This window comes from Micromys minutus, assembly GCF_963924665.1.
Source record: "Micromys minutus genome assembly, chromosome: 9".
In the NCBI taxonomy this organism is placed as follows: domain Eukaryota; kingdom Metazoa; phylum Chordata; class Mammalia; order Rodentia; family Muridae; genus Micromys; species Micromys minutus.
In genome coordinates this window covers 41,797,858-41,869,206 of record NC_137978.1, presented here as the reverse complement: position 1 = coordinate 41,869,206, position 71,349 = coordinate 41,797,858, and the positions used below count along the sequence as shown (strand labels likewise).

The 71,349-nt window shown below is 42.2% G+C and overlaps 2 protein-coding genes across 2 annotated transcripts; both read right to left on the bottom strand.

Annotated features, from left to right (window-relative positions):
• Positions 1 to 24,186: 24,186 nt before the first annotated feature.
• Positions 24,187 to 27,299, bottom strand: TMEM35B (transmembrane protein 35B; the record flags this gene model as incomplete). Its single annotated transcript, XM_080921242.1, has 3 exons — positions 24,187 to 24,362; positions 25,234 to 25,414; positions 27,195 to 27,299. The coding sequence occupies 3 exons, from the start codon at positions 27,297 to 27,299 to the stop codon at positions 24,187 to 24,189; spliced, it is 462 nt and encodes a 153-aa protein (XP_080777368.1).
• A 1,911-nt stretch (positions 27,300 to 29,210) lies between these two features.
• ZMYM6 (zinc finger MYM-type containing 6) lies at positions 29,211 to 68,324 on the bottom strand. The gene is made up of 14 exons (XM_080920848.1): positions 68,012 to 68,324; positions 58,122 to 58,188; positions 56,685 to 56,913; positions 52,322 to 52,493; positions 46,294 to 46,444; positions 45,077 to 45,192; positions 43,430 to 43,705; positions 42,546 to 42,696; positions 41,487 to 41,659; positions 40,286 to 40,433; positions 37,921 to 38,088; positions 36,689 to 36,726; positions 32,444 to 32,588; positions 29,211 to 31,066 (listed from the first exon to the last, which is right to left on the bottom strand). Exons 1-14 carry the CDS (start codon positions 68,099 to 68,101, stop codon positions 29,253 to 29,255), a joined length of 3,738 nt encoding a protein of 1,245 aa, XP_080776974.1. The 5' UTR covers positions 68,102 to 68,324; the 3' UTR covers positions 29,211 to 29,252.
• Positions 68,325 to 71,349: the final 3,025 nt, after the last annotated feature.

Sequence of the window (71,349 nt, the reverse complement as noted above, 5' to 3'; positions counted from 1 at the left end):
GCTCTGTCAAGAATGGAGCTGGGGTCTGGTGCTACAAGCCTTCATCCCAGTACTCTGGAGGCAGAGGCAGGTGCATCTCTATGAGTTTGGAGCCAGGCTGAGCCAGGGCTACACAGTGACACCCTGTCTCAAAAGGGAAGAGGAAGAGGAGGAAGGGGAAGAACTTGAAAAACAGAAAACTGGCTTAGTAAAGCAGTAATGGAATTTAGAGGGCAGCTGAAGAGAGAGAGAGAAAGAGAGAGAGAGAGAGAGAGAGAGAGAGAGAGAGTCTGTCTGTCTGTCTGTCTGTCTGTGTATGTATCTATGTGTGTGTCTGTCTGTCTCTCTGTGTGTCTGTGTGTATGTGTCTATGTGTGTGTGTGTGTCTGTGTGTGTCTGTCCATGTGTGTATGTATCTATGTGTGTGTGTGTGTCTGTGTGTGTGTCTCTGTGTGTGTCTGTGTATGTGTCTCTGTGTGTGTCTCTGTGTGTCTGTGTGTGTATACAGAGTTGTGATTTGTTTTTATTTTTCCTTGGAAAAAGCCTCCAGACTTATTATTTTGCATGGCAAAGTTCATTTATATTTATCCACAGCATCTCCATTTTGTTTTGTTTTAATTGCTTCTGTACTACTTGTCCTGTTTTGCTTTTGTTTTCGTCTTAGTCGAGTTCTCAACACGTAAGCCAGGCTGCCTTCAAACTTGAGAAGATCCTCCTGCCTCAACCCTCCTCCCTAACTGTGGCATTATAGGCTTGTCTTAACATGCTTGGCCTGTTTCTCATTACTTTCTGCATCATGGACCTTCCCTTTTCTTCTTTTGTTTTGGTCAAGATGGGATTTTAGTGTTTGAGGCAGGCTGTCCTGTAGCCTAGTCTGTTGTAGCCCAGGCTATCCTTAAATTTGATATATAGATAATAACGGCCTTAAGCTTCCCATCTTCCTGACTCCATTTTTCAAGCATTAGAATTACAGATGTGCACTGCCAGCCAGAGACCTTCGCTCTGAGAAATTTGTTTTAAAGAATTATTTATTTATTTTATGTATGTGAGTACACTGTCGCTGTCTTCAGACACACCAGAAGAGGGCATCAGATCTCATTACAGATAGTTGTGAGACACCATGTGGTTGCTGGGAATTGAAGTCAGAACCTCTGGAAGAGTACTCAGTGCTCTTAACCGCTGAGCCATCTCTCCAGCCCGAGAAATGTTTTATAAAATCTCCCAAAGCTAACCAGAAACCTAACAAGGAACCTTGGATATTACTGGTTAATTGAGACAATTTGCATGCCCTTAAATACAACTACATCTCAGGAACTTAAGACACTGAATTTTGCAAGCAAGAAAAATGTGGAGTTGTTTAGGCCATTGTTAGCTAAGCCAACAATGTGCAGCAATGTGCAGGCTTGGGACTCAATGGCTCAGGGAAGAGAAACGGCTCAGCCCTGGCAGCTGACTTCCCATCGCTGCCATGTACCATTGTTAGTGAAATTGAAACGCTGCTGCTTTGGTTTGATGCCCGAGATTAAAGTTATCTCCTGTGAAATGGAAAGAACACTTTCTCTGTGCTATGCTCAGTTGGAGAGGTCCCAGAGTAAAATTGCTTGAGCCGTTAGTTATATTGTTCTTTTGCTCAATGCCATGGACATCCAGGCAGGGACTCCATAACCTCGGGCTCTAATGATTCCGAAGAGTCATCCTCCTGCTGAAAGTCCATTCCTGCTGATGCTCTCATCGATGCTACCACCAGGAACCAGCAAAGCAGGAATTCGGCTGCACTGCATGCTGGTGGGGCTGCAATTCAGCTATAGCCTGAAGGCTACAGAACTTGGACACTTCGCTGCAGAAAGTCCTTGGCAATGAGAGCATGATTCCTGGAGCCCTGTGATGGAAGAAAGGAGTCCTAGCAAGGCTGACAGACCCACCCCCACCCCCATGATGTTTCAAGACCCATCATTTAGCTCTTCCGGTGCAAAATCATAACCCAAGTTTCTTGGGATACACCCCGCCAGCAGAAGTGAGCCTGGAATGAGCTTCAGGCTCTTCACTGTGCTTTGTACCCAGGCTCAGTTGTCTGGGAACTATTGATGGTTGGTCCGTGCGTCCCGCTCCTTCCAGGCATAGCTGAGTTCTCTTCAGTGGCTTCTGGAATCCTTCTGTGCCATACCCTGATCCATCTGCCATGTCTGTCTCTCTGTCTGTCTGTCTGTCTGTCTGTCTATGTCTATGCCTTAAAAAAAAATTCAGAACTTCTCTTTGGAGTCCTTCAAGCCCTTGGATAAATCCCTAAATATAAATGGATCCTAAGGAAGGAGAATTCATCTAACTTCTCTCAGACCAGAAAGAACTGAGCCCTAGTTTGTGCCTAAGCATGCCTTTCTGTCACATTTGTGTTACCTAAAAGCAGTTCTTAGAGATAACTTTGAATTTTCAATTAAACTTAAATAATTTATTGAGTGGCAGCTCCACTATCCGTGCACATGAGTATATACATCTCTAGAGTGTGGCACAGGCATAGAAGTCCAGCGGTAGGGAGTTGGCGCCAAGGTCACGAGTTTAAGGTCAGCCTTAGCTACATAGTGGATTTGGATAAGATGCTGTCTCAGATGCCTGTGGCCTGCCAACATGAGTCTCAGTTCTGGGACTTACAAGGTAGAGAACTAAATTCTCAAGGTTGAACTCTGGCCTGTACGTGAGTGACATGGCATGTGTGCAAGAGTAAATACACATACAGACACACACATACACATACACACACACACACAAAATAAATAAATCTTATTTTTTAATCTTATTTTTTAAATTTAGTATGTGATCCCCAAATCATATAATTATATATTCTTATAATTCTATTATATAATTATATAATAGATCACCATATTTGTAAGGCATGGGGATGGTAAGTGAAATAAGCCAGACCCAAGAAGGCACATGCCACATGTTGTTTCTCATCTAGGAATCTAGGAAGAGCTAAAAAAGGATGGAACACTGTAGCTGCCCGTTGCATCCCTCTGATCTACAGTTTTTCTGGGTTGGCTTTTGAGTCACCCTCTCCAGTACCTATTGGACTTGTCTCTCCCTTTATGTCCTTGTGGTGTTTAATTTTTGAAATTGAGTGTAGCAACACTGTATCTGTATTTATAAGTGTTTTATCTTCTTGCTAGATTGTTCTTTGTACCAATATATGGTGACCTTCTTTGTTTCTCCTGGGTAGTTTTGGCTTGAGCCTTTTTTGTTGGCTACAAACACAGCTCCATTCAGAATCTTGCTTCCATTCAGATTCTGGTTCTGTGGAATGCTGTTTTCCATTTCTTTTACTTACTATCTCTGTGTCTTTTCTGGTGAAGTGAGTTTTGTGCAGTCAGTGAACAGTTGTGTTTTATTTTTAAATCTGGGCACCAATTAGCATGTTTTAATTGCAGAATTATGACCCAATTTTATTCAATGTTATTATTAAAAGATATATAGTATTTGTTGAATAAAATTATGTATATATCAATGTTATATTTTTGTAACTTTTTAAATATGTATTTAGGGCTCAGTGGTTATGAGCACTGGCTGCTTTTCCAGAAGGTTTAATTCTCAGCACTCAAATGGTGGCTCACAACTATCTTTAACTCCAATTCCAGGGGGAGTCAATGCCCTCTTCTGGCTTCTGTGGACACCAGGCATGCATATGGTACATGCAGGCAAAACACAAACATAACATAAGAAATAAATATTTTAAAAGATTTACTTATTTTTATGTGTATGAGTATTTTGCTGGCATGTAAGTCTGTGTACTATGTGTATTCCTGGTGCCTACAGAGGCCAGAAGTGGGCACCAAATACCCTGAAGCTGAACTTACAGATGGTTGTGAGCCACCATGTGGATTCTGGAAACCTAACCTAGGTCCTCTGAAAGAGTAGCCAGTGCTCTTAACCTCTGAGCCATCTCTCTAGTTTCCTTTTTCTTTCATTTAAAAAAAATTTAGTGTATATGCGTGTGTGTGTGTGTGTGTGTGTGTGTGTGAGAGAGAGAGAGAGAGAGAGAGAGAGAGAGAGAGAGAGAGAGAGAGATTTTGTACACACAACAGTGCTCAAGATCTTGTATAAATCAATTCTCTCCTTCAGCCATGTAGGCTTCAAGTATCAAACTTGTAATCAGGCTTGGTGGCAAGTTCCTCTACCCACTGAGCCATCTGACCAGCCTCTAATATTGTCTCTTTAGCGTGGTTAGTTCATTTATCCTTGCTCTAACTGCTGATAACTATTTTGGGTTAAACCTACCATCTTGCTATTTGGTTTTTAAAAAATGTTTATTCTTATTTCATATGTTTATTTTGCCTGAATGTATGTAAATGTACTTCATGGAGTGAGGAGTTAGACAAGGGAGCCAAGTCCCCAGGATGTTTGTGAGCCACCATGCAGGTGCTGGGAACTGACCTTGCCTCTACCAGAGCAGCATCTGCTCTTGACCACTGGCCATCCCCCTAGCCCAGCTTGCTTTTGCTTTCTATTCTCTTGTCTTCTGAATCTCCCCCACCCATTCCCCACTCCCATTCCCTTTTTTTGAGATAAGACCTCACTACATAGCCCTGACTGACCTGGAACTCACTATGTAGACAGGGTTGGCTTCAAAGTCACAGAGATTGACCTGTTCTGCTTCCCAAGTGCCAGGATCAAAGGTGTGAGCCACCATGCTCAGCCTTTGTCTATTACGTGGTAACACTTGGATGAGCCAGGTAGTCTTACTTTTTGTACTTCTAGATTTTTGTTCTATAGTATTCTATACTTACTTCTATGTTTTACTGAGAGATTACAATCTGCATTTTTATTTTATTTTGACTTTTGGAAATAGAATTTGCAGCATAGCCCAGGCTGGCTTCAAACTGTTGACCCTCCTGCTTCAGCCCCTCAGTTTGTATTGCCACACCCTGCTTGCTGCTTCCTCTTCTTATTCTCTCTCCCTCTGTGTCTCTGTGTCTGTCTGTCTGTCTGTCTGTCTCTGAATTTTACAGGCTGAAAGTACATCTTTGTCCCACCCCACATGGTTCTGGAAACCTGACCAGGCACTGTGAAAGAACAAAGACAAGACAGACATACAGACACATGTACAGAAAAGCTATGCACACTCTGATGGAGCCTCAGCTTCTCCGATAACAACCTGATCAGAACCTTAGCATCCTTTTTGTGTAGAGCACAGAAGGAAAGGTTGGCTAGTCTTGGCAGCTCTTTTTGGGGAGCAGTCTTGGGGTGTGAACATGGGGGTGGCTATGGTTGCTAGTTTTGCAGACACTTCCAATTTTCCTACTTGGACAAGAGGATGGATGGCTTTGCTACCTAAGGCCTCGATCTGGCATGGGCACGGCCATGTTAGACAGTCCACACTCAGGGCTCCTCAGCTCCCTCCACACACCCACACATGTGACTGCACAAATTCTCATAGTGAGTCGTTTCCACCGTGCTTTGGGGCAGCATTTTTCACAGGCAAACCTAAGGAGGAAAAGATCGTTCATGAGCTAAAGCAGAAAGTTTTCAGAATAATCTCAGAATGGGGTCCAGTCTCCATTTTCTGTCCCTACCAGTAGCTTCTGGGTCATTGTGCTGCGGGTGGATGAGGAGAGCCAAGCCCTCAACACTGATGACCTGGAGAAACTCTTGTGATGTCACAAGGGACAGGTTGAGGTCATTTCCATCTCAGTGTCATAATTTGGGGACACTTTGATGTGTAAAGGAGGACCAAAGGACGTGATTTTTTTCTTTTTATGTACACCAGACCAGTCTTGAACTTGCAGTGGTTCTTCTCCCTCAGGCTCCTGATCCAGAGTTATTGACCTCTGTCTGATAGAGGATGGTGACAACCTCTGTCCCCATCCCCAGCCAAGTTCTAGTTTCTCAAACATTTGTATTACTTTTACTAGTAATTTTTATTCCAACTGGATTCCTTTTAAAGATTTACTTATTTTATATATGTGAGTACACTATCTTCAGACACATCAGAAGAGGGCACTGGATTTCCTCTACAGATTGGATTCCCATACAGACGGTGATGAGCCACCATGTGGTTGCTGGGAATTGAACTCAGAACCCCTGGAAGAACAGCCAGTGCTCTTAACCACCGGGCCATCGCTCCAGCCCTGCCAACTGGATTTTTAAAATGTCTCTTCAGAATCTTTTTATTTCCTTAGTCCCAAGGCAGTCTGATTATTAACTCTTGCCTGTCGCATTTCAACTAAAAACTAACCAGAGAGTAAGGGACCTGAATGGTTCCCCTGCTGAGAAAGCACAGAGAGGAAACTCCCATGATAGCTGGAGACCTTTAAAAACCCCTACATTGTGGTTGATGTGGCCACAATTTCACACCGACGTAGACACAAAGTACAAAATACCAATGTGAGTGAGTGTCGGATGAGCTAGGAAGGCCCTGGGTGACTCAGAGCTCACTTTGTACACTAAGCTGGCCTCACAGACATCTGCCTGATTCTGCTTCCCAAGTGCTGGGATTAAAGGTGGGACCCACCATACCTGACACATGTTGGTATTTCTTGTTATTGTTGTTTGTTTTTTGAAACAGGGTCTTTCTGTGCAGTCCTGGCCATCCTAGAACTTGCTATTTCGACCAGGCTAGCCTCAAACTCACAGTGATTGGCCTGCCTCTGCCTCTCAAGTGCTGAGATTAAAGGTTTGAACCATAACACCGGTGTTTCTTTATGTATACAGATGTTTTGCTTACACGTGTATCTGTGCACCATACTCACTATCCCCTGTGCCTTTGGAGGCCAGAGAAGGGCATGGGAGCCCCGGAACTGGATTTACATATGGTTGTTTAAGCTACCACATAGGGCGTGAACTTTAATCCCTATCGTTACTTAATTTATTTACTTTTAGACATTCACATTCGTTTGGTTTTTATATTTTGAAGGAAGCCTTGTGCACCCCAAGCTAGCCTCGACTTCCTGTGTAGCTGAGACTGGCCTTAAACTCCTGTTCTGTTTGCTTCTACCTCCAAAATGCTGGAATTATCGTCACGTGCCTAAAATTTTATATGTTATTCTCATTATATTCTGCTAGGAAATTCTCCATCACCTACGGTCAACTTTACTTGATTTAATTATCGACGGCTGGTCTGTTGTTGACCCCAAGCAATGAATTTACTGATTTCAGGTTTTACCTCTCAGTTCTGGAATGTTGGTTTGTTTGGGAGTTTCATTTGTTTAAGGAAGGAAAGAGAACTCCACCTTATTTTCCATTTTTCCTGGGCAACCACACAACCTGGGGGATTTTAGACTCCTCTCCCACCCCCATAGCCCCCCAAAAGAACTTTAGGATACATTTGGAAGCTTCATCTCTGGTCAGTCATAGCTGCCTTAAGGGAGCATGGAGGTAGAGCCTGTGGGGGGTGGGGTAGCTGAGGGTAGATGGAAGGGTGGAGGAAGTGATGTACATCTGTGGCCAAGTAGACCAGGCTGGCTCGCCATCAAGCCCTAGAAATCTGTCTGTTTCCACCCCACCCCCTACCCCCAGTTCTGGGATTACAAGTGTGCCTCACCAAACCTGGCTTTCTTGACATGGTTCTGACAATTTAACTCAGGGTCTTGTGATTGCAAGGTATGGAGATGAATGAGTCGTCTTTCCAGCACTCATGCACGCATGCACACACACACACACACACCCCTTTTCATATTGGGGATCAAACTCAGGTCTTGCACATGCTCAGTGAGTGTTCTGCCACTGAACTACATCCCCAACCTGGACCCTCCATTTAAAAATATCCTCTGGACATGCCTGTTAGGGAAAAATATAAGCTGGTGGCCCTGTTTGCTTAAACCTATCTCATCTTGTGTTGACAATAGGCTTTTCAGAATGGCCACTCCCCTGAATTGGCTTGAGGAAGATATTTTTTTTTATCACAGCCTTTTGTTTTAGTTAAAATTCACAATGCACAAGATAAATTACAGTGCAGCATCTCAAATGTCTCCACTTCTGACATTTGTGCTGATAATTAGTTTCTCCTTTCTGGTGCATTCCATTGTCTCTGTTTCACTTGAAAAAAAAAGTATATAAATGTAAATACATCTTACCTATCCAGATTTCCATTTTAATATCCTGCTGTATAAATTCATGCTTGTCCTGAGCCTGTAATCAGAGTTTAACTGTCATAGTCTATAGCTTGTCACTGGGGATTCTATCTGTCTGTCTGCCTGCCTGCTTACCTGCCTGCCTATCTGTCTGTCTGTCTATCTATCTATCTATCTATCTATCTATCTATCTATCTATCTTTGGTTTTTCAAGACAGGTTTCTTGGTTTCACAGGTTTTTCTCTATGTAGCCTTGGCTGCCCTGGAACTTGCTCCAAAGACCAGGCTGGCTTTGAACCCACGGATTCACCTGCCTCTGCCCCGCAAGTGCTGGGATTATGGATGTGCACCCCCAACACTTGGTCATTCTTTTTATTCTTACATCATTGCAGTAGCAAACACATATTTCAGAAGATTAAAAGTGAAAAATGAAAATTTAAAGATCTTCAGGACAATGAACATTAGTGCCATCGGAGCTCCTGGGGCTACTGACCAAGCTCTGAGAGGGTTGATCAATGCTGACTCTTCTGCAGCTAGTAAAATGCTGGCTTGTGATGGTCAAGCATTGCCAAGGGCTCTGTTGAGACATGGTGGGGCTGAGTGTAACCCAGGTCTCTTATTTCTACATAATGTACTCTTTTCCATATGTGTTCCAGGTTCTTGCCATGACTTAATTTCCCAGAAGAACTTGCAATCCAAATGGAACTTGAACTAAATGGAATATTAGACTTTTTCTAATTATATATAATATTTAATATAGTATATATAATATTTTTCCTTAGCTGAAATGTTACAGTTAGTTTCTTGATATGGCTTGGCCCAGACCTATGAAACAGTGACTATTCTTTGAATTGAATTTTAAGGGTTTCTATTCCATCTCTGGTTTTTCTCGAACACTCCAGGACAGTCTACAGAGCATCTGAGAAAGGCATCTGACCACCCGAACTGTTAGATGCGGAGGCTAATTTATTTCCTTGTTTGTTTCCACCCGTACTGAATGCTAATGATTCCTTCTTCCCAGATATCTCAGATAAAAATGTATAATGAAGCCAGTCATGGGGATGCACACCTTTAATCCCAGTACTTGAGAGGCAAAAGCATGAGGATCTATCTCTGTGAGTTCAAGGCCAGCCTCAACAGTTTACATAGCCAGTTCCAGGCCAGCCAGGACTACATAGAGGAGCCCTATCCCAAAAAAATTTTTTGTTTTAATTTTTATAATGAAACATAAACTATGCATATTTACTGATTGATAATATGTCTCTAGCAAGAGGTCAGTTAACTTGTTATACATTATTATTATTATTATTATTGTTATTATTATTATTATATTATGTTTTTAAATTTTATTGTGTGTGTGTGTGCGCGCGCGCATGAGCGTGCGCTCATGCCTTTGCATGCACAAATTGCAGCACATGTGTAGAGGTCAGAGGACACCTTGGAGAAATCAGGTCTTTCCTTTCACTGTGTGAATCCCAGAAATCAAACTCAGGTCATCAGCCTTGATAGCAAGTGCCTCTACCTGCTGAACCATCTTATCAGCCCTAATTTGGTTTTTTGAAACAGGATTTCATGTAGCCCAGGCTATCCTCTGGTGTGAGTCAGCAAGTCGTTCTGCTGTGACAGGTTTCTGAGCAGGAGGACCGGGGGATGAGAAATAAAGAAGACAGGAAAGTTTGGGTTCAGAAGATCATGGTGATGGTTTGTGCACGCAAGTTTATTAAGAAATACAGCATCTTCTATACAGTTCTCAGGGGAAATGGGACAGAAATGGGAGAACACTATCATATAATGAGACTCGGTCAGCAAGAAGCTAATTAAGCAAGGCTACACAAAGGGAGCAAAGGGAATCTCAAGTGTGTCACAGACAGCACACAGCAGCCTCAGGACTGACACCCGTAACCCTTTGCAGGGAGAGTTGGGTTAACAGGATTTGAAGTCGAAGCTCCTCCAAGGCTCTGGTCCCGTGACTTTACTGGGGGAGCTTCAAGCCCTTGTCAAACATCTTCATGGCTTTAGACAAGGAACTAACTGCATTCCTCCTCCATACATCAGGCCTGGGGAAAAACCTTGGATCAGCCTGGCTCCCGCTACTCCTCAAACCAAAGATGGTATTGAACTTCTGACACCCCTGCTTCCATTTCCTACGTGTTAAGAGTGTGAACCTGCATCTCCATCTCAGAAAAGTTAGTTGATTCATTTGTCTCTCTTTGTCTTTCCCTCCCTCCCTTCCTTCCTCCTTTCCTTCCTCTCTCCCTCCCTCCTTCCCTGCTTGCCTGCCTTCCTCTTTCCTTTCTTTCACCCCTCCCTCCGTGACTCTGTGTCTGTCTGTCCCTCCCTCCCTCCCTTCTTTTTTCTTTCTCTCCCTCCCTCCCTTCTTTCCTTCTTTTTTCCACTCCTCATACTGGGGACTACAGGCTTTCACACACTAGACAAATGCTCTATCACTAAGCTGTATCCTTGATACCTAGGATAAATTACACACACACACACACACACACACACATATATATATATATATATATATATATATATATATATATAATATATATATAACTAGGATAAATTATACAAGAGTTAATTCTATTTATTGCCCATTACCCTGCTATAAAAGAATCATACCAAAATTATATTCTCTGTAGATCTCAGGCCATTTGATTCATTTTCATGAATTCCAATTCTCTGTTAAATGTATTTATTCTCATTCATCTGCCCATGTTTTCTTTGATTGTTTAAATTAATTTATAGTTATTTAGAGTCCTTGCCTTCTTACTCCAATAACAGCACCATTACTGGGCCTGTTTATATTGTCTATTTAATCCTTTGATTTTTTTTTTTTCAGCACCATTTTCCTACTTGTTAGTATACCCAGACTCTGATCTCTGTCATATACTACAAATACTTGTATATTTGGTTTAAAAATCCATAAACAGATGCATATAACAGACTTCAAGGACTGGAAAGATCACTCATGTGGTATGGGGCTGGCTGTGCAAGCATGAAGATTTGAGTTCTGATCCTCAGCACCTGTATAACAAGCCCAGTACAATGGCTTGTTCCTGTAATCCCAGTGCTGGGGAAGAGAAAACAAGAGGATCCCTTAGATTTTCTGGCAGCCAGTGGAGCCAATCAGTGAGTTCCAGGTAAAGTAAGGAACTTTGTCTCAAAACACAAGGAGACACTGACCTCTGGCCTCTGTTTATATATGCACACACATGAACACACATGAACACACACACACACACACACACACACACACACACACACATTACCCCTTTCCTTCTATTTCTCTCTGTTGGATAGACAGGAACAGTGACTGATTACCTCAAGCTAAGTAGGAAAAATGGAAGTAGAGCTGAGACACAGTTCATGGGGCTTCTGGTTGACCTCCAGCACATTTCTGTTTTAGGCTGGTGCTTCCCTGGGCTTTTTGACTGAGAGCATTGTGGTTTCCTATCTCTCTGCAAACAACTAAGCTTTCCCTCCCTCTTCTTTGACTCCAGCTTCAAGCCGGTAGGTATTCTTAAGAAGAATGCCAGTTCTGTCTTTGTATCAGACATCATTCCATTCTGTGTCTAAGCACCTAAAGGGTTCAGATCTCTTTTCATTGTTGTTACTGTTCTGTTCTGTTTGTTTCACTTCCTTCTGCTTTCTTTCTTATTTGAAACCGAGTCTCCTGTAGCCCAGGCTGGCCTTGAACATTGTGCTCGAGAATGACCTCAATTTTCTGATCCTTCCGTTGTAAGACCCAAACTGAATCTTATCTATTAGAGGCTCCCATGAATGAGATGAAAGATTGGGGATCAATGCAAAAGCAAAAGATTTATTAGTCCAGTGTACTGGGATGGTCTACATCCAGAGGAGAAGCAACCCCAAACCCTCCATCAGTATAGTGTTTATATACTTAGTAACAGGTGGGCTACAACAATGGTGACTAGGCATGCAAAGCATTGGTGGATTTAGTTGACTTTTAAGTCGACTGGCTGCTGCCAACGTGAGTTTGCATCTCAGGGCCTACGCCCTACACTTCAGGGCTGCCCAGATAAAACACTTCTCTGCAGGAAGGAGTACTACTTGGCACCTGCCTGGGTCATATATTAAGGTTTTTCTCCTACATTCCAGGAGCTGCCCAGATAAGGGCACTCCTTCCTGGAGGGTCAGGGACTGGGCAAAAACCTTTAGTGGAAGAGGGGAGCTGTAAGACTCTCAGTGGGAGGGGGAAGATGTAAGGAGGGTGTGAGACTGTAAAAGCCCTGAGGGTCCCTCACCATCTCTACCTCAAAAGGATTACAGGCAGACTCTGGGGATGAAGCCCAGGTCTTTATGCCTGCTAGACAAGTACTCTATCAACTGAGTCCTCTCTTGATTTTTGGAAGCCCAGATGCTTGAGAGACAGCTAGCCTGACATACAAACAACAGAGAGACCCTGTCTCAAATGAAGACATCCAGTAAATGACTGAATCCTCCTGCGTCTACATGCCCAGTGTTTGGGATTATACAATATGCTGCCAACTTTGGTGTAAACCCAGAATAGAAGCCATGGTTTCAAACACTCTACCAACTGAAAGGCATTCCTCAACCCTCAAACTAATTTCTAGTTTTATAGATTTCGGTATAATCTTGATTAAAGAGAGATTTGAACAGTTTAGTAGTTATCTGCCATTTGCCTATATATATATATATATATATATATATATATATATATATATATATATATACAATAGTTCATTGTTGAAATTTAAAATAATGTCTCGAGACATTTTATATGAATATAAATGTAGCTTGAAGGAATGGTTAAAAACTCACATTATGAATGATAGTGACTTATATGATGAAATTAAAGTGTTACACTCTCTGTAGTAATAATTTATCACATATGACCCACATACAATGCTTAAACGAAACATGTAAAATTGAATTCAGTCATCTTTGATAACTTGCTGACTTTCAGCCTGAACAACCACATCTTTGCCCACATTTCTCTAGTTCATCATTGCTAAGGTTTATTTGTCAAGGCAGCTGAATGGCATACATTTTAACTAATAATGCGTCAGCTTAATTTATAGCTTTTAAATGCTTACAAATTAGGGTGTGAGCCTCCATTTATACTCTTGCCAGTGGTCCCATGAACACCAGGGACTAACCTAAGAGCAGCCCCCAACCACAAGTACATTCCAGAACCGGGCACCTGCCAAAACCTACAAACCAGATGCCTGGCTTAATGACAGAGGCCTGTTAGGACTAGGTGTCTGACACATATGCTACAACAGGGACAGTGCTAGGGGTGACTGTCCTGGAAAGGAGGTCATGATCCCTGGAGCTGAGCTGTAGTCCCAGGAGGTAGCCTCGGGTCAGTGAGGGACAGTTGTAGCTACAGGTCTGCAGGATTCAGTGGGGGAGAGACACTCCCTCTCCTCAGGCCTGAAAAGAGGGAGGCAGGTGTCAAAGGAAAGAACTGTCTGCAGCACATTGGGGTGCACCCCTTTAAATCCCAGCACTTGGTATACAAAGGCAGTCAGGTCTCAAAGGGTTCAAGGCCACCCTGGTCTACAAAGTGAAGTTCCAGGACAACCAAGGCTACATAATAGAAAGGTCCTGTCTCAAGAAGATAAAGAATAAGCTGCAAGCAAAGGGGCCTGGGGCCTAATGCAGAGGGAGAAGACCAGGCAGGCTTCCCTATAGAGGCCAGAGAAACTGATGGAACCTGCACTGGAAAGGAGAGACTCTAGCAGGAGCAGGGTCACAGAGGATGCTGGGCTGGCCGACAGGTCCAGGGGATCACATGCAAGCAGGTGTTGGCCAAGGGCAAGACCAGTGTTGGGGACTGGCAAGAGGTCAGTGGGTAAAGAGGCTGTTTGATAAACCTGACAACTCGTTAAATCCCGAGAGCCCATAAAGTTGCCCTCTGACCTCCACACATGTGCCATGTCACGTGTGCACCTGCTCTCACACACTTACACATTTGTTTTTTTAATTTGAAGAAAGAATAGTAGTGTTGGGCTGGGTTCAGACACTTGGGAGGTGTGATTGAGCTGAAGGAGAGAGCAGGTCAGTAGACAAGAGGAGCCTCGTTCTCTCGGAAGACACAATGGCCCCTAGGTGTAGTCGAGGTTTCTATTGTAGAGAAAACAGCCAGAAGCATCTGGAAGACTCCAGACTGAACCAGAATAAAGGTCAAGGCCAGGGCAGAGGGGTGGGGGTGGGGGCTGAGGAGGAAAAGAAGAGAGGGGATAGGAGGGGGTCTGGGGAGAGGAAAAAGAACCAAGAGACTGAGAGGCCAAAATGGCTGGATTAGATAGGAATCAGAAGCTGGAGGCAGGGAGGGGAGGGGGGAGTGAAGGGAAGCTGGGAGCCTGGAAAGGTTTACCCTAGGGAGCAGGGTGTAAAGTGCTCAGAGCTGCCAGGACTCTGCAACAGGGACTTCGAATGCTGAGAGAGACTGGCAGCCAGCCAACATCCACTTTGATACGGTTTTTGGTTTGGTCTGGTTTGGTTGGGTTTGGCTTTTCAAAACAGTGTCTCTTTGTATTCCTAACGGTCCAGGAACTCTCTTTGTAAACCAGGCTGGCCTCCAACTCAAAGACTGGCCTACCTCTGCCAGGAACTAAAGTATGCTGGAATTGAAGGCTCGGCGGCCACCAAACTCCGCTCCCTTTGATGTGTTAACAGGCTCCTCAGCCTTTTGTTTTGGAGTATCTTTGGGACCTAAAGCTCTCTATGCTAGGAGCTGATGACCCCACACCAAATCCCCTCCTACAGCAGAGTGTGTCCCAGGCAGGCAAAGGCAGGGATTGAAGATTCCTGGCTCAAATCAAACCGAAGCTTTGATTCCCTTCTCCTTTAACTGAAGGAGGATCTTGGATCAAATTTTTTAAAGTTTTTTAAAAAAAACCTGGGGACCAAGTCCCAAAGGACCAATCCTGCACTGTGACCCACTATCATTGCTCTTTTCCTCTGGGTACCCATCCAATCCCTTCTTTCCTGAGCTCCCTGGAGGAAGGAGGGGATCCCCACACACTGTAATTCTAACCAGAGGATTTCTTTCCATTGCATTTGACCTCCCAGAGGCAATTGACTCTCAAGTTCTTTTTTTTCTCCCCAGGTCAGACACAGAAGTCTAAGTTGGACATTTCCCAATGGAAACTGACTACTTTGCTGGAGGAAATGTTACATCAAAAGCATCATAGTACAAGACCACAGGGATGGATGAGGCCAACAAGAATCATTTTTTAATCGGACAGAATTGAATTCAGCCTCAGGAGATTCAGCTGGCCCTGTTGTGGACACCCGGTCATTTCTCAAAGACCCAGCCTTGCGTAGCCTGTGGGGCTGAGCAATTCATTCAGGCATGAGCAAATGAATTCAGGGTGTTGGGGGCCTTGGCTGTGGGCTGATTGTTGTCTCTTGGCCTTGGGCTGAGATGCTGGGATGAGCCAGGGTGGTTCCCAAGGAAGCAGTAAGAAATAACAATAGAAATGGGATCTACCGGTGTGGTTTCTGACTCATTTCATTCTCCCAACAAGCAAGATAGACTAAGCTTTGGCCGATGTGAGGGGCACAGATGAGATCTTTCTTCTTCCCACCCCTGCTTCATTAGGTTCCAAATATATATCAAAGAGATTGAGACATCCTCAAAAAAGAGAGGGAGGGAGGGAGAGAGAGAGAGAGAGAGAGAGAGAGAGAGAGAGAGAGAGAGAAGCGAGGCGGTGGCCCAACATTTGGGAAGCAAAGGCAGGTGGATCTATCTCTAGGTTCAATGCCAACGTGTTTTTACATAGTGAGTCCTAAGACAGCCAGAGCTGCCTAGTGAGACCCAGATTGAAAGAATAAAAAGGAAGAAAAGAAGGAAGGAAGGAGAAAAAGAATGAAGGAAGAAAAGACAATTAGCTCTGTTCATAGGTGGGAGGTAGATGTATTCAGATCTATGTAGAAGAATGAACCACCGATACAGTTCTGAAATGACCCTCCAAGACCCTAGACTTGAAGGATAATCTTGCTCATTAACTTTACACATCTAGGAAGAGAGAACTTCAGTCGAGGAATCACCAACATCCGATTGACCTGTTGGCAAATCTGTAAGGGGCATTTTCTTGATTGCTAACTGGTGTGGCAGGGCCTGGTCCACTGTTGGCAGCATCATCCCTAGGCAGGTGGGCCTAGGCTGTATAAAATAGTGGCAGAAATCGCTCAGTGAACATGCTCACTGATCTTTCAGAGTGCCCACACAGCCACTCACAACCTGCTGGAATTCCAGCTCCAACGTGTCTGGCATGCCCTACTGATGGCTACAAGCTCGTACATACATGGTACATACATGTACACTCAAACAGACACACATAAAATAAAAGGGATGGAGAGTTGGCTCCGTAGTTAAGAGCACTTGGTGTTCTTGTGGAGGACCCCCAGGTTTGATTCCCAGAACCCATATAGTGATTCACAATTACCTGTAACTCTAGGTCCTGGGGCTCCAAGGGCTTTATGGGTCCCAGGCATGCACATGCTGCAAATACATATATGCTGGCAAAATACTCAAAAAAAAAAAAAAAAGGAAGCAGGAAAGAAAGAAGGCTAGCAGAAAGAACCTGGGACTTCAAGCCATTAAGCATCCTTACTCCACGGTCTGTTTCAATTCTGTCCCCGACCTGCCTTGATGATGGATCGTGAAATAAACTCTTTGCTCCCTAAGTTCCTTTTGATCACAGCATTTGTGACAGCAATAGAAAGTAAACTAGAACAGCTCTGTATTGAAGTTTTGCTGCCCAGTATAGCAATATTGGGAAGGACTGTAGTTTGTACCTAGGAGGTCTCCCAAGAGCTCATTACTAAAGTAGTGTAGTGCCCAGGTGGGATCGAGTAGGAGGTTTATGATGTTGGGAATTCCTTCAGAGGGGATTGTGGAGTTCCTCTCTCCTGAGCTGTGCACAGAGGAAAGGTTGTTCCCATAGGCCCACCCATTGTATGCCGCCTTGTCACAGACCCAAAGCAACAGGCCTACCAAGACATGGACCAACATCTCCAAACTGTGAGTCAAAATAAACCTTTCCATCTGTAAGCTGAGTGACTCGAAAATTTTGATACAATAAAGGGAAGCTAACTCACACAGAAGGTCTGATGGAAGGTTATTGGTACTGTGCCCTTGAAGAGGAGTGTGAGACCCTGGTGTCTGGTCACAGCCCTCAGTGCTAGAATGCCAAATGACTCGTGGGACACAGCTCCTAAAAATGCAAGTCAAAAAATAAATGTTTTGTCCTCATAAGCTGATTCATTCACTAGAGATTCTTGTTTATTTCTTTCTTTCTTTCTTTCTTTCTTTTTTTTTTTTTTTTGTTTGCTGTCCCAGAGATAAAACCTAAGGCTTTGTATGTCTTAGGCAAGTGTGTTCTATCATGCAGTGATATCTCCAGCTCCAGGTATTTGATATAATAACAGAAAGTTAACACAGCACCGATGAATATACAGATTGAAGAAGGCAGGAGTCCACCTAGTGTGGACCCTCAGCAGTGCAAGAACTTACATACTGGAGTCAGGGCTGTGATTGTGAATTCTCTTTTGTTTTTTTTGGTTTTTTTGTTTTTTTGTTTTTTTTTGTTTTTTGAGACAGTATAGTGATGTTATTAAACAATTCAATTACTCTCTCTTCCCCTTTCCCTCCCCCCCTGTTTCCTCCCCCCACCGTGTGACACAGCAATTTCCCTGCCAGGAATTCATTCTATAAATTCACAAATAATGCAGAGGTTCATGAGCAAGGACATCCATTGGTGCATTGCTTCTAACAGTAAAATAATGGGAACAATGTTCATCCTCCGGCATTCATCCGCGGGGGCCAACTGAGCAAAAGGGACAATGTGATAAAGAGGGCAGGCAGGCTGTACATGTGCAGATGTTGGGGACTGCACAAGATAACCTGAAAGCAAATTACAGAAGTGTGTCGAGATGCTATCCCGTCTGTAGCCTGCTGATAAAAACTGATCCCGTGTTTTTGATCGAAATGATCGAAACGATTGGAATAACGTGTGCGCTTGCATGAACTGCAAACCTTGGCGACCACTGAGGGACCCTTCCTTTGTACTTCACTTTTTTCTCTGTTGCTTTGTATTTACTTTATATGTGTTCTCATCTGTTACTTTTAAAACATAAAGAAACAAGTTAAAGAAGAAACAAGGGACCAATGAGAGAGTAATTTATCAAAATGGGAAGACAGACTTTCTTGAATTTATCACTAAAAGGTAAACTCAGTGAAAGGGCCCAAAGGGTGTAGGAAGTGGGGAAGGGGCTGATCGCTAGACTTTGCAACGTGGCTTACTGCGCTTGCCCGCTAAGCTGGAACTCATCGGGCCCTAAACCATTCTATTGTAGGGTTTCCAGCAAGATGGCTAAGAGCCATTTTCTTCACCAGTAAAAGCAGATGGCTCAGTTGCCTGAACACAGAAAGTTCTTTCTAGCCAGAGCTGCTGACAGGAATCTGCACCTCGAGAAAGTCTCTGTCCTGGCTAATGGCAGGACAGAGCTCCAACCTGATTACCACCAAGACTTGGCACAAGAGCACCATGGAAGTGGTGGAAGAGTTGCCAGTATCCAGTGACAGTGAGAGGAAGCAATCCTGTCTCTGGGTCAGCAATGCACCAGAGAAAGGCAAGCTTGTAGGGCCCCAGCATGCTTGAAGGGAAGTTACTAGACACCAGTATATCTGAGTCCTACGTCTTAAAATGAATGATACCCAGATTTCATTCACTCATCTGAAACTGAATTCTTCCTGTGTGCAAGACACAAAATGATGCATAGGAAATAATACACTGAGCAAAAGAAACATGGGGTTTATGAGGTTGAACTCAATTAAAATACAGTTGTCAATATCTAACATTTGGGAACACACACACACACACACAAAAAAAAAGGCAATTCCTTATGGATTGGCATAAATGCGTTCTGACAAGAAAGAAAAGAAAAAAAGTTCTATTACCCAGTTAATGGCTTAATTGCAATATGAGAAAGAACAATGAAGAAGTAATCAAACTGGATCCAGTTTTGTGCCTGTGTGCATGTGTCTGCATGTTGGTAGTCAAGAAAGGTTTCCCTGTAAAAGCTAATTCTGGACCAGGTAATAGTGATCCCGGCACAGGGGGCAGAGGCAGAAGGATCTGGAGTTCAAGGTCAGTCTGGTCTACAGAGTGAGTTCCAGGAGAGCCAGGGATACACAGAGAACCCCTGTCTTGAAAAACTAAAAGGAGGAGGAGAGGAAAAAGGAGAAGGTAGAGGCAGCAGCAGCAAGAAGGGCACGGGCTTGGGAATTCGGCCACACACATTGTTTATTTGCCATGAGGCCTTGGGCTAATTTCTCAGCCTCACTGAGCCTGTCTTTGCTGCTGTAAAATGGAGGTTTCACTACCCCATGGGGATATTTGATGATTGAACAAGTAAAACTCTGAGTCTTGGCTCCACTGGGAAGAGACTTCATAACTTAGCCTCTGTCCCTTCTAGGCAGTACACAGAAAAATGCAGACACCCACACATGCACAGCAGAAAAATTACCTGGATGGTGTCTCACCACTCCCTAAGGGGCAGAAGTGCATAAGCCAGCGTCTTCTTGCTGGTTTTATTTTTTAAGATTTATTTATTTATTATTAGGTGTTATCAGACACACTTGAAGAGGGCATCAGATCCCATTACAGATGGTTGTGAGCCACCGTATGGTTGCTGGGATTTGAACCCAGGACCTCTGGAAGAGCAGTCAGTGCTCTTAACCATCTCTCCAGCCTCCGTCTTCTTGCTGTTTTGACATTTGGATATATTCTCAGTTCCCAAACTCAGTCTCTTCTAGTGTTGAAATCTGAATTCTCAAGTGCCGGCCCTTCCTAGGGCAAAGTCAGCTCTGTCTGCGTTGGCTCTAGTCCCTACAAGTCTCACCCTAAACCCCTTGCTGTCATGCCACTAGACTACTCCCTTCTCTAGTAGCAACGTTCTAGTTGCTAGAGCTTACTCTGGATTCTTGGCTCTAAGAAGACTGAAGCCAGGTGTTGGTAGCAGATGACTTTAGTCCCAGCACTTGGGAGGCAGAGGTGGGGAGCACTGTTTTTATAATGTTAGGAAAAAGATGATGTCCCGGGTTTCGGCACCAACGTTAGGAAAAGGATGAAGGGGGGTGGGGGGATATGCTCCATGGAGGTGTGGTGAGGCCTGGGGGCAAAGGGGATGCTTCTTGGAGACCCATGTTGGGAATCCCTTCCCCCTCGAGGGACCAGCCACGCAACAGTATAGTACAGAATATAGTTTATTCAGGTCATGGGGGCGTTAAGAGGGTAGTAGATGGGGTGGGGGGGAAAGGAATAGAGAACAGAGGCTGGCCATGAGCATGTGAAGAGGGGGGGGATAGAGAAAGGAGGGGCAAGGGGGGAGAGCAAGGGCAAGAGACCAAGAGGACATGGCAGGGGGGGAAGCAACCCCTTTATAGTGTCAGGTAATTGGGGCGGAGCATACCATAACTGTGGGGTGGGGTTACAAAATCCCAACCAGGAGATCTCTGAGTTCAAGGTTCAAGGCCAGCCTAGTATACAGAGTGAGTGCGACAGGTTACACAGAGAAACAATGTCTCCAAAACAGACTAACTTTTTTTTTTAAAGCTGAGATCGAATGGAATCCTCTCAGTCACATATCCCAGACCTTTCTAGTCAATCCCAGAATGACATGGAAAATGGGCTCAACAACTGGCCAGACAAGGACCTGAGTGTGACAGCTGCATGATGGCTTTGTAGGGGTCCTGTCAGGACCCCAGGGCATGAGTGTGTCTTTTGAGGCAAGAGGAAGTCAGACAGGTGGAAGTTATACCAAGCCGTCTTAGACATTTGATATGGTTCTCTGAAGCTTGGTTCCTTGAGTTCCTCAAGACACTTCTGGGGCTCAAGATGGCTGTCAATCCCAACTGCTACTCTACACCAGGTGGCTGATCCGTTCTTCCAGTGCCTGCCCATCCCACAGGAGTTGGGCCAGCCCCACCACCACACTTGAATCTGTATCTACCTGTCAGCCTTGGTAAAGAGGTTTGACTGACATACTGGCTAGAGACAGGTTAGCTGTGTCATCCTGGAAGAGATTAAGGCTAGGACCCCAGGGGCTCCAGGCTCTACCTTGATGAGCTTTAAAGTGTTCTTGCATCCTGTCATTTAAGAAAAGTAGGGAGCTGAGCACATTGTTGGTCATCCTGGTCTCATGCCTGTACATTTTCTTCTAGGCTGCTGAAACATCGAGAAAACATGGTATCTGGAGCCAATCAGGGCTTAATTCTAGTTCTGACAAACACAGTCTTTCCAGACCCATGTTCTCACTGGTAGAACAGAGATTCAATGCTAGCATTTAATGGGCACTTACGTACTGAGCTGTTTGCTTTCTTCAGCAGTGTTCTGTAAATAAACCAGGAAAAAGCACACACCACTACCATCCCCCGCTTGGTGATGAGCATGGGTGGGGTTTAGTCCGTCTCAGTCCATCCTGGAAATTCCATTCTCCTCATCACTGATTGGTTTAAGGATGGAAATGTAACCACTCTCAACAGTGAGATATATGGGATGATCTGGGGTTTTCTGAAAACTTTCCTTTCTCTACTTACATACTTATGTCGTGTGCAAATATACCACCTGGAGCAACTGCAACTCTGAAGGCAGTAGCCAATAATTTAATGACTGAAAGAATGTATGTTGGTCCTTGATGTCTTCATTAAGTATCCAAGTAGCCAATGCTGAAACTCAATCACCTCTGGACCCAAGAGGAGAGACAGACAGACACAATGAGAGAATAAGTGTCCCACCAGGCATGTGAGGGTCAGAAGACAATCTTCCAGGGTTGGTTCTATCTTTCCACTATGCAGGTTCTGGATGAAATGGGTCATCAGACTTGGTGCCAATCACCCTTATCCAGAATCACCTCATCGGTCCCATATGACACTGTTGCATAACTTATGAACTGTCTGTCCATCGATCTCTCTACCCTCACTGTAGGTGAAGTGCATCACTATGCTCTCAGACCCGAGAAGATCCAACTAAGAACTATCAGCTTGCCCGAGGTTCATGCAAGCAAGGGCACAGCAGAAACTACCATTCAGCACTGAGCGTGAAATGGACTACCAAACTTTCATCTGTGTTCCCTGCCGCCGCTAAATTCCTATGCCCAAGATGTCATCTAGGCAGGTAGCTAAAACGTACATAAATTCCAGCTAGCCCCATTGCAAGCCTATAATCCCAGCTACTGGAGAGATTGAGGCTGGAGGATTCAAGTGCAAGTCTTGTTCAAGACCAGCCTACAAGTTCAAGGCCAGCCTACAAGTTCAAGGCCAGCCTAGGCAACTTAGTGAGATCTTGTCTCAGAATAAAGATAACTAGGGGTGAGGCTCAGAAGTGCCACACTTGCCTGTCATGTGTGATGCTTCGGGGCTCCAGAGATGCAAAACATGAATTCTTTTTCACTACCTTTCCTCATTGAAGAAGCATCACTTCCAAAAAGGAATCCAGTGGACCCCAGCAGAGGGTCTGGGGACATGACACAAGGTGCCCTAATTAATGTCTTTCCCATGACCACTTGTCCCCTTCCTCTCTCTCCCCTTTAACACCCCCATCCAAAACCAAGTGGATTTAGAAACTGCTGAGCCATTGAGCATTACCAGGAGCTGCTGTGCCCCAACCTCCACTCAGCTGTTAAGGAACCATGGACTAAGTGCCACACCTCACCATTTTAGCAGGTGCCTGTCAACACTGCAAGTGTAAAATAAAGAGAAATGGCAAGAAATCCCTCATGGGACCAAGGTGAGCATAGACAGAAATCAGACACTTCACTCTGCAGTGTGAACTTGTAAATTTTAAAGTATGCTTTAGATGTGCATGCTTTTTGAGACAGCACACTTACTACTTGGGAAAGGAAATAAATATGTAGAGGTCATTTACTGTGAGCTTTACAAATACAGAGAGAGAGAGAGAGAGAGAGAGAGAGAGAGGGAGAGAGAGAGAGAGAATGACCCAGATATATCTCATGGACAAGGAGAAAGTGGACTAAATACAGCACATCCTTTAAAAACATTTATTTTATGTGCATAAGTGTTTTGCTTTTGTGTGTGTGTGTGTGTGTGTATGTGTGTCTGGTGCTTCAATAGGCCAGAAGAGGGTGCCAGATCCTCTGAAACCAGAGGTAGAGTTGTGAACATGAGGATGCTGGGAACTGAATCCCAGCTCTTTGCAAAAGCAGTAAGTGCTCCCAGCACTTCATCCTCAACTCTGTAAATAGAGCACTTAAAGCCACGAACGTGGAAGAAGTAAAAACACAAGCAATGTTAAAGGACTCTGGATCTTAATGGTGGGCAATAGGCTATACTGTCTCATTTCATTTAAAAACATATATCTGTATATAATCATAGAAAAAGGCACAGTCACACCAAAACATGGAGATGATTGTTCACAGAGTATTAGAATTTGGAGTGGTTTTAGTTTCTTTCCTGCTTACTTCCTGTTTTCATGTAACATGAAGAGTGTTAATGCCCCCCTCAGAACAGAGCAACATAGTTCTCAGGGGAGACGCCCCGGGTTTCAGCACCAATGTTAGGAAAAGGATGAAGAGAGTGGGGGGCATATGGCCCACGGAAGTGTGGTGAGGTCTGGGGGCAAGGGAGATGCCTCTGGGGGGCCCATGTTGGGAATCCCTTCCCCTGAGGGACCAGCCACACCACGGCATAGTACAGAATAGAGTTTATTCAAGTCATGGGAACATTAAGAGGGTAGTAAAGGCAGAGAAAGAGAGAGTAAGAGAGAGAGAGAGAGAGAAAGAGAGAGAGAGAGAGAGAGAGAGGAAAGGAATAGAGAAATAGAGAAGAAGCCGGCTATGAGCACGTGGAGAGAGAGGGGGAAAGGGAAGAGGAGGGGTAAGGGGGGGGAGAGTAATAGAGGCAAGAGGTCAAGAGAGAGAGGAGAGTGCAAGCAGCCCCGTTTATAGTGTCCGGTCACTGGGGTGGAGCATACCTGGCTACTGCCAGGTAACTGAGTGGTGGGGTTTACAGAATCCCAGCACTGGGACCTGGACAAGATCTCTCTTTTCCACTGAATGACTGTGGGCCTAACAAAGTGGTAGAAAGTGTGCTGTGACTGTTTCTGCTGTGGTAACTGCATGGCATGAAGACTCAATTCCTAGGCTTCCCAGGTGCACCAGGAATCTTCTTGCTAGGGCATCTGACCGCTCCCTTAGCTGGAACTAAGAACTGGCAGGAATCCAGCAGCAGCAAGAGCCCCAGACAAACCACAGCTGGGATGTAAGTACTCAGCGACTCTTCCAGAACCACCAAAGTGAAGACAGACACTGGAACAAAAGAAAGAGCACCCAGGAAATCCAAGAACTCAGGGATTCCAGCCCAGGCTGACCCATTCCAGTTCAAGCCTAGCCACCCAACCCCCCCCCCCATTAATCACCCATCCACACCTCTTCCAGGAAGCAGGTCAAAGAATTAGAAGCCCCTCGAGCTAAAGTAGGCCCCAGAGTAGGGGAGAGTCAAAGCAAAAAGATGGGGATGTGAAAACTAACTTTCTTTCAACTCTTTCTTAATAATCCTAAATCTAAATGGGGCCCAGGGGCTCAAGGAGAAAGTGTGGTAATGATCTGGAAATGAGCAAAGCTTTACAAATGAAAAGAATGCTTTAGTGGCAATTATGTGGCACTGGCCAGGGGACGCAAAACAGCACAAGGGGCTTTATCCTTTACAGCAGCAGCTGTCCTGTCTGTACGCTGGCATTTCTTGTTGGTGGAACTCTTGAGAAAGTGCCTTCTAGAGAAATGCTTTGGTCAAGGGACTCCAGCTTTCCTGCTGGCTGCTCCTACACCCACAAGATACATTATACATTATATATAATGTATACATTATGCATTAAGTGGCAGCTGCTATTCCACACCCTCCAGGAGTGAGCATTTATCACAGAGTAGGAGCTCTTGAAGTCATACCACATGCTTACACTGGAACACGGTGTGGCCACAGACATGATGGGGGAAAGCATGTGACAGTGTTACAGTGACCAGGATATGGTACACGACATTTCAAAAACTCCTAGTCTCAAGATTATGGAAACTATGGCAGAGCAGAAAGTGTTTCTAGTCCCAGAAGGGAGGACAGCATAAGGAAAAACAGCTAGATTTTTTTCTATCGTCCCCAGGAAACCCCAGTTGTCCCCTTCCTTACCCATCATGAGTAGGATCAAGAGCACGTTACTGATCTGTTGCAGCACAGGTGGACCCAGGACCAGCAGCAACCCGGCCAGCAGTTCCAGCCAGCCCACAGCTGCTTGGTAGCTCACAGGATCTGGCTGGTAGCCGAACAGCTTCAACGGAAACACCTCAGCAAACTGCTCGAACAAGGCTTTCTACGAGTAGCAGGGAATGCCTGTTAGTACTATTTATCCAAAACTGCAGTGCCTGAAGGCACCACAGAGACCTTTGCCTGGAACCAGCTGCCCCAACAAAACAACTACAAGTCCAGGCCAGATCTTGGTTTAAGAGCCCTGTAAGGAGGGGGATACCCTATGGGACTGACTTTTGCAATCAGGAGCAGACATGCCTAAGTGGAAAAGGGTTTCAGGTGTAGAGATGGTTTTATGTCCTCACCAGACCTTTCCATAGATGATTATCCAGCCTCAAATCCCAGGAGGGAACAGGGCGTGGACCTTCCCATCTAAGGCCAAGGCCTGGGAAAGACCACAGATTCTCTTTGTGCCAGGCCTGGTTTCCCTGCTCTCCAATATTTGCAGGCAGGATGGCTCCTTGGAGAATGACGGACACTTTCCATCTCCTATGCAGGAGTGGGATCCCACTGTGGCAGACACAGGAACAGCTGAGTGTAAAGTAACACACCTTACTCAGACCCTTCCCTGGGCTAGCTCCACCCTCAGGACTGTTTCCTTGGCCCAACAGCAGCCCTGCCTCTCCTACTTTGTCCATGTTGCCTCTACAAGGTTACTCCAGAAGCCCACAGTTGAAATGAATTGAAAAGAAAAAAAATCACGTTTTAAATTTACGATTTTGTGCTGGGCTACAGTAATGGCTATCCTGGAGTATATATGGCCCAAGGGCCACACATGAGACACACCTGCAGAGAGTTTAAGCTGTCTCACTTTTACCATATCTATCCCAAGGAACCCACCATCTTAGGGAAGAAGAAAAAAAAATGAAAGGAGGAAGAGAGGGAGAAGAAGAGGAGGGGCTGGAGAGATGGCTCAGTGGTTAAGAGCACTGACTGCTCTTCCAGAGGTCCTGAGTTCAATTCCCAGCAACCACATGGTGACTCACAACCATCTGTAATGGGATCTGATGCTCTCTTCTGGTGTGTCTGAAGACAGGTATAGTATACTCATATATACATAAAATAAATAACTCTTTTAAAAATAAGAAGGAAGTGGAAAAAAGGAAGAAGAGAAGGAGTAGAGAAGAAGAGGAGAAGGAAGAGGAAGTGGCGTGAGAGGAGGCAACAGGGGTCTTCCACAGAGCCTGGCTTCTCTAAGGGTCTGGAACTGCTGGTGGACCCTCTCGGGATAAGGAAATACAATCGGCACTTCTAGGCTTCCATCCCAGGCTCCGTGGGACACTGAGGAGTCCAAGTTAGATTAGATTACCTTGGGCCTTGCTTTAACTAGATGTGTCATGTTTTGGCAAACTACATTTTACCTTCAGGGCTAGTTTCCAAGTTTAAAAAAGATTTCTAAGGTGGTGTAAGCCGTTAATCCCAGTACTCGGGAGGCAGGAGCAGGTGGATCTCTGCAAGTTCGAGGCCAGCCACTACATATAGTGAGTTCCCAGCTGGCCAGACCAGAGCTACATAATCAGAAGACCAGCTCAAACAAACAAATAAAACCCAAATAAAGTAAAATTCTGCCTCCCCAACCTTCCCAAACTGGAACAATGGGTAGTGGATGTGGGATGAAGAAGGTGCTAGGTCACTTTTTCACTTTGTCTACCTGGACCTCCTGAGTCCCATCACTTCTCCAGCTCTTTATCGGCCTGGGGACATGTTCCGCCAGCAGTGGCAATCCCGTCCCCTCCCACCTGGAGGTGTAGAAAACTGGACGGAAAGCCCAGGTGCCCTCGAGCCCAAAGGCAAGCAGCCCCCGGGAAACCAGCACACGCTATCTTTTTCCGAGTGCCGCTCACCATCTGTTGTGACACGGGAGCCGAGACCTGAAAGAGCTTGGCAGCCCCGGTGAGCACGAAGAAGACGCTGAGCAGAACTCGCAACACGCCTAGCCAGAGCCGCATAGCAGTGCCCAGCCTCATGGACAACTCTTCCTCCCAACCCGGAAGACCATAGTTGTCCCGCCTCGCCCACCCGGTTACGCCCAACTTCCAGCCCCGCCCACTGATGGCCTCTTCCACTAAGACACGCCCACTGAGACCTCTTCTCACACTCTTAGGGTGAGGGGGCAGCTTGTCGGGGTGGAAGGGGGGGGGTGCGTGACCTTGTGATCCGTGTGTGTGTGTGTGTGTGTGTGTGTGTGTGTGTGTGTGTGTGTGTGTACCATGTGACCCAGACTTCAAGCCCACCCTTCTGCTGGAGGAATCTGACACCACCTTTTGTCTCTGGGTTTGCATCAGTATGGAAGCTGTACTATAGCCTTCAGAAAGTTACCTGTACATCAGTGAACCCTACAATTAATGAGCAATAAAGCAGTAACTGTAAGTTTTTCTTGTCCATTTATACCTAAAATACCTGCCCAACTGAAAGAAAAATGAGAAAGATATTTAGAGAATCCGTTACTTGCCTCCACTGGCAAACAGAGGACCAATTTTTTTCCGGTTGTCGAGCTTTTTAACACACACCCAAAAGGAAAATAATAATAACATTCTAAAAATGATTAAACAATGTCCAAGGAATTTTCACAACAGTAGAAAATGATATAAAACGAACACCTCCGGGTACAAGGGCAAAATGCTGACCTGCATACATTCATAAGCCATTTATGGCTGAGCTGCTGAATACTATCTGACCCTTTCTGAAAGTTGGCTACAGCCGAGCATGATGTGCCTGTAATTCCCACACTAGCAAGGATGAGCCCTGAGGATGCCCAGAGGGACGCCAACATAGACTATACAGTAGGAACTAGGCCCGTGAGGACTATATTGCAAGGCCCAGTCTCCAATAAAAGAAGCCCCCATGCCCTAGTCTAGAGGTCCAAAAGAAGCCCTGGGCTCTGCTCTCAGCTTTCCTGCTGCCCATGCTTGCTTGCTGGCCACCTATGTTGATCTGCTTTCTGTCTACACGTAACTCTAAGGGCTAGCGACATGGCTGGTGACTAAAACTGCTGGAGTTTTAAAAGTCCACCTGCCTACTTGGTCATGCAGGGAGGTACTTGTCGCTGGTCTAACTTAACTCCATTTTGTCATGTTTTTCCCTGGATCACTTTCTCCTGTGATTACCTTGGATTCTAGGGAAGACAGAACTGACCCACAAACATGGGCAGTGAAGAACCACAGCTAGCTCCAAGCAACAGGGCAGAGCAGATCACCCCTTAAATGAGGGCAAATACCATGATGATGAGGCCAAACCCAAACTGCTCCCCTAAAGCCCTGGCAGTGGGAACTTCTCCAGAGCCATTTGCAGAACTAGAGCTCAAAGAATGATCAGACTACTGTCCTTACCAAGAAGACCAGACGTCAGACACCCAACCCTCCACTGTTCCCTTGTTCTGTACTAGGTCAAAGGCCCAGTAAGTCCTTCAAACTAAGGTGGTGCTGTGTCGGACACCTTTAATGCCAGCAGTCAGGAGCAGAGGCAGTCGGATCTGAGTTCTGAGCCAGCCTGGTGTACATGAGTTCCAGGATAGCAAGGACCCTGTCTCAAATGAAACCAAACAAGAACTGCTGAGGCCGGTCAATGAATCACCATCTGTTCTTCCCAGCCCAATGTTGCTCTGCCCTTCACTGCTCACCTCTAACTGGTGGCCTGGTCTCTTGAGGAACTCTGTAAACAAGACATTTCCTCTGAAACCCCAAGAACAATCACCGACATAAAGGCTACATTTTCTCCCTTGTGTTATTAAAATTATATATAATTGTGCTCAGTTCCATCCTTCTTAAATCCCTCTACAACAAAGGAAAAATATTAAAACATTTAATCACTTAAAATACAGATACATTAGCAAATTGTATTTTAGGATACTTATACAAAATTTAACACAAAATTATACACTCTGCCGATAAGCAACGAGAATGCTATTCTTTCTCCTTTGCTAACTTTTCTATCCTTGGGACTAAGGATGTGACTGCCAGTCTGAGGGTGGGACTGTACATCTCCAGGTCTCTCTGTCTGGATGCTGTCAAGGCTGCAAAGGCGGCATCACACAGACAGGTGCTGGAGAAGGGCAGCAGCAGTTTCATCGCCTTCTCATGAAGCTCGGGATAACTCGCCTTCGCACTGATCCAAAACTGCGTGACAGACATTGATTTATGGACTGACTGGAATCTCGTATCTGAAGATAACACTGCGAGTTCTTCTTCTTCAGAGTCAGTGAGATTGTTATTCTGGTAACTGGCAAAAGGATCCATGAGCCACAGATTTCCCAAACGCAAGTCCCTTTCTGGTGGGTAACAGTCACAGAGTATCTGAGAAAGTCCTCCCAGGTGCTCACAAACAATGCTAGTAATGTTTCTCACGCATACAGCTGATGACTCTAAGAACTCAGAAAATAGAGGGAACATATCATAATCATTCTCTTGTGCTCGCTTCAACCACATTTTTAGCTTTTTCTTAAATATGTCAACTTTATTATACAAACTGAAAAAAGTAGTCATGGTTCCTTGGAGACTTGAATCTAATTTATTTATAACTGAAAATATATCTGCTAAATAGGCTAGCTTTGCAACCCATTCCTCATCATGAAAATACCTGGCCAAATCTGAATGCTTTTGATTTAAAAATATTTCAATTTCACGTCTCAGTTCAAATAATCTTGTTATAATTCTCCCTCTTGACAGCCAGCGTACTTCAGCATCGAGTGGTATATTCACATGCACAGATCCCATCTCTTCACACAAAACTGTCAACATTTGTGAATCTGAGGCACTGTTCTTTACAAAGCTTAAAATTTGTGATGACTGCAAAAGAATTTCATGTAAACATGGAGATAGCTTTTCGGCTGCTAAGTGTTCACGGTGAATGAAACAACGTGTAAATGTCACTGTATTCTTGGCAATTTCTTGAATTTTTGACCTCAAGCGAGAACACCTGTCAGTCATGCTTGCAGCCCCATCAGTACAGAAACCAACACAATGGCTCCAATTCAGAGACCTACTATCAATATATTGATTTATTAATTCAAACACTTCAAGATCTGTGCTCGGAGAAGGCATTTCAGTGCAAAATAATAATTCTTCTTTCAGATCTCCACAGTCATAGTCAATGAATCGGACATAGCAGAGGAGAAGCGGCACTTCTGTGGCCTCGGACGACTCGTCCACCTGAAGGGCAAACCACCTGGACTCCCGGAGCTTCTGCAGCAGCTGGTCTTCAATGTCCTCAGACAGTTTCTTGATCCTGCACCTAATTGTGCTATTAGAAAGAGGGATGGTTTTCATTTTGTCTCCAGCACTTGAACCCAAAACTTCTGAACACATTTCTACTAAATATGGTTTAATTAATTCTTCAGCAGTTGAGAATGGCTTATTTCTGGCAGCAATTTGGAAAGCGATTAAATAAGAAGCTTTTACAAGTGACTCTTCAACTAGTAAACACTTTGTTAAAGAACTGTTTTGACATTCCATTTCAAGTGATTTTTCCTCAAAAAAGTCTACTGGCTTGTTCTCTAGATCTGAATGTGTTGCCTTCCAATGGTTAGAAAGACTTACTGGCATCACATTTTCACCAGGTAAGATCTCTCCACAAATGACATGCTGTGGGCTTGGAGAATTTTCCTTTGATCCAGAACAGTTAATGAAACCTGCATTGCAAGTCTGGAAAAAGTCTATTCTTCTTTTCTTTACAGGTGGAGAATCAGATTCTTCATTTTTCACAACTGGCAGAGGTAAATCTAAGGGAAATATTTGAATCACTGTTACAATATGAACAAGTACAATATGATATGAACAGATGTGTTATGAAAAACTAGACAAAGATCTATTAGCACAGCTTGACCCAATGTTGCCTATAAAATATAAAATTTAGAAGTTGAAAAGAACATTTAGGGGCTAGAGTACAGCTCAGTGGCAGAGCACTTTACCTGGGATTTGTGACACCCTGAAGCCAATCCTCAGCACCAAGACAAATACATCAACCACATGTAAACTCTAAGGTCAGTCCTGGAGTCTGGCTGTGTTGTGTACACTAGAAACTAATCCCAGCACTCAGGAGGCAGAGGCAGGTGAATCTCTAATGAGTTAGAGGCTAGCCTGGTCTACAGAGTAAGTTCCTGGATAGCCAGCCTACACAGAGGAATCATGACTCAAAAAAACAAAAAGACCCAATAATACAAAAGAAAATGAAAATTAAGCACAAACATCCTAGTTGTCCACAGACCTGCTTTTTACATGTAAAGAAGCGTTACAGAAGTTCATGTAGCAGGTAAGAGTATCATTTCCACAGAAATACAAAACAATAACATTTCCTGAGGAAAGAATTCTCTCCCACTCCTACCAAAGGAAAGGAACACTATTAAAATTCAATGATTAATTTTACCAGAGTAAGCTTTATCTATTTGTTTAGTTAGAGATAGGCTCTTGCTAGTCGGCCCCAAATGGCTTTGAACTAAAGATTTTTCTGCCTCATTCTCCCAAATAGCTGGGACTACAGTAGCTCACCACAACACCCAGGCCCACACTAGGCTTTTTACAGATGTTAGTCTAAGTTATGATTAACAGCAACAAAACCCTGGGACTACCACTCTGTGGTAAAACGCAAAGCCTATTTGAATTGACACATTGGGAACACACACACAAACACAATGCACACACACACTTTAGGCAGAGCTGGCTACTAAAATAACTGAAAAACACAAGGAATATGAGATTAAGGCATTACCATTTTATAGCTTTTCTATGTTCACACAATTTTCTATCACCAACACCCCTATTATCAATTATTTCAGTAACCTATAATTAAATAATTAAATGTAGAGTTTAAAAGAAAGAAAGGAAGAAAAGAAGAAAAAGACTGAACAAACTAAGGCTCAACTAGTAATGCTTTTAAGCAAATATGTATGTCAGTAATTATAAATGGTTTATCTGTATATTTGAAAGAGCAATGCACACATGTATAAAATGTTTACCTTTACATACAATACTTTGTATGCATAAGGATTTGAAGTATACAATCCAGAAATTAATATTTTAAAATCAAAATTACTGCCTTTGCCTTTCTATAAAAAAACATAGCAGAACACAAGCCTTATACAAGGTGCCAAGACACTTACCTGTTTGGCATGCAGCATGGTGGGTATGTGGTCTGCAAGAGGTGGCCTTGGTCTGTGTAACTGGCTTACACAATATGCCTTTGTTCTTCAGAAGCTTGGGGGCCTGAGAAGACTGAAGTCTCTCAGCAGCTACCTGTGCAAGTCCCTAGTTGGAAACAAATCAGTGAACCAGCGTGGTTTTAGTACATTACCAATGACTACGTTGCTATCGTATGAAAAGCAATGTTACCCCTCTAGAAGAGTAGTTACAAACAGCACTCTGGGGGGAGAAACTACCAACACCACTAACTCCTAATTCCTCTAATCAGCATCGATTCCATTTAGTGACTTAAAAAAAAATTCTGGAAGAGCCGGGCATGGTGGTGCATGCCTTTAACCCTCGCACTAGGGTGGGGTGAGGGTGAGGGGGGACAGGTAGTGGGAAGGTGCAGAGGCAGGGGGATCTGTGAGTTCAAGGCCAGCCTGGTATATAAAGTGAGTTCCAGGACAGCAAGGGCTGTTACACAGAGAAACTTCGTCTTGAAAACCAAACAAACAATTCTGGAAGATAGATATAGCTAGCATGGGCAAAGCCCTAGGTTCATTCCCTAGTAACATGGGCACACCCACATTCACACACACACACATATACATGCACTCTCTCTCACATATATATATATATATATATATATATATATATATATATATATATATATATATATATATGTATGTATGTGTACATGCATACACACACTTAAATTATTTTGCCTAAAATATGATCCAAATAAAGAAAAAATTTGGGCTGGAGAGATTGCTCAGTGGTTAAGAGCACCAACTGTTCTTCCAAAGGTCCTGAGTTCAATTCCCAGCAACCACATGGTGGCTCACAACCATCTGTAATAGGATGTGATGCCCTCTTCTGGTGTGTCCGAAGGCAGTGACGGTGTACTTATATACATGAAATAAATAAATAAATCGTTAAAAATATTTGCTGATAAGGGTAATTATTAAAAAAAAAAACTATATCCAACCTCAGACTCCATAAAAATGTATATATAACCATTACTGATTAAAGATCTCAACTGGAAAACACAAAACAGATAAAAAAGTGTGGAGAATTTCAAATGACCAGAACAGAAAGAAACTATTTTTTTTAAATATTTTTAAAATTTATTTATGTGAATACACCGTAGCTGTCTTCAGACACACCAGAAGAGGGCATCAGATCCCATTACAGATGGTTGTGAGCCACCATGTGGTTGTTGGGAATTGAACTCAGGACCTTTGAAAGAGCAGCCAGTGAGCCATCTCTCCAGCCCCTTTAAATTTTTTTTAAAATTTGCTTTTAAGTATATGAACATTTTACCTCCATGTATGCCTGTGCACTACATACATGCCTAGTGCCCATGGAGTTTACAGATGCCAGAAGATGACATCAGATCCCTAGAACTGGAGTTATATAGATTATTTTTAAGCTGCTGGGTGGGTGCTGGGAAGTAAACCTGGGTCCTCTGGAAGAGTAGCCGCTGCTCTTAACTGCTGAGCCATCTCTTCAGCCCCCAGTGACACAGTTAAAATGACAGGTAAATTACAGTGAGGAAAACATATATAGGGCAACTATATTAAATGAGGTGTACATTCCTAAAAACCTGAATAATTCAAAACTAGCATAATTCAAGACAAATTGTCCCACATACATAAAGTAGAAGGATGAATCCTCTGAGCATACAAACTTATAGCCAGTATTGTAGATTGCTAGAAAGTATGGTAGTTTGAATAAAAATGGTCCTTATAGGTCCATAGGGAGTGGCACTAATGAGACACTAGGCCTTGTTGGAGGAAGTGTGGCCTTGTTGGAGGAAGTATGTCAGTGGGGGTGCACTTTGGGGTCTCAGATGTTCAAGCCAGGCCTAGTATGGTGTTTTCTTTTCCTGTAGCTTGCTGATTCATATAAAGAACTCTCAGCTGCCTCTCTAGCACCATGTCTGCCTACACAGTACCATGCTTCCTGCCATGATGATAATAGACGGAATCTCTGAACTATAAGCCAGCCCTAATTAAATGTTTTACTTTATAGGAGTTGCTGCAGTTATGGTTTCTGTTCACAGCAATAAAAGCACTGAGATAGAAATTATATATACTATTTTTATAAACATATGTTGCTATGGTTTGTATATGCTCTGCCCAGGGAATGGCACTATTAGAAGGTGTGGCCTTGTTGGAATAGGTATGTCACTGGGTGTGAACTTTAAGACCATAGTCCTAGCTGTCAGGAAGCCGGTATTCTGCTAGCAGCCTTCAAATGTAGACCTCTCAGCTCCTCCTGCACCATGCCTGTCTAGACTCTGCCATCCTCCCACCTTGATGATAATGGACTGAATCTCTGAACCAGTAAGCCAGCCCCAATTAAATGTTGTTCTTATAAGAGTTGCCTTGGTCATGGTGTCTGTTCACAGCAGTAAAACCCTAAAAAAGACATATGTTAATAATACTTATTAACTATATACAGTAACATCTTACTTAGACAGTTAGTGACACAATTATTAATGGTGCAAGTGACTAATCAGAATTTTAATATGATTTAGTATAAACATGTAATATATATATATATGTGTGTGTACAAGTTAGTTTAATGGCTTTTATTAATGAGTATACTATATGAAAATAATTAGGTAGGTATTATTATCTTACTACAGGATAGGTACTAGGAGTGAGGGACTGAACTGGACAAGCTACTTTTTACAACAGCGACTCCAGGCTAGACCTCATCTAAAAAGAGAACGAGTATGGTCTGAACCCTCAACCAAGGATATACTGATAAATTTCCCATCTTTTGCCTCTTTACTATGCAACGGCAACCCATATTTGGATCATTACCTTCAAAAATAGTAATTACTGATAGAATATGGATAAGTGGGACAGCAGATACAGCCTGCATGCTCATCTGTAGCCTAAAACCTCAGTGGGCTTTACGCCCAGAGTCAGCTAAGACTCATGGTAACCTTTGCCTCACTGTCAGCTCCCTCATCTAAATATATTGGTATTAATTTTGTGTGTATGTGTGTGTATATATGTATGTGAGAGATGTAAGTACTACCTTGTGCATGTGAAGGCCAAAGGACAAGTCTGTGAGCCAGTTCTCTCCTAATACCTTTGCATGGGTTCTGGGGTTCAAAATTGGACCGTCAAGCTTGAGTGGCAAGCGTCTTTACCTGCTGAACCATTTTGCTAGTCTACCTGCTTTTGTTTTATCAAAAATAATTCATGCTCATTAAAACCACCAGTTTTCCCACTTCTTCTGTTCTGCTTGCCTGGCTATAATTTTCTAAGCTAGGCGAGTGGTTTGCCTGGTTTACCATGAGGTTTTGGGTATGACCTCTCATACAGTGTAGGACACACCCTCCTAGTGTAACAGCATGAGACACCACTGCAGTGGTTGGTACCTTGGAGATTTTCATCATCGAACCTCTGTTCAAAGGCACTGAATGTGGGGCACACTTTCAGCTCGAGCAGCGCCATTCTGTAACACTTAAATGACACTGCTATGTAAGACTCTTATCGGGAGCAAATGGTCAACAAAGTCAGTCCAAATCTACCACTGTATGTGTCAGACGGAACAGGTGATGCTGACGAAGGATGATGGGAATTTTACCGTCCTGCTGCAATGATGACTGGCACTGGGCAGCACCAGCACAGTGTACAATCCTCAGGGTTAGCCAGGTCTCCAAGTACACATTCTTGGAAATGTTTTTAAATTTGGGGAAAGTTTCACATTTTTAAAATTTGGGACATACTGTGAGAGATCAAGTAAATACACATTCGGTACTATTTTCAGCCTCATAAAGAGTTCAAAATCCAATGGCACCATGCTGAACTTTCCAAAGACTTTCTAGACTAAACAAAAAATACTTAAATGTAGTAAGAGGAAAAATAAGCATCCAGGAGTTAGTAAGCACTTAAAACAATTAAGGGACCAGAATACAAAATGTACGATAAATTAAGAGTATATCTTTATTAATGATCTAGAGTCCAAAAATATAGTTCAGAACAGAAAATGTTACTACTCAACCGTTTGAAAAAACTAAGCTGTAAACAGAAAAGCATTTATGTAGTATATGTGTATGTGTGTATATGCATATGTGTGTGTATATATATATATATATATATATATATATATATGTGATATTATAACCAAAATGAAAACCCAAGTGAATGGGGATTATCAAGTAACATATTAACAAAAAAACCCAAAACCAAAAAACTCACATTTCCAATGATCTTTGTTGCCTCTGTAGGAACAGCACCTGTTACAAATCAGAACACACATTCATTCCTGAAATATTCATAAGTAAACATTGAAATCAAGGCATTTGGGTTTTTTTTTTTTTTTGGTTTTTTTTTGTTTGTTTTTGTTTTTGTTTTTTATTAAAGTGGGTTAGTCTGGACCAGAATTTCTCAAAAAAATAAAATAAAATAAAGACCAAAGAAACACTATGGTGCTGGAGTAAAGGCAAGGATCCCTACCTCAGGCCTCTGCTACTTCAGTAGAATGCCTGGCAACAAAGAAGCAAGCAGTGGGAGTTGGTGAGAAGGCTCAGTGGCTTTAGTGCTTGGTGTACAAAGCATGAGGCCCTGAGTTCAGATCCCCAGAGCGAATATTTAAAAACAAGAACAACAGGTATGTCTCTGCATCTGTAACCCCTGCTGAGACAGGGGGATCCCTGGAATACAGACCCTTCCAGCCTGGCCAGTCAATGAACTCCAGGTTCACTGAGACCTGGTCTTAAAAACTATGGTAGATTAAGGTGTTTGCCATTCAAACTTGAAAATTTGAGTTTTATCCTCAGATCCCAAGTGACAGTAGAGAACTGACACCCAAAAGTTGTCCTCTGACTTCCACAAACAAAGCCAGGCAGGTGTCTCCCCACATTTGTGCACATATAACACACACACATACATACAATGTATACAATAATAAAGTTTACATTTTCAACAACTACATGGATAGTGATGGAAGACACTAACATCAACCTCTGGCTTCTATGTCCACCAGTCTATATAGAAGTAAGTATATATGTACATACCCCAACCCCCAACACACACAGTTAAAACTGTTCGAATTATTTTTGTTTATTTTATATATATGAGTGTTTTGCCAGCATGTATGTATGTGCACCACATGCATGCCTTGTGCCCATGGAACACAAAGGGGGACATCAGCTCTCCTGGAACTGGAGGTACAAATGATTAGAGCCTCCATATAGCTGCTGAGAGCTGTCCCCAGGTCCTCTGCAAGAGCAGCAGGTGCTCTTAGCTGCTGAGCCACCTCTGCAGCCCATTAGAATCCTTTAGAAAGTTAACTATGCACAGCCTTCCTTTCCAACCCATCCCTCACCCGGCACAGTGAATGAATTCTCATTACTCCAAAGGCATTGCCAGTAAGAACTCTAGACTAGGCAATGTCTGCCTCTTATCCAAGCCTCTGCATCAGCTCATACCTGATAAAACACTGTTAGTGTTCCTGGTGGGCTCCAGTGCAGGTGTTTTTGCCAATGATGTCACACTGGTTATAACTGGTGTTGTAGCTATCCTGGGAGAAGAGAGTGCTGTCACAGCAGTTTGTGCCTTAGGAATAATTACCTGTGCTGGCTTTGGGAGCACAAACACTACAAAAAAAAGGGGGGGGGTAATGATACATACAGATTAGCACCCCCACACACAAAAGGATGACATGCAAATTCATGAATTGTTACATAAAAATAAGGAAGAAAAAATGCTGATTTAAAAATAAACAACAAAGTCACAGAATAAATAAAAGGGTTACACAGGAATAAGATTGTTTAACAAGTAGTTTATCAGGAAGTAATACAAAGCTCCACCTCTGTGTAACATCAGCTTGGGTGATTGTGGTAAATTCTGTATTCACTGGGATTTAAGAAGAGCCCGATCCTGTAAAATTATAATTTCAGATGGCAATATCTAAAGTCCATATAGACATCCCAAAATTTAGTAATTTTACTATCTAACAGGTAAAATGCCAGGTATTATCAGCTTTGAGGCTAACTGGAAGTTGATGAAGAAGCTGTCCCTCCACGTCACACTGGCTTTTTTCTTTTAAGTTAGCATACAAAATAGTAGGCTTCATTTTCAAGTTGTATTTCAGTGTATTTTGCTAATATTCACCCTCATCATTCTGCCATGTACTCATGGCCTTGCACCCTTCCCCTGCAATAGCTCCCCTGCGACAATATGTCTTTCTTCATTTCCTCTCTCCCCTAGACACCACCCCCAACAGTATCCCTTTTCGTAGCCGTGGTTCCCCCAACTATACTGTAAAATGTATCCTACCGAAACCTGACCAGTCCTAGGATGAACTGGCCAACATGGCAGCTTAGAACAGATATACATAAGGGAGTCCACGGTAAATGAAGAACAAACTGTGAGAAGTGGAAGCACCAGATGCTGTCAGCTCTGCAGAACTGAGGCTCTCGGCAGAGGACCTGCATGTGTTTTGAATCAGAACGTACTACTGAGAGGACGCTCTTTCAGAACATCCACACACAGGAAGTGCATAGCACCCTCTCAGAGGGGGGTACACCTAGACCTTAAATCATTAATAACTCAAGAACTAAGAAGATATCCTTGTAGCAATTTTTGGTATTTAAAAATCATTATGTTTAATCTATACACACCAAGAAAACTTTGACTATTTCCATATTACTTTCTGTTCTACATGTACTTTATGCTTATGGTAACTAGTAAGATTTCAATGCATACTATCAAACCTGTAAAAAAATCAAGTACTGACAAAAATATATTCATATAGATTTATGCCAAAATGCCTTTAAAAATCTGTACATGTATCTGTTTTTTTAAATAAAGTTGTAAGAAAAAAAAAGAAAGCTAAACAGAAAAAAAAAAAAAAAGAACATCCACACATCCACTAATCTCATTTTTTTTGGACTACATTAGTTGTCCTACTTGTAAAGTTTTTTTTCAGGAAAAAACTTTGCTACCCATGAAGAACTGGTCTACTTTATTTTTTCCTGAAATAATTAATGTGTTCCTCTTTTTTCTTTAGCTATGAGCAAGCTCTGCATCAAATTCTAAGCCAGGCACAACAACTACATTAACATACTTACAGTCTCTCCCTTTGCCGTCTTGTTAATTTTTATTTCTAGTTATATTAACTGAGTACAATGGATCCCTGAGTTTTACATACTTAGATTCACCAAAGTTGAATCAAAAGCAACCAGATTACATTTTCCTATGAAATAAGTATGTATTTATTAATTTCTCGTCTTGATTATAACAGCAAAAAGCATCAGAATTAATTTTCTCTCAAAGGTTGGCCACGTGATAGATAGTTTTTTATCAACTTGACACAAGCCAGGGTCATCTGAGGAGAGGAAATCTCAAGTAAGAAAATGCCCCATGAGAGCAGCCTGTCACAGTCTGTGGGGCGCGGTCTTGATTACTGATTCGTGAGGGCAGTATCACTCCTGGGCAGGTCCTGGGTTGCATGAAAAAGCGGAGCAGTGAACAAGGCAAAGCAGCACAGCCTCCTGATCTCTGTTCAGTCCCTGCCTGCAGGTTCCTGCCTTGAGCTCCTTCCCTGAGGGAAGTGTGACCTGAGAGCTGTCTTTCCTCCTGGAGTTGCTGTTGGTCACAGTATTTATTTACCACAGCAGTAAAAACTACAATAGACTTGTCAGTAAGGCACCCTAAAGAAAACTTTGAGGAAGTGCAGGCTGTAAGAATAAGAATGCAAGGAAACTATGTTTTTATTGTAGTATTTCAACTGTGTATGCTGACAGTAGATCCCAGCATGATGAAAAAGCCTGTAACCAAGCTTAATTTTACCTTTTCTTTGTGGAATTGGGTCACTCACACTATACTGATGGCAAAACTTCAAGACACAAAACAGGTTACAGAAGTATTTGATGTTGCCTCTCCATTTCAAGGATTCATTCAGCTTACCCTGACGTTTACAAGCATCACACCTGGCTGTCTGAGAAGTGAAAGAAAGACAAGAAAGAATTAAAATTATAAAAATAGAATACTAACTAGAAACCAGAAATACTAGTGAAAATGATATATGAGTTAGTGAGATTTTAAAATGAAAGGTTCCCTAATTAAAATACTGTAGTTTTAAAAAAGATAATATTTGTTCCACATAAGATGTCTTAACAATTTTTTTCTTTTGGTTTTTTTTTCAAGACAGGGTTTCTCTGTGTAGCCCTGGTTGTCTTGGAACTCGCTCTTTATACAATGTTGACCTTGAACTCACAGAGATCCACCTGCCTCTGCCTCTTGAGTGGGATTAAAGGTGTGTGCCACCAGAACCCAGCATAAATACCCTTTTCTTAAGCACTGTGATTGGTCCTTGGCCATATAATGGTTAAAATACATAATATTCCTTAGCAAGAAAAGTACATTTAGAATGAGTACTAAGTAAATACTTATTTCCTAGAGTGCTAAGCAGCTGCCACCTACTAGCTTCCTCGAGGGCATGCTACTCACCTCTCAGCTACACTCCTTCTATTATAAAGTGGCAACAACACACCTAACCATCAGGACTGACAGTGGGAACAGAACAATCAACGGGAAAAGCACCAGGTCTGCATCATGCTTATCGAACCATTCTTACTACTGTCTGCCTTTCAAAACTAGGAGAGTAGGTAAGACCATTAGTTTGCTTGTGACCTAAGAAGAAAGGAAAGGTCTGGCCTTAAATTCATGAGTAACCTGAATAAGAGCTACTTAAGGCAAGGTTATGTAAATTTCTAACCTAAAAGCTACAAACAAGGTCATCATACTTTATAAGAAAGGGAGAGGGAATAAAAAAAGCACACATATCCTTACTCTGAGATTCATCTCAGTGGTACAGAGTTAGTCTAGCAGGCACGAGGTTCTAAATTCAAGGCCCAATACCAGGATAGTGGAAAAAGAGACCTCCAGAAACCCCAAACTCTAACTACATTTATCATGTAATCTAGACATACTTTAATTGAAAACGATTAGCATTTATTTCAAAATAAGACAAAGAACATGTCCTATTTACCTGATACAGCAGAGCTGTATACTTAGACATACAATCTTCACAGCAGAAAACCTGGAGCTTGCCTTCCAGTTGATTTTCCACAAAATTTGCAGATGTCTGTAAACAGTAACTGCACGTCTTACAGTAGTTTCCCCATCTTTCCCCGAAGTCTCGAACAGAGAGAACCTTGCAAACTAACCACCAGCAAAGATGCAAGAGACAAATATGCATTAGCTTTAAGGAGGTAAAATGACTGTCTGCTGCCTGAGATCATTCAGTCAGCTGTGACATTACAGGCCTACAAACCCAGCATCTGCAAGACAGAGGCAGGAAGATCACAAGTTCTGGACCAACCTCAGTTACATGTCAAGTTCAAGGCTAGACTGAGCTACTTGAGATCTTGACTTTAAAAAAAGAGAAGAAAAAAAGAGGCTAAAGAAACTGCCCAGCAGTTAAAAGATCTTTCAAAAGACCTGGGTTTGGTTTCCTGATATAATTATTTGCCTCTATATTATAGGATAACCTCCATATTCACAAAACATACTCAAATTAACATTTAAATATGCTCTAAATAGTAAACCATCCATATTCTGAAATATCAGAGGCTTCAAAGTTTCTTAAACCAAGTAGCAGCAACTGCTTGAATTCCTACTTTACAAATAGGTAAAACACAAAATAAGAATCCTAGCTAAACTTACAAGCTTTCCTCTACCCTCTACTAATGCCATTAACTATAGTTTCTCTCTACTGAGATTACTGAGATGCTTTAAAAAGGTAGATCTCAAGGTGTACTAAGTATAAACTGTATAAATTTAACTTTTTTAAAATGTTCAAGCAGCTGGGTGGTGGTGGCACATGCCTTTAATCCTAGCATTTGGGAAGTAGAGGATCTCTATAATAGTTTGAAGCCCGCCTGATCTACAGAACAAGTTCCAAGACAGCTAAGGCTATACAAAGAAACTATGTTTTGAAAAAAGAAAAGAAAAAGAATGTTTAAATAATGCTTCCTAAGCAAAGTTTTTAAAATAAAAACTGATCATGAACTTCACTACATATGTGTAATACTGAACCTCTTTTTACCTTCACTACAGAACGGCTTGTCAACCCCTGAGAACCGCACAGTGTCCTCTATGGTTTTCTGTAGCTTACAGTAGTCACACAAGGCCTTAACTTTATTTTGCCTTTTGTATTCATCAGAGCAAGCCTTGCCACAAAACATAAACATTCTACCCTGCAAAAACAAGCAAATAGTTGTTAAGCTCTAACCAAACATGGGAACATGGCTGGAAACATGGTTCACTGGTCAAAAGAGTGCACTGATCTTACAGAGCCTGAGTTTAATCTTCAGTGCCCATGGTAGGCTGTGAGCACGCACACACGCACACACACACACACACACACACACACACACACACACACACACACTAGGTTAAAAATACATTTCTCGGGCTGGAGAGATGGCTCAGTGGTTAAGAGCACTGACTGCTCTTCCAGAGGTCCTGAGTTCAATTCCCAGCAACCACATGGTGGCTCACAACCATCTGTAACGGGGTCTGATGCCCTCTTCTGGTGTGTCTGAAGCCAGCTACGGTGAACTTACATATAATAAATAAATAAGTAACTTAAAAAATACATTTCTCTCTCTTGCTTAAATCCATCTAAACAGCAGCTTTCTCTTCAGCAAGTCTTTTCCAGACCAGTGAGATGGCATAGCAGGTCAAGGCACTTCCTGCCAAGCCTGACATCCCAAGTTCCATCCAGGACCCATGTGATGGAAGAAGAGAACCAACTCTTGCCAACCATACTCCACACGCACACCATGGGATGCTCATGTGTGAATACACAAATATACACAAAATAAATATATTTTTTAAGCCAACACAAACTGAAGAACTGTCAAACTGGCAAAACCAGAAATGCTTACTGGATGGTTTACACACATCTCTTTTGGGCCATCTCCTTACCTTGTAGAAAAGCAGCTCTGGTTTTGTGGCAAACAGAAGGCTACACTGCAGGCATGTGAGTCTCAAGAATGGATGGGTCAGAGCAATCTGATGGGATTGTTTAGCAAGAGTTTCCAGAGCAGTTGCAGCAGGGTTGCTGATGGGGCTACTGAAGGAAGAGGCGGGGGTATCTTTTCTTGCTGACACTGCAGACTGCACGGGTGTACTCATCACCTCTTGGCCCTGAGCTATGGGTGCCAATGAAGAGTTTCTTCCCTTTGGCTTGTTAAATACATTCTAAATGAATACAAAGCAAAGATTTTACCAAATATGAAATAATGTAACATAACTATTTTAATTCCCTCATTTTAATAAATTCATCCCACAAACATTTTTAAAATTTTTTACTTCTAACAGAAAGAATTTCAGTGGCATACCTTCCAGTGCAGAGGGTTAAAAAAATGAAACACTCAAAGGTGATGAACTAGAACAAAAGGCCCTGCAGATTCTCCCTGAGATGCCTTCCTCAAGCCCTACTCATACCACCAACAGCTCCTGACAGCTAGTGTGACAGTGGACATACTAGGCATCCTCATACCCAGGAAAACAAGAAATGGTTTACTCTTCTGCACAGAGGGGTAGAAGTGAGAAGGGGGGAGCAAATGGGCTGAGAATCATTACATTTCTGGCCCAGAGCACAGGGACACATGAGCTGGATAAACTTTGATCTTCACCGTCCCACTTTTCAAACCACGTAAGTATGGTGGCACATAACTACAATCCCAACATTTGGACCCAGAGTTCAAGGCTACCCTTGGCTACATATCAAGTTCAAAGGTTAGCCTACACTGTAGTAGGAGATCCTGAAAAAAAAAAAAAAAAGGAAAAGAAGAGAGCCAAGAGGAGTAAGTGAGAGGGGAAGGTACTTGACTCAAGAACCATGAATAAGAAAGCCCAAGGTCTGGCCTCAAACATTCTCAAATGTTTATACAAATGACCTATGACCTTTGAAACACTGCTTGAACAGACTGTGAGGGGTTTTTGATTTTTTTTTTTTAAGATTTATTTATTTTATGTATGTAAGTATACTGTAGCTGTCTTCAGACACACCAGAAGAGGGCATCAGATCCCATTACAGATGGCTGTGAGCCACCATCTCTCCAGCCCTCTTTTTCCCCCTCCCCCACCCCTGTGAGGGGTTTTTTAACCCTGCACATAAAACTTTAACACTAAACAGGTGTCACACACTTATAATCCCATAACTTGGGAAATAGAGACAAGATGATTGCTTCATGTTCAAGGCCAGCCTGATTCAGGCTATATAGCAAAACCATCTCAGTAAAGAAAAAAAAAATGGTCTGGCAAGATGGCTCAGTCATGTTATCATGACACACAAGCATATACTAAATAAATGTAACAGGAAACAATTTAGGCTGGGCAGTGGTGGCACATGCCTTTACTACTAGTACTCAGGAGGCAGAGGCAGGCAGACCTGAATTTAAGGCCAGCTTGGTCTACAAAGTCAGTTCCAGAATAGCCAGGGCTACACAGAGAAAGTCTGGCTTGAAATAGAAAGGAAGGAAAGAGACAATTTAATCTTTTACAGTGTTCTGCTATACACCAATCCCTTAGTGAACTAGAGAGAAAAAAATAGCATCTCCATCATACCTGGAAAGCCAACACACAGTTGGAGCTACAGAAACTGCAAATAGTTCCATTTGACATTGCTAGGTGATACTGAGGGACTGCTGCAGTCTTACAACTATGACACATAACCTGTATACCTTAATGACAAAAAATAAAAAACAATGAATGTTATACACATGCACAAATGATCCAGAAGCCTAGTAGTAGAAAAACAATCAAATACTCAGCATGGCCTCTCCTTATGTCCACTGGGGACCAGACTTCCCCAAGGATGTCCCACACTGGCAGACATGTTCATGCCCATCTTACAGAATGGTACCAGAGTTTTTGCACATCACCTGTGTACACTCTAAATACCCCTTACAGATCATCCCTAGATTACTTAGAATATCTAACAAAATGTAAGTATCACATAAATAGATGATATACTGTATTATTTTGAGAAAAAAAAAACACTGTAAAATGCAACTATGTTTGCTGAGATTTTTGGTTTTATTATTTTGAGACAGGGGTACCAGCAATAGCCTTGGATGTCCTGAAATTCACTATGTAGACCAGGCTAGCCTCAAACTCACAGAGACGCCCCCTGCCTCTGCCTCCTGAGTGCTAGAAGTAAAGGTATGCGACACCATGCCTGACAGTGGCTGAATACTTTTGAGGAATAGAGTGTAGTAGAACCCCATAAATATGGACTGTCAACTATAACACAAAATATCACAAAACATTACAGTAATCTCTAAACCCAACTACAACTGATTTCAACTAACTCCTACTCATCAAAGCCTAATGTAAAGGACTGGGAAGATGTAAAGCCTAATGTAAAGCACTGGCTGCTCTTCTCAAAGACCTGGATTAGATTCCTAGCTCCCACATGGTGGGTTTACAGCTCTGTAACTATGCTTCCAGAGGATCCAAAGCCCTCTTCTGGTGTCCACAGTCACATGGACACATAGATATACATGCGGACAAAATGGGCAAATAAAATACAATAAAATATTTTTAAAAATAAAAAAATAGCTTAAAACTTAGTAATTTTTTTACACATGAAACCATAAAATATATTCTACAAAAAACGAGTATCAGTGAAAATCTATTTTCCCTTATTATCAGTTCTTCAAATGTGAATCAGTCTTGTGTTTTTAGCCATATTAAATAAATTTCGTATATAACAAAATTAAAGAACAGCAGTTATGGTCATCTTTAATATGTTATCAAATCTATAAATTTATCAAATTTACCTGAAGAAATAACAGTCTTAATTCTGTAGGCAGATAAGCAGTTAATAGAGCAGAAAAGCTCAGTTCTTCCTGAGTCATTTGTAGTCTCAATCATTTCAGCAGACAGCCTCGATGAATTCCCCAAGGCATAAAGTGGCTTCGGGGCCAGATTCTGTTAGGATACCAATAATATAAGATGTATATAAAAGCATAAGTTCAAACATAAAATTAATTACTGTTTCAAATAAGAAAAGGTCCAGAGATGGCTCAGTGGGTAAAGTGCTTGCTATGCAAAAGCATGAGGACTTCAATTCAAACTTCCAGATCTCACACAAAGCCAGACAGCGTGAAAATAATCCCAGCGCTCCTGAAGCAAGATAGGAGGCAGAGATGGAGAATCACCAGAACTTCACAGCCAGCCAGCCCGACATACACACCTAGAAATAAAGAGACCTTGGTTCAAACACTTTGGTGCAGTTGTCCTCTGACACACATATACTATGGTGTGCACACTTGTTCACTAATACACACAAATATGTATACATAAATACATAGACGTAGCTGTCTGTGGCTAGTTTGGGGTTCTTTATTCCATCCTTCTCCATCATTTTTCAACTTTTCAATCCCCTAACACTAGATAAGACAGAAAAAGAAGAGAGGGGAAAGAGAAGAGATACACCCGAATAAAGTCAGGGGTCAGAAAGAGGGAAGATGCTACCATTAGACTACTTCCTGCTAATTAGAAACACTGAGTTCTTGTTGTTGTCTCTTCTTTGAGCATAACTACTTAACAAACCCTGACCAACAATAACCAACAACTACAACCAACAACCCACTCTGCTTCTCTGGGCCCTAACATTTATATATCCTCTGAAAAGTCCCCAGAATTCCAAAAAAGTCACACAATTACAGAAACTCTGCTAGGACACAAGGTAGATCATAGTCATCCTCTGTGGACAACTGAAACACCCCCTTATCCCATACCTGGAATTAAAATGAAAACATATTCTTAACATAATCTTATAGTATTTCTGTGGTTTTTTTTTTTTAAAGAAATCAAAATTCCAGATTCCTCACTACACACACACACACACACACACACACACACACAAAACCATACATATGGATTTTTTAAAGGAACAAAAAAAAAATCAGATAATGAAAAAACAGGAAGCCCAGACAGGTGTGATGTCCCAATAATTGGAAGATGAACTCAAAAGGATCAGTAGCCTAAGACCAGTATTAGCTACAGAACTGGAAAAGACAGTAACTGCTCAATTAACAACAAAGCACACTGTAAGTGATGAACAACGTACTGATGACATACTTTCCTACTCATAAACAAATATTAGGAAATCCATTAAGCATGGGCCTCAGTATAGAAAAGTTTATCACTTAAGACCACCTGAGGGAGCTGGAGAGATGGCTCAGTGGTTAAGAGCACTGACTGAGGTCCTGAGTTCTATTCCCAGCAACCACATGGTGGCTCTCAACCATCTGTAATGGGATCTGATGCCCTCTTCTGGTGTGTCTGACAACAGCTACGGGATACTTATATATAATAAATAAACAAATAAATCTTTAAAAAAAAAGCACCTGAATTGGGTGACTGTCCAACAAGAGATAGAAATGATGCTTAATTCATATTAAGAGATCCTACAAAAATTTCCTTATCAAGCTGAGAATCACAATAAGTAGGGTAATTATATAATGAACTACAGAGTCTACCCATGTTTTAAGAAATAATAACGACCAGCCCTTACACAGCATTAATTTCTGAATGCTTACCATAAGCCAAACCCCATGGTAAGTATTTTTAACTCTAAAATTGCCACTAATACAATAGTAAACCTTTTAGTGAGGAAGTATGTGGTAAGGAAATGTAGTATGTATGAAGATTCACACAGTCTGCTTACTAAAACCTGGACATCTCAAATGAGGAAGGACTGATGCTTAGGTCACAGGTAAAAAGCAGCTGTTACTTCCCTGTGACAGTAGTGACTTGATTGCCTAAAGCAGCAGTTTCTAAAGACAAAATACCTTTTAATGATAAAAGGGCATTTCCAACTGCTCCAATAAATTAACAACTCAAAGATCTGCTAAGTAAAGGAATTGTATGTTTTTGTGTGCAGGTCCATGAGTATGTCATACACATGTATGCATGTGTATGGAAGTCAGGGGCTAACCCTGGGTATTATTCAGCTGTTGTCTATCTTTTTTTTTTTTTTTTTTTTTTTTTTTTGGAGACAGTCTTTCACTGGTCTGGAATCTGCCAAATAATTGGTAATAGCTGGCCAGAGTGCTGCAAAGATACAACTTCCTCCACTGGGGTTGTATGAGTATACCAACACAACCTACTATGTGGGTTATAGGATGAAATTTAAGTCCTCATGTCTGCAAGCACTCTACCAACTGAACTGTCTCCTTAGTCTCTAAAAATGTTATCATTTACATCCTTTTTAAGAACTTAAAAAAAAAAAAGAGAGACACTACGATGATGGTTCAATGATTAAAGCACTTGCCACAGAGGCAGAAGGACTGCAGTTCAAGTCCCTAGAGCCCACACAAATGCCAAGTAGGTTTGGTGGCCTCTACATAATTCTAGCATTTGAACACAGAGATGGGATATCCAGGACAAGAATGCTAATTAGACTAGCTCAAATGGTGAGTCGTGAGTTCAACTGTGAAGTGAAAACTTAAGGTTCTTTGGAGTCAGTTGTGTTGGATGGTATTTCGCTGGGGCAAACACATGAAGGAATGTTTTCCTGGAGTGGACAAAGGCTGAGGCAGACTCCTGAAGGAATGTTTCACTGAAGCAGATATAGGAGAAAGGATGTTCTGCCTGCTAAAGCAAGCATGTGAAAGGATACATATATGGATTTTTTGTTTATGACACATATGTATTGGTCTGTCTTATACGATGTAGTTGAGCTCTATTTCTGAGAGGGAAATGTACCAAAAAACTTCTGGTGGTGTGTTAGTTTCTTGTCACTTCTGAGGACTTAGACTAATTGACAAGAGTGATGTCAGCTGAGATGGACTTATATTTGGAGGCAAGACCCATGGAGGACATGGGATGTTTAAAGAGAGTATGAATAGGACTCGATGGACAGTGACAGACTGAGCTAGGCTTGTGTACAGAACTAGCTGTATAACCCTCGTTGGTCTAGAGTCTTTGCTGAGAGAGAAACAGAGCTGAGAACTGTTCCTGGCATTCCTGTTGGTCCAAATTCCTCCTGCTTACTTGCTGAGGCTGAGGCTGAGGCTGAGGCTGAGGCCTGGCTCTCTCTACTAGGTAGTGTCACCACTGCTGATTGTGTTTGTTACTTCAACTCTACTGAACTGGGCTGCTGGTGTATCCGTGAAACATTTGTGAGTGGATCCAGTTGTTACTGTTGACTGTGAACTGTCCATTTCCAGACAACACAGATGGGAGTTGTCCCAAAGAACCTTTCTAAACACGTCCACTTTCTCTGCCCATATCCTTTCTTTTCTACTACATTTAGTGGGCTAAAAGGGAGATTCAAGCATTTTTAAAGCCATCATTAAAAATAAACATTAAAAAGAAGTTGAAATTACATAACTGAGAAACCCTGCCTTGGCAAATAAGGTACAAAGCAACTGATGAAGACGCCCAACAACTCACATCTGCATGCCCATATACATATAAACACACACACATACATACACACACACATCTCAATCAGTAGTAATTAACACTGAAATAAATATCATACTTAACCAGACCATTATTTATTTCAGTAAGTAGTACCTAATAAATGCCCAAAGTATTACAACAGGATGATGGTACCAAATCAACTAAGAATTCATTCCAAAAACCCAGGGTCAGGCACAAGCCAGCCAAGCTTGTGACTACCTGAATCCCACCTGGCTAAGCCCTGAGCCCTACTGAGGGCCTGAATGATGTCTAGGACACAAGGCTGTGCAAAGATCAACGGTCCATGCAGCAGCCTGGTGCCATATCAATGTCTGGGGGCCAGTCAGCTGATGGAGGCCACGCTGATACAGGTGGCCTGAGCTGCCACCTGAGGCCATGATGACTTGGGGTCCTTGCTGCTGCCAAGGGCCATATCTGGGTCTGAGGTCCTACTACAGCTAGGGTCTGAGTTGATGTCCATGGTCCAAGTTACTACTAAAAGAACAAGCAGGTATCTGTGGTCTCTGCTCCATCTGTGGCCATGTCACTGTCTGTAGGCAATCCTGCACCAACTGATCTGAGTGGTCTATGCTTCCAACCTGAGGCCTTCTGCTGCTGATGCCTGCGGCCAGCGTTACCATGAAGGCCATTTGGCTGTCCATGGTCTGTGCTGCAGCCTGAAGCTACATTGATGTCAGTAGGCTACACTGCCACTGAAGACCTTAATAAAATGAGTTTCCTGCACTGCTACCTGAGGCCATGGTGATGTCTGGGTCCTTGCTGCTACAGAGAGCCAAATTAATATTGAGTGGCCTGTGCTGCCACCCGAGGCCATGCTGATGTCGGTGGTCCTGGCAGCCTCTGAGGGCTTTGTCTGGTCCGTGGTCCTACTTCAGAAGGGGGCATGTTTGTGGTCTGTGCTGTCAACAGAAACCTAACAGAGGTTCATGACCCATGCTCCCATTAAGTGTGAAGAGCAAAGAGGCTGCTTTTGCTGTGATATCGATGACTACAGATGCACAGTTGAGGAGAAGACATGGAAAGCTTCTATGACAACCCCTAGCCCTGCTGCCACCCCCACAAAGGTTAACAATCTACACAAGAAGTCACCAAAGAGAACTCTTAAAAAGTGACAGAGATGCCAGAGTAGCTCTCCACAATCAATGGCTGCTGGTGCAAGTGTGAGACAGGTCTGTCAAGAATCTGACCATGCTCTAGCACATACACACATATACAGATAACACAAAGTGAACTTTTTTTCTTTTCTTTTCCTTTATTTTTACCTTTTACTTCTTTGGCAGGGGGAGACCACAAAGGGGGCAGACATGGAAGAATCAGGAAGGGATTGTGATTGGGGTATATGATGTGAAACTCCCAAGAGGCTCAGTAAAAATGTCATGTGAAAAAAAAAATGTTTCCTTTAGTTTCAATCTGGCTTTTGTTTGCTTTGGCTTTTAACTCTTGCTCACAGTTTATGTATAAGAAGTTTTTATTATTAATATTTCATACAACAAATCATGACGTCCCATATCTTAAGCTTTGAGTTATAAATAAAAGTTTTTTTTTTAATAAAGGTTTTAAAAGTGGCCTATCTCATGTTACTCATGTCAGTCTATGACATCCCTACGTGGCACCTCTCCCATTTCCCTGGAGAGACAATGGCGTCAGGATGGACGTGGAGGAGCTCCTGTTTTCACTTGGCAGCCTGGGACAAAGCCTACATGCTCTACAGCAGAAACACACACTGCTGAAGTAAACTTGACAGGACAGACATCAAAGCAACCCTCACAATAGCTCCCAGGTTCTCACAACAGTTCAGTGAGGTTGTTAAAGTTCAGTGAAGTTTTGAAAAACAAGCATCACTACAAAGACCTTGTATCACATTTTCATCCATCCGTCATCTTCTTCCTTTGCCTCCTCATCTTTCTTTTCTTCTTCCTCTTTCTCCATCTCCTTTTTACTTTTTTCAAGACAGGGTTTTATTATGTAGCCCAGTGTCCTGGCACTCACAGAGGTCCACTTGCTTCTCCCTCCCAAGTGCTGATATTAAAGTTATGTGCCACTACACCCAGCTTTGATATTTAATTTCAAATCAAATCTAGGACATAATACAGATACACACATACAAATAAGCAGAGCCACATTTTTTAAATCTGATTTTTAGGTAGGAATGGTGGCATTATAATCTCTGCACTTGGGAACCTGAAAACAGGAAGACTGCCTCAAGGTTGAAGCCAGTCTGGAGTACATAGCAAAACCCTGGGGGGGGGGGGGGTGTCAAAAGAAATGTATAAAGGGAGTGAGGAAAGGAGGGAGGGAGAAAGAGAGAGAGAGAGAGAGACCATCTCTGGAGCACAGCTGCAATGAAAGTGAAATGTGGCATGTACTTACGTCAGTGCCCTTCTGACACATACTGCACTTAGCCGAAATGCCACTGGTATATATGGTAACAACAGGCTTCTTCAGCTCATAGGAAAATAGGCATGACTGGCTGCAGAAATCTTTGCAGAAAGAGGAATTTTCAAATTGAGTTGTGATCACATCCATCGGATTTAAAATGTCTCTAAAAACAAATAACAAAGACAAATGTGCAATGATTCTACCTTCTTCCTCTCTGGGAGCTAAAATGCTATTTTACTAGGAGTAACTATTGCACAGTAGAAAACACCTGTGTAAATCATCTGAAACATCCCTTTGGTGATTAGTTCAGTTACTCCTCAGTTAGATGATTCTGAGGGAAGCAATTACTGTCCCTATTACCTCATGTGTAAAGTGGGGTTTGTAATATCTAATGTGTGCATCTATATAAGAGTTATTTTTAACAAAAATAGACTTCCAGCTCTCTGCTGAAATCTATGAGACTAGATTCAGTACCTATCCTACAACCCAAAGATACAAGTCCTCTATCAACAGCTGTTGACAGGAGAATCATGACTGAAATCATAAAATAATTTTTAATTAAAAATTTCAAGATGAACTATGAAGAGATTAATGTAAAAATTAGCATGCTATATAAAGTTTAGCTATACATGTCAAAAAGAATACTACTGCTGGGCTGTCTCTGAGCCACCAACCTCCCAAGTAATGACAGACAATTATTAATTATAGCTCAGGCCTTAGATTAGCCCCTACTAGGTCAAATAACCAATCTCTGCCCTCTGACTCTTTCCCAAGCTTCCTATCTCTCCCAGATGTCCCACCCTCCTCGCCTGGCCTGCTATAAGCCAATCAGCTCTTTATTAAACCAATCAGAAGGTCATGGAGAAGATGTAACAAAAAAGTAACAGCACCAAAGTCCAGTCTGTACTCAAAATCTCTGCCAGAACAAAAACACAACCTTTACATGCTGCACAAAAGATTATCCCAACACAACACAAATAACTTAGCAGTTCTGTGAGATATCTAGAGCCATTTTATAAGGGTAAATTATTGCAATAAGCATTGAAAGCAACATCCAGTCAGATAGATGCTAAATACTGCTCTTCTTCTCAGAAGTATAAAAATTGAAAGAAACATTCGAAATAGAAACACTAGAGGAAGGAGGACAACCGCATGCAGTATTACAAATATAAACATACTGGATTATGACTGTATGTCAGGCACTAAGTGTCACAGAAAATACTATCAAGGATGTTATTACTATCATCTCCACTTTCAAACAAAGAGACCAATGAGGTTAAACTGCCCTGCACAGTCAACTGACACCAGAATTCAAACCCAGAGTCTAGAGTTAATCATTCTATTCGCCTACACTGTAAACGTTGTATGTGTACGCGTACATGTGTGCAGAGAGAGCCACCCCTCCTCAGGCAGCATCCACCTTGTTTTTCAGGTTCTCTTCTGATCTTTAACTGGGACCCAAGGCTCTCTAATTACCAAATGTTGCCTGGTCATGTGTTCACCTCCCCAGTGCTGGGATTGCAAACATTCACCACTATGGCCAGCATTTAAATTTTTTTTTAAATAAGAGTTCACCATGTCGCCTTGGCTGGCCTCAAGTCATAGACTCATCCACCTCCTTCTCCCAGATGCTGAGATTAAAGGTATGAATTACTGTGTCCACCAGTATGCCCAGCATTTTCTGTGGGTGCTAGGGATCAAATTTAGGTCGCTATACTTGTAGAGCAAGCTCTTTGTCTTTGAGCCATCTCCCCAGCCTACATACCTCTATTATTCATAACTACTGCACGGTAAGCCATGAAAGGAAAATAAAAATTATCTAAATTTTCTAAAATTCACCTAAACTTAAATATATATATACGCTTCTACAGGGTCCAGTGGTACACATAGCACTTGATAGTTCAAGGTCAGGGGCTAGAGAGATGGCCTAGTGGTTAAGAGTAATGACTATTCTTCCAGAGGTCCCGAGTTCAATTTCCAGCCCCCAAATGACAACTTACAACTGTCTACAACTTCAGTTCCCAGAGATCTAACACTCTCATACAAACATATATTCAGGAATAACACCAAGGTACATAAAATAAAAACTAAAAAAATAGTTCAAGGTTACCCAAACCAACTACGTCTGACCCTGTCTCACAAAACAGTCATAAAAGACTAGCAAATCATGAGCTGGGGAGACGGCTCAGTGGTTAGAGTACTGACCACTCTTCCAGAGGTCCTGAGTTCAAATCCCAGCAACCACATGGTGGCTCACAACCATCTGTAATGGGATCTGATGCCCTCTTCTGGTTTGTCTGAAGACAGCTACAGTGTACTCATATACATAAAATAAATAAATCTTAAAAAAAAAAAAAAGTTGATGAGTCAGCTCAGCTGGCAAAGATGCTTATACCAAGCCTGATAACCTGAGTTGCTCAGAGTAGAGCCAACTCCCACAAGTTGTTTTTTGATCTTGTGTATTTACACATATATACACATATACACATATATGCACAGACACATGTATATACAGAGAGACAGACAGAACATACAAGATAAACAAATATAAAAACATTTTGAACCACCCAACCAACCATGAAATCTTTGAAATAAGTGGATATGCCTATACCCAGATCAAGCAATGATTTTTGAAGAATGTTTTTTCACTGAAGACAGAAATATATTATATTCAGCTGGATATAATGGCTCATGTCTACAGTTCGTGTACTTGAAAAGTAGGGGCAATGAGGATCTCAGTTTCAAGGTTAGCTACACAGTCAATTCAAGGCCAATCTGGGCTACATGAGACCTGTCTCAAAAACAAACAAAACACTGGGTCTGAGAAATGGCTCATGGGTTAAAAGCACTGGATGCTGTCACAGAGGATTCAGGTTTGATCCTTAGTGCCCACGTGGCAACTCACAACCATCTGCAACAGTCCCAGGAGATCTGAAGCGTTTTGTGGCTCCTCTGGCACCAGGCATGCATGTGGTGCATAGATTTACATGCAGGCAAAACACTCATATGCATAAAAATTAAGATAATACCACACACAAAATTATTACTACATAGTTATAAATATAATTACAAATATACAATCACTTAAATTCTTTATTAATAAGATCCCATTTATTAAGCATTTAAAATATTCTAAGTTATATGTTAAGGCTGCATCATTAAAATCCTAGGAAGTACATATTACCTAATAAAAAACTGATGTTTAGGAAAGTTCAAAAAAAATCAACGGGATATTCTGCCTCAAAAAATAAAGTTAAAATATCTAGTCAAGGTCTGTAAGTGATAGAATTCTATTCTAAAACCACCTCCTGTGGCACTAGAAATGGACCCAGAATCTCTAGAATGCCAAGCAAGTGTTCTCCAACTGAACCCACCTTAAAACTAAGTCAGTCGAGACAGGGTTTCTCTGTATAGACCTGTCTATCCTGAAACTCACTGCACCTAGAGTGGCCTTGTCAAACTCACAGAGATCCACCTGCCTCTGCCTCCCTAGTGCCACCACTAGGCGTAGGCCACCACTGCTAGGCAGCTGCACAAATGTCTCAAAAGAGGACATGTGAGTTAAGGTCTGGAGCTATGGGATGACCACTGACTAATTCCCATTGGTTCCAGAGGATGAAACAGGGAAAACTAGAAGCTTCACACTACATTCATAGAAATAAACCACATAGAGATAGGCAAAAACATCTTAGCACATGTCCTATGTTTATGTGGTACCGATGTTTCTTCACCTCTGCAGCAATGCATTACTGTAAAGCAACAAGATCCCAACAAGAGCCCAGAGTCATAGATCAGAGGCCATTTCTACCACCACCTGAGTTTCCACTGTCTAAAGATTTAAATAACTTTTATATCCTACCGAGAGACAATATTGTTTTCTGTTCCTCAATTACTTTAGAGAACTGTTAAATATTTTAAGTAGTGTCATCCACAATTACAGAAACAATCAATTAAAATTCTTACCAACCATTTATTTAATTTCCTAGTAAATTTTAAACTAGAAGAGAGAAAACTGGTTTAGGTAACACTTGTAATAAAGGTCTATTTCATGTTGAAACCTTTAGAGTAATTCCCAAATTCCTGCACTAACTAAAAAGACATTTCCTTAGAAAAATGCTAAAGAAACTAAAAGTGGTAGTAACATGTCTGAGCTAAATATACACTTTAGGAAGTAAAACAAGGAAGCCAGGCTTGGTGTATACCTTAATCCCAGCACTTAAGGCAAAGACAGGTAAATCTCTGTGAGTTCAAAGTCAGCCTGGTCTACATAGAGAGTTCTAGGACAGCCAGGGCTACATAGAGAGACCTTAACCAAGAAATCAAAAGGATTGAAGGTGAAGCTTGGGAACTGTACTTGGAGCAGTGTGCGCAGGTTCTCTTGGGGCGCGGTGGTGGCACACAGACCGCTGAGGAGAATCTGACGATGCATCCCATGGAACAGAAAAGCTGAGCAGATCCTGCCTTGCGGTACATAGGCTGCCCCTTACGAAGCAGGTTTTTACAACCAAAGCAAAACACTTGAGCAGCTGGAACAGCAGGAAATGAAGTACTCGGGCCAGGTGATGGTAGACCAACCTGAAAGCCTAGCAAGACAAGAACAAACAAAATAAACAAAACCAGAAAAGAACAATTTCAGGTTCACTAATGCATATATTTTCTTTTCAAGGTAAAAACTTTACTTGTTAGTTTTGAAAGTCACTATAGTAAGAAAGTAGTGACTACTCTCCAAAGCAAGATGTTTCAACTCTTTCTTACCACAATCCTTAGAAAGTATCATGTTTTAGTTTAAACTAGTTCTCATATACACATAGGCAAAATAAGATCATTTTTTAAAAAAAAAAAAAATATATATATATAGAACATCACTATATATAGCCCAGAATGGCTTCAAACTTTGATCTTCTTGTCTCAGACTCACAAGTATGGTGATTACAGGTATGCACCACTTTCAGCCACTTGTACACATATATTTGTGTATGTATAACTTAATAGAAACAGAAGGGCTTTTGTTTGGTTGGTTTTGTTTCGTTTTGTTTTCAAGACAGGGTTTCTTTGTGTAGCACTGGCTGTCCTAGAACTCACTTTGTACACCAGGCTAGCCTGAACCCAGAGACCCTCCTGCATCTGCTTGCTGAATGTTATGATTAAAGACATTCTCTACAACACTCAGCTAGAAGCAGAAGTTTTATAAAATATACATTTCCTTAATACATGCATCCCTCTCTGATATATACTTCTTTTTAAAGATTTATTGATTTATTTTACATATATGAGTACCCTGACACTGTCTTCAGACACACCAGAAGAAGACATCGGATCCCATTACAGATGGCTGTGAGCCACCATTTGGTTACTGGGAATTGGACTCAGGACCTTTGGAAGAGCAGTCAGTGTGCTCTTAACCTCTGAGCCATCTCTCCAGCCCAGAAGTAGACTTAAAAAAAAAAAGATTTATTTATTTATTTTATGTATATGAGTGCATTGTAGCTATCTTCAGATACATCAGAAGGTGTCAGATCCCATTACAGATGGCTGTGAGCCACCATGTGGTTGCTGGGAACTGAACTCAGAACCTGTGGAAGAGCAGCCAGTGCTCTTAACCACTGAGCCATCTCTCCAGCACCCATGATATAATCTTAATATCTTTCAATTTTTCAAAGATCAGTGATAATTGGCCCCCACACTGAAAGACATACTCTAAAGGAGGACAGACACCTACAGGAAGAGGTGTTTCCCTCAGTTGTACTAAACAATACCAACTGTAACAGACTTGGCTCATCTTATTTCTTACCAAGAGAAGTATCACTGGCTGAAAACACAGCACTGATTTTTAGTTCACTTTCTTGATGTCCATATTCCTTAAAAACAAGAGAGGGGAGAGGGAGAGAAATAAATACAGTATGCATGAATAAACTAGAAATTCAATTAAACATCTGATTCTGTCACATGCATCTTTTACATGACCTAATCATAGCCTCCTTCACAAATACCTCAAAAATCAGAATTATCAGAACAGATACAATCTTTACAAAGGCCATCTTTCAAAATTAAAAAACACAGTTATATCTATTTTTCAAAAGTAGTCTTGACAGATGAGAATATGTAACTATTCAAAATCTTGAACACTACTCTGTTTATGTTTGTGTCTACATGTTTGTGTAGTGCACATATGTGACAGGGAACATGTTCACCTGCATGTAGATGACAGAGGTCAATGTCAGGTGTTTTCCTTGTTTACACCTTATGCTCAACTTTTTAAATTTGCCACCTAAATTTTTATTGTAACACAGAAGTTATTACAAATATATAACCATTGTCTGGTTTTACTTCAATCAATTCTATTTGTAAACAAGTAGATCCAACAAACAGTGATGTCTAAACACTGACTTTAAAAAAAAACAAAAACAACGTGAATTCAAGTTACTCAACAATAAATACCTAAATTTACATTCTAGCACCACTCTAGTATCCAAATGAGCATTGATCTGTAACCCTCCAATTTCCTGACCAGATCCCTCTCCACTGCAAAAGAATGACCACTGTAGCTCTCCTCTCCAAGGGAGTCTGAGTAAGATGCCTGTACATATCCCAGTCACCCCTTATCTGAGCTGCTTCTAGTGACTTCTAGCAATAGGGTATTTCATATATGGTGTGGTCTTTGGATGCTATTTCAGCCTTTTAGGTGGATACTGGGAATCTAATCTCAGACTGATGTACTTGCACAAGTACCTGCACACTACTTATTATAGTAAGTGTCACCCTCTTATCACAAGAGAGTGGAACATGAGATTAAACATGAGTGGCATAAAGTTAGATCTTAATTAGTGATTGGCTTTTCCCTCTGAGACAGTCTCCTGTACCCACACTGACCTTCAATTTCTGATCCTTTGGGCTCCACCCAGCATTACAAGTGTGAGCTACCACACCTGTTTTATTCAATGCTGGACTGAACCCAAGATTTTGTTCATTTCAGGCAAACATATTCTACCAACTGAGTTAAGGTCTTAGGCCCTAAAATAGTCAATGCAACCAGTAGATTTACAATCTGTCACATCTATTAATGTTCAACGACACACAAAAATTTCAATGCAATCTTCTTATACATATAGGCATCTTCTTATACATATATAACAGGGGCTGGAGAAATGGCTCATCAGTTAAGAATGCTTCCTTCTTTTCCAGAAAATTAGGTTCCCAGCACCAGCACTGAGCAGCTTACAACTGCCTGTAACTCCAGCTCCAGGGCACCCACATACATAAAAATTTTAAGTATTATTATAAGCTAAATCAATTTTATCCTTAATATACTTATTTTAAATGTTAGAAAATGAAGCTGGCTGTGGTGGTTTAGGATATTAAACTCAATACTTGGGGAGACTAAGAAAAGAGATACCACAAGTTGTTAACCAGTCTTACATAGATAGTGAGTTCAAGGTATGTTGTACAGGGTGAGACTGTCTCAAAAAACAAACAAAACAAAAACAAAAAAACAATATATAAGCCTTACACAGCAAAAAATTGTCCATGTGAAGTTATATTTATGCTGAAGTCAATTACCTTATTTTTTTTCTTGCTGAATGACTTGATATATTTCAAAACATAAAGGATTTTTTTTGGGGGGGGACAGACTTGGGATGTTGCTCAACTGATAGAGTGCCTGGGGTTCCATGCCTGTCATCACACAGTGTAGGTTTGGTGAGAATCTCAGCTGTCAGGGGGAGGAGCAGGAGGATGAGGTCATTTTCAGCTAGTTTCAGGCTAGCACTTATTAACTATTTACTGACACATGCAGAGGAGTGGAACCACAGTCACTTTCTCCATGTACCAGAAAGAATGCTTAAGATTTAAACATTATAAAATTATGCTATCTTAGCCTGTAATATTATCTAATGTTCTAGATACAGCTCCCTGAAGTTTTGTTTTGTTTTGTTTAAGGGGGAGGGCCAGGAGTAGTGTCGAGGTTCTTTTGGTTGACTGGGTTTTTGTTTTGTTTTGTAGAGACAGGGTCTCACGAGCCTTGGCTGGCCTGGTGTCTGCTCCTAGAGACCCAGCCTTTGTCTGGGTTAACGGTGCACACCCTCACACCTCGTTTCCCAAATGTTAAACTTTCACTGCTTACAGTTCCTGTTTCTTGTTCACTGGTTTCAACTCACCAAGTGAAAACAAGCAGTCTTTATTCCCCCTTCCACTCTATCTGCAAACCACTTAACAAACTGCTCTCTCACCTCACAGGAAACGGCACCTGTAACTACGTGCTCAGGGTTCCTTTCCCTCCTCCTCATCACTCATCCAGTCCCTTCTTACCCTCCACTTCTCTCTAGGTTCCTTCCTCTCTATTCGTATATAAGTGAAGATATATAGGAAGTTGTTGCTATTCTCCTTTTCCCTCCGGTCAAACTTTACACATATTTCAATCTTGGGCTGGTGTGGTAGCTCAGAGGATGATGGCACTTGCTATGCAAGCCTGCTGAACTGAGCCACCTGACCCCAGGATGGGGGGAATCAACCCAGGAAAGCTGCCATCTGGTCTCTACACACCTTCCATGGCACATAGAAGCCCACATTCACACAACCATATATATACACACAGAATGTTCAAAACAAGTACTTCATTCTTTCTCTATGGTCTCACTTTGATTCCCCCTTGAATCCAATGCAATTGGGCTACTAGTTAAAACAATTCTAAAACCGCCAATCATTTCCCAGTTGTTAATTTAATGGCTGTTTTTAAGTCCCTGTGCTAACTGTTCTTCAGGCACAGCTAACACAGGCAATGACTTCACCATCCCTGACTTCCTCCTTCCACCACTCCTCATTCTTCAGATCTACTTACTTTCGATGTATGAGTGTTCTCCCTACAAGTGTATCTGTACACAAATGTGCCTGGCGCCTACAGTGGTCAGAAAAGTGTGTCAGATCTTCTGGAACTGAACTTACAGTTTGAACAACTGTGTGGCTGCTGGGAATAAAACCTGGGTCCTCTGTAAGAACAGTGCCCTTAACTATTCTGCCATCTTTCTAGCCCTCGTCACTACTCTTTGTTTTTTTAATTTATTCTTGCGCTAGAGAGATGGTTTGGGAATCTCAGTACCCACATCAGGGAGTTCACAACGGCATGTAACCCCAGCTTCTGGAGAATCTGCACTTTCGGTTTCCACAGACACCTACACTCATATGTATGGGGTACCCCAATAATTAGGGTTGAAGTCTACCATGATCAAAATGGTAAAAAATGGACAACTTTCTCTTCTCTAGCCTCGTGTGGGGATATCAACTCCCCACACCCGCTACTTGAGGAAAGTTGAGTATTCCTTGGCAGACATACAACTTCCTCTTTTCCCCCAATAAGAACCTGCCCAGCAAGTACTTAGGATTCCTAGAATGCCCCTCTCCATACAAAAGAGGCAGTCACAGAACTTTAAACTCTAACCAATGATTTTCATTTACCTAAAAATTCCTTCCCACTCTCTAAGGTTCATATTTACCCTGGGTTCACCCCTGAATAAAGGTATGTGCACAAGCTAAAATCATCTAAGCTGTTTCATTGAAGACCATCAAAGGCCTTCATCTAAAAGAGTAACACTGGGCTGGAGAGATGATAGCTCAGTGGTTAAGAGCACTGACTGTTCTTCCAGAGATCCTGAGTTCAATTCCCAGCAATCACATGGTAGCTCACAACCATTTGTAATGGGGATCTGATGCCCTCTTCTGATCTGTCTGAAGACAGCTACAGTGTACTCACATACATAAAATAAATAAATAAATCTTTAAAAAAAAAAAAAGAGTAACACTAAAATCCTCAGAGAAGGCCCTCTCTCTCCTCCCTCCCTTACACACAGCACTCACTCCCAGGTGGACCTCCCATAGAACCCTACCCATTCCCAAACTCCTCTTCATCCTTCCAGACTGTATGTGCAGAGGCATCTGGACACCCTGAAGGGGAGGAAGCAGAGGACTTGTAACCACAGCTGGTGCCCCCACATGCCACACACACGCATTAAAAATACAAATAAACTTTTTTATACAGAAATAAAAAATATTTTAAGTATCTAAAAGAAATTTGCTAGGTCTAGAGAGATGGATCAGTGCTTAACAGCACTTACTCATTTCCCAGAAGACCCACAGTTCAATTCCCAGCATCCACACAGACAGTTCACAGCCATTTCTAACTCCAGTTCCAGACCCTAGGCCCTCTTCTGGACTTTCTCTGTAGGCACCAAATATGTACAAATGTGGTGCGTTTACACATATACAGGCAAAACATCCATATATGAATTTTTAATTTTTTGTGACAATTTCATACTCTTTCCACCCTGCCAATTCCCCTTGAACTCAAAAAGATCTGCCTGCTTCTGTCTTGAGTACTGGGATTAAAAGCATAGCCACGGCATCTGGCTTATCCTTTTGTTTGTGTTTTATGACCCTGTGAATTACATTAGTACCTACAGCAGCTACTTTCTTCCTTGTTGTGGCAAAACAGCTGACACAGTTAAGAGAAAAGATACTTATATTGGTTCACAAGGATAGAGCATTCTTCATGGTAGGGAGGAATACCAACTAAGATTTAATCAACAGTATCTGTATTAGGGATAAGGAAGCACAGTAATATAATCTTCAAGACCAGTCCACAAGCAACCTATTCTTCATCTAGGCCACACTTCCTAAAAGTTCCAAAACCTCTATACTGAGCATCGCCATCTGGGAATCAACATTCAAGCTATGACCTCTGTGGGCTGGGGCTTTGAAGGGAATACAGTGGTTCATGAAGTTGGTGGTTCTGTTGAGCAAGGTTATGGAACCCTTAAGAGGTAGAGCCTTGCTAGAAAAAGTGTATCACCAAGAAATGGCTTTTAGATTTTATTCCCAATTGCATTATCAATGAACATGTTTACATAGAAGGATAAGAATTTAATGAAATCCCACCCCCAACAGAAAGAAATACAGGCAATTAATGAATGCTGGAAGTCAGAGGATTAGCCTCTCCAAGGAATGAGCACCTTTACTAAAGGCTGTCCAATGCAGAGTGCAGAGTGGTCAGCCATGGAACTACACACAGACACACAGACACACACACACACAGACACAGACACACACACACACACACACACACACACACACTCTACAACAAAGAAAAAAAGAGTCCATCAACTTGGAGAGGGACACAGGATGGTCTGGAAGAAGGGTGCCTGGAGGGGGCTGAAAGGAAGAAAAGGAGAGGGAAAAGTGATATAATTATATTTCAATTAAAAAAAATTTTTTTTGCTGGACAGTGGTGGCACACATCACACATCTTTAATCCCAGCACATAGAGACAGAGGCAGGTAGATCTCTGTGTTCAAGGACAGCCTGGTCTACAGAATAAGTTACAGGACAGTCAGGGCTACACAAAGAAACCCTGTCTCAAAAAAAAAAAAAAAAAATTTTTTTTCCTTTTAATTGTAAATACGTTTTTTCATCATGCAATATATTCTAAACAGTTTCCTTTCCCCAACTCCTCCCAGATCCCTTCCTACTTGTCCACCCACACAAATCCACACCCTTTCTCTCTTATTAGAAAATGAACAGGTAACAACCAAAAGCACAAGGGAAACAAGCAAACAGAGACACATTCATATAAAAACACAAAATCAGGAAACATACAAATATCAAGACCTGTGAGGGTTAAAAAAATGTTTAGAAAAAGACCTCCAAGTATATTATTTTGTGTCAGCCATCTACTACTGGGCATGGGGTCTGCCCTTAAGTGTGGTTTATAGACTCAGACTGTCGGGAAGGACTAATTTTCCTTGGCTGTAGCTTCTGGGTTAGGGATGGAGGCTTGTATCCACTTCCCCTCTCAGTGCTGGGACCCCATCTGACTTAGACCTGTGCAGGTTCTGTGCATGTACCAGTCTCTGTGAGTTCATATGTTCATCATTAGCCCTGTCGTGTCTAGAAGGCCTTCTTTCCTTGGTGTCTCTCATTCCCACCAAATCTTACAATCTTCCTGCCTTTTCTTCTGCAAAGTTCCCTGAGCCTTGAGGAGAGGGATTTGATGGAGATCTTCCATTTATGAATGAGCATTCCAAGGTCTCTCATTCTCTGAACATTGCCCAGTTTTTGGGTTTCTGTATTTGTTCCCATCTACTGCAGGAAAAAGTTTCTCTGATGACAGCTGAGAAGACAGTGACCTATGAGTGTCCTTAGGAGTCATTCTATTGCTACATTCCTTTAGCAGTACAAAGGTACTGTTTAGCAGTACAACAGTACTGTCCCCCACCCCATGGTCCATGGCCTATCTAGTTTCACGTTCTTGGCCATCCAAGCATTGTCAGTGAATATGGGTTCAATCTCTTGGAGATCTTAAATCCAATCAGATAGTAGTTGGTTACTGCCACAACTTTCTGTGCCACTGTCACACCAGTGTGTCATGCAGGCAGGTTTCGACTGTAGACTGCAGGGTTTTTAAAAAAGAAAAAGAACTCTAACCTTCAATTTAAGTCTTGAGAAGCAGTGGGACTCCTCAAAAGTGATTGGGCTATTAAGACGGATTGGTTCCTTTTCTTACAGTATGGGGACTGTTTACTGAGAGGGGGCTATCCTCTGGTTTGTTTGTTCTATACAGATTTACTTGCCCTTCAATTTGTCCACCAGGAGATAACACAATACCATACATTCACCAGGAAGCAAGCAGTAACCAGTTCAGTGCTGTGAAGAGCTAGTTTGTGGGAGGAATATGGAAGTTTGGAACTCTGAGCTAGGAAAGCTTTAATGTGGCACTATGGTAGCAGCCTGGGTGAGAAGAATGCTAAAGTAAATGTGGATAGTGTTGCCTGACACTTGAGGCTTCAGGGGAAAACAAGGACTCTCAGAAACTAAGATGGGCTCATTCATGTGATAGTTTCACCAATAATCTGTTTTTATTCTGCCTGGATCCCGAGAACTTCAATGAAGTTGAATTTAAAGGAAACAAACCAATTTGCTTGGCATGGGAAATTCCTAGGTAGAAGAGCTTTCAGGATGCTGCTGAGAAAGCAGGGTAATTGTGGAGATTTGAATGGAATGGCATTGATAGGCTCATAAAGCTGCATGCTTATTATCCAACTGGTGAACTGACAGAGAATTAGGAAGTGTGGCCTTGGAGGAGGTGTGTCCCTGGAGTGGACTTTTGAAATTTCAAAAGATCTAATCAGGCCTCGTGTCTCTCTATCGTTCCCCCCCCCCATTCTTTTTCTCTATTCTTTCTCTCTTTTTCCCGTCCTCCTCTCTCTCTCTGTCTACCTAGTGACTGAGGATCAGGATAGAAAACTATAGGCTACTTTTCCAACACCATGCCTAATCTTCCAGATGACCTAGGCTCTAGGACCTAGTCAATCAGTTCACAAACACATAAAACTCCAGCCAGGGATCTAATGCCCTCTTCTTATCTCCAGAGCACTCAAACTCATGTGGTACACACATAAACACTCAAATTAAAAACAGTATTAAAATTAAAAATAAAGCATATAAAATCATTCTAAAATTATAAATAAAAGAAAAATCTGGAGGGTGGAGATACGGCTCACTGGTTAAGAGCACTGGCTCCTCTTTCAAAGGACCTGGGTTCAATTCTTAGCACCGCATTGTACCTTACAACTGTCTGTAACTCCGGTTCTATAGGGTTTCTCTCCCTCTCTCTCTCTCTCTCTCTCTCTCTCTCTCTCTCTCTCTCTCTCTCACACACACACACACACACACACACACACAGGCAGAACACCAATGTCCAATGTAAATAAATAAGTTTTAAAATAGAATACAATGGCACCTGTACTCGTATTTGAAGAACCACACAAGTGAAGGACAGGTGAAGGTTACTTCACATGAAAAAATAATAAAATGGGGAAATGGAAGACAGACTCAAAATAAACTTAAAAAGCAGAATCCACAAAACTTGGCAAACAAACGTTTATGGGGATAAGGCAAGAGGAACAATTTACCAGCTAAAGGGAACGTAAGCATAGTGAGAGATGTCAGCGGACTGGAGGCCTCCACCACTCACTCACTGCACACACTGCAAACACCACCTTCAGACATTCTCAGCTCACTGTAAGAGCAGAGATAGCATGGAATTCACAAGCAACGCAGCACCTATTTGGCATTTCTGTCCTAGAATAATCCTGCTGTGAGATGGAGTGAGACATTAAATCTTAATTTATTAATTTTCAGTATGTTTAAGTACTATTGCTTTGTTTCTACAATACAGTCAGTAACTAATGATCATAAAACAAAGAAGTGCTAAAGAAGGTTTAAAAAAATTATTGCCAAAATAAGTGACTCTCTACTCCACAGACTGTTTTTGTTTCTCGTCTCTGTCTTTAGGGGACAGTCAAAATGATATTTCCAAATACAAATCCGTTTCATATTGCTGTCCCTACAATGAAAACTTGGCATGGAGGCCTTCACCAGTAATTTCAGCACCTGAGAATCAAAGGCAAGATCAGAAGTTAAAGGTCACCCTCAGCTACACAGTCAATCTGAGAACAGCCAGGGTTACATGAGACTGTCTCAAAAACAAAAACAAACTAACTTTATAATGTCTCTCCATTGCTCTTAAAGTCAAAATCAAAATTCATAAGGTTCTGATCTGTTTAATCTTCTTGACTCAAGCTACATATGGAGGGGCAGGTTTTCTGAAATCCTACTATGTAGGTTTTAACCCAATCTAATGTTTACTAACTAATCCATACACCTGCTTGTCTTTTTAATCTCCGACATCCTCATGGGTAAAATAAGAACAGTATCATTGATGTAAGACTGATAATGGCACACTCTCGGGCATGCACTGAAATTAATAATCCCATTAATGCCAAATACTATTATATGATACATATTACACATTACACATCTAGGGCTGCTAATCATCATTACCATTTCTATATTTGTTTTGTTTTTTTTAAGATTTTTTTATGTATGTAAGTACACTGTCACTGTCTTCAGACACACAGAAGAGGATATCAGATCCCATTACAGATGGTTGTGAGCCACCATGTGGTTGCTGGGAATTGAACTCAGGACCTCTGGAGAATCAATCAGTGAGAGTGCTCTTAACTGCTGAGCCATCTCTCCAGCCTCTAAACTTATTTAACAAAAATAAACATCACCTTCCCCAGAACTGTTTCTCATCCAAAGCACTAAAACCCCACTTAACGCACTATCTTAGCCCTTTTCATCTTGCTTTAAGAGAAAACCATGCAGCAGGGCCATTTAGAAGGAAAGGAGTTTTCTCACAGCTCTGGAGTTGTTGTGGCAAAGGGTAGGAGAGCACCTAAGAAAGAACAAGCCAGCAAGCAAAGCACTCAACTGGCTTTTAAAACCAACCCACTGCTGGTAATGACAGAGCCTGTACTTGGGATCATTACCTCTCAAGGATACCCCCAGCAATTACCGATGCAGCAGGAATAAGTTTCCAATGAGTGAAGTTTGGAGGATCCATTCATTTTGGACTAGCTGAGAACTGTATACTCTCAGTGCTGGGAGTGCCCTCTGCTACTTAGCCATATATCCCCCAGCCTCCACAGAACTCATCTAATGCCTGAAAAAAATAATCAGTTGGGTTGTATCAACTTATAAACCAGAAACCATCGAGTACCATTCATTTCCAATTCTCTAGAGTAATAATAATAATAATTTTTAGTATTTTGAAAGACAAAAGAAAATGCTTACATGAGCATCATCAGGTTCTTCTTTAATTCTGTCCAGAAGCCCTTGTTGTGCCATTGCTTTGTCACATCCACCATCCAAAGGTTCTTTCATTCTAATTGTTTATGCAGAGTTCTTCTCCCATCTAAAACTAAGATGACTCCTAAAACATAATATAAAGGATTGGTACTCAGCTTTTGTTTCCCTTCATACCAACACGTTAATAGCTTCAGGGTCGAGCATTTGATCAACACCCTGCTGTGACTAGATCTAACTTCTTTTTGCTCCTGGATTTGGTACCTTCCAACGAGAAAAGTCTTAGACAAGCACTATGGCCTTTACTATATTGCAGGTTGTTGGGATATAGACTGGCTGAACAAAACCATGGAAGGAAGCCACCAAGTGGACAGCTGGACTCAGTACTTAATTCCTGATTGCATGGGCATTGACTTGAGACCCACGTCCGCTCTGATTTCTTCAAGTGAGGCAACTGCCTCACCTTTGCCTCTAACTCAGCCTGCACTGGCATCAAAAGCTAATTTCTCAGCCTAAAGCCACTTCAGAGCCTCAGAAGTCATCACGACTGGAACGCTAGGTTCCCGTTTGCAGATGGACCAACTGGCCGTTCTGGAGGCTACTTCCCTAACGTCTTCCTATAAGCCAGTGATTCTCAACCTTCCTGAACTCGGTTCTTCATATTTTGGTGACCCCCAACTATAAAATCATTTCGTGGCTATTTCGTAACTGTAATTTTACTAGCTACAAATTGTAAGGTAAATATTTCATATGCAATTCTAATGGTCGAGACCCACAGGTTGAGAACGGCTGTCTGGGCTCTCTTCAAATTCCCAAACTATACAAATGTAGTCTAGGTTTAAAAATAAAAAAAGGAAACCCTCGCAAAAAGCCTTTCATCGATTCCAGCCAGCCACAGAAAACAACAGGTTCATAAAACCCTGTTGCGAAGCCGGGTCGAGAACTTTCCACCACTTGCCACAGTTGTAACAATCTACAGGCGCGTATCCCTCCTCTGAATGTCGCTGTCGCAAGCTCTCTGGCGTTCCCGTTCGCAACCAGAATTCCCCAGCCTGTCCCCAAAGGCCAGCGGAGGAACTTAAGCCTCCCACTGAGCGCGCGAGCCACCAACTCCAGCGAGCCTCAGGATGCTATGGCACCACCGCTGCGTAGCCACCCGCGCGTCACGTGATGAGCTGCCACCCCGCCCCTGCCAGATGACGGCCCTGTCACGTGAGGTTACCCAGATCCACCTGCGGCGCAAGGTCACGTGGAGGGCCACGCCCCGTTTGGACACGTGGTACGTTGCCTCTCCCACAAGCCCACAGGCCGGAGCCTCTTGCTGTAGCTCCGGAGGATACTCACCTCCGATGAGACTCCAGTCGGAGAATGCACAATAGCATTCAAGGTCTTCCGTGGAGACGATGATAAATTCCTTTACTGGAATCGCCTGAGCAATTGCAACGCAACGCCTTGCCAACTGCGCGTGCGCACTCCTATTTATGCGCTAGACCTGAGGTAATTGGACGCTCCCAGCCCTGATCCCCGCCCTCTATTCCCATCATGCTGTAGAACTGGCTGTCCCAGCATTCTCACTTCCGGTCTGATTGACTTCTTAAAGAGACAGAGATTGGGCCATGAAGAAAACTGGAAGAAGAAATTTAAGAGGAGATCAGGAGTGTTAGATGGCGCTGTATATGTCCTTCTCTTTTTAATGAGCATCTCCTCAGACGGGTGGATGCTAGGAGAACATAATACTTAAACATTTATTAACCAAAGTTATTACAATATATATATAATTATATATCGTTCCACTTAATGGTGATGGAACCGCTAATGTGGTATAAATTTTTGTCTGGAAAAATTAAAATTTGGGGGTCTTCATCCAATTTTGTTTTTGAGATATATTCATGGTTTGTGAAGCTGTTCTTTATTTTGACTGTTGAATCTATGATTTGGTCATTATGGCTGATAGACTTGTTTTTAAGACAGCATCTAGGTGTGTAATACAGACTTGCCTCTGTTTGTTATTTATTGCATTTCTGCCTTCAAAAGACTCGTTGAAATAAGAATCCTCAGAGTGTCACATTATTTGGAAGCAGGATGGTTGCAGATAGAACACATTAAAATAAAGCCAGAGGCTTGGGAAATGAATCAGTGGGTAAAGTTCTTGCTATAGGAACATGAAGACCTGAGTTCAGATCTCCAGACCTCATGTAAAACTAGACACATCTGTAATCTGAGCATTCTTACAACAGCATAGGAGGCAGAGACAGGAGGCCAGCTAACCTGCAGTATGCACACCTGTGTGTGCATATACATACACACATACTGTTTTTGAAATGTTGAGCTATATATTTCCAATACACAGTGTCACAAAATGAACATTACTGTTTCAAAATGGAAGAATAGGAACATAGCAAGGATTGCTCAGACCAAAGCAAATCCAAAACCGCCTGGCATCTTGATGGAGTTAAGTGGGCTCTAGAAGTCCAGGTATCCCTGCCCTCCACCTCTGCTGCCATTAGAACATTCCTCTTTGCTGAGGCACAAAGGTCTTTTTGCCTACAGATCACTAGGGAAACCAAAATGTTAAACATGCAGGGGCCACTCCTCAATGTAGGAGAGAAAATGCCTGTTTACCCATCCAGAAGCCAGAAGTGGGTTTTATTAACAACCTGGTGATTGTTTTGCTATTTGTGGAGACTCCCCAGACCTTACCCAAATTGTTTATTCCAAATTCTCCCCCACCCTAGACCTTTATCTTTGGCTCCCAGTTAATGGAACCATCCTTAGGGGGATGCCATACGTACTTTAGAGCCATGCTGTCTTTGTCAGTGACCACAGCAGATTCTAAGCCCCTTAACAGCCTTATGATCACATGTACTTTGCAAAGGAGTTCCTGTGCAGTCCCACCATGAGCTTTATTGTGTGCCTGGAATGAAATGATGATTTCCTGGAAACCTTTTTCCAAATCATACTCTGTTTTAAATATGCTGTCAGATGGCCATCTAAGCTGAGTCTTCACTCTCACTTCATCAAGGTTTGTTTCCCTGCCTGCTGTGACAACTGAATGGATCTCACACACACACACAGAATGGATCTCTCTCTCTCTCTCTCTCTCTCTCTCTCACACACACACACACACACACACACACACACACACATACACACACACACACACAACTTACCGATGAGCATGTGCAAGTCTCAAAACACAAGTAGAATTCAGAGAGCAACTTACAGAATTTGGTTCTCTCTCTCCACCATATGGCTTCTGGGGAACACCTCAAGTTGCCAGGCTTAGTGCCAAGTACCTTTACCTGCTGAGCCTTCCTACTGACCTA

Coding starts and splice junctions, on each gene's coding strand:
- ZMYM6 (XM_080920848.1), bottom strand. CDS start 68,101: ATGAAAGAACCTTTGGATGGTGGATGTGACAAAGCAATGGCACAACAA. Junction 45,193..46,293: donor TAAGACTGTTATTTCTTCAG/GTAAATTTGATA, acceptor TTTGTCATTAAG/GTATACAGGTTATGTGTCAT. Junction 40,434..41,486: donor ATACAGCTCTGCTGTATCAG/GTAAATAGGACA, acceptor TTCACTTCTCAG/ACAGCCAGGTGTGATGCTTG.